This window comes from Meles meles, chromosome 7 (genome assembly GCF_922984935.1).
Source record: "Meles meles chromosome 7, mMelMel3.1 paternal haplotype, whole genome shotgun sequence".
Taxonomy (NCBI): Eukaryota; Metazoa; Chordata; class Mammalia; order Carnivora; family Mustelidae; genus Meles; species Meles meles.
Window position 1 is genome coordinate 145,265,562 of NC_060072.1, and position 53,910 is coordinate 145,319,471.

General features: G+C 44.6%; 1 protein-coding gene across 5 annotated transcripts; it reads right to left on the reverse strand.

The window, feature by feature from the left end:
• Nucleotides 1-280: 280 nt before the first annotated feature.
• On the reverse strand, nt 281-26,721 carry RBM17 (RNA binding motif protein 17). 5 transcript variants are annotated; one of them, XM_046012015.1, is made up of 12 exons: nt 26,566-26,721; nt 20,018-20,155; nt 16,342-16,458; nt 13,447-13,613; nt 11,431-11,528; nt 8,536-8,592; nt 7,014-7,155; nt 4,989-5,140; nt 3,850-3,923; nt 2,943-3,041; nt 1,811-1,883; nt 281-1,683 (listed from the first exon to the last, which is right to left on the reverse strand). In XM_046012015.1, the coding sequence occupies exons 2-12, from the start codon at nt 20,138-20,140 to the stop codon at nt 1,580-1,582; spliced, it is 1,206 nt and encodes a 401-aa protein (XP_045867971.1). In that variant the 5' UTR covers nt 20,141-20,155; nt 26,566-26,721; the 3' UTR covers nt 281-1,579. The 5 variants fall into 5 exon arrangements, with proteins under 5 accessions (XP_045867971.1, XP_045867974.1, XP_045867973.1 ...); XM_046012018.1 differs by lacking the exon at nt 26,566-26,721 and adding an exon at nt 25,742-25,944; XM_046012017.1 differs by lacking the exon at nt 26,566-26,721 and adding an exon at nt 25,694-25,944.
• Between the last annotated feature and the right edge of the window lie 27,189 nt (nt 26,722-53,910).

Sequence of the window (53,910 nt, forward strand, 5' to 3'; positions counted from 1 at the left end):
AGTAAGCCGAGGAAGGTCTGTACTTGGCATAAGCACGTTTAGGTACTTGTGAGCCCCCAGGCAGCCTCCACACTCAGGATTTGGTCCGGGTGGTCAGGTCCACAGGAAGACCTGCTCGAGTCTCAGGGATGCCATTGGTTTTATTCCTGCAAAATACTCAAGTGTGTAATTCTTGTACCTTTTATTCTTTATCCCAGACTTATTTAATAGAATATGTGCACTTTTATCAGAAAAACCAAGTCTTAATTCAGTTTCACTCAGTAAAATAATAGCACAAGAGAAGATGTTATTTTTTTATTTATGTTAAATAAAAACATGAGCAAATCCTTTTTTAAAAAGGGTCAGAATATTCCTTATGTCTCCAAACCATGGATGCAAAGAACTGTTGAGTGATTTTCCCTCCACAGGGTCACAACACACTTCCATGTGGTAATCACCTAGAGACAACACAGACGCGTACTCTCCAGCCGCTGCTCCGGGAAAGTCACGCGCAGTACGTGGGCAAGTAACAGAACACAGGCATAGCATATTCTGGATACACGTCCTGTGCTGGCAGTGAACCTCAGTACCAAGCACAGTCATCCGGTTTGGTCTGGTTTTGTTTTTTGTGGTTCTGCTGCATTTTTACCATACACACCACCATACGTCAAAGGTACAATTTTTCACAATTCCAGAATTCTATCAACTGGCAGTACAGGTTAAGTAGCCTGTGTGGCAACATTTTATAAATTCAAAAATTACAATAGAGAATTAACGCCATTGCGAATTTTGCCAGTAGAAATGTGACCCTCAAGGAGCCACCATTTCCAAAATACAACTGGACACGTTTACAATGTACCTGTGAATTCTAGAATCGACGTCATTTCGGACCTCCACTGAGACCACAGGACAGTCTCTGAGAACAAGGGCTAGATCCATGGTTCTTACACCCATCTACCCCTACACCCCACCACATACCCCACAGTCTAACCTCACCAAAGAGGATTTATCCAAACAGTCATGGCAGGTTCGCAATTCTTCAACCTTGCTCACGTCACAAAGAGTTTTCTATGACTGGAGTCAATGAGAACTTCTCTGTTAGAGAAAGCAAACATTTTCACCTTCGGCAAACTGCCAAGATGATGCTTTATTATAGAATTTATGAAGCTACAGTTTAATAACTTGCAGGTTTTATTAAAATGAATCAAAAAATGAAAGAAAAGCAAAGGATGACAATACAACCCCATATCCCAAAACTTTCTAGATTTTTTAGTGCAAGAAATGCTGTATCACTGAAGCATTTGAGAGTTCTCATGAAATCCTAGCAAAAAATGTAATCACCTCAGAAGTGGTAATAAAAAAAGAGAAAACAACCAGAGAGGCACACAGACTGTTTTGTTGGTTTTTTTTTAAGGATTTTTATACTATATTTAAAAAACCACAAAATAAAAAAGGGTTCAATCAACATGTATCTTAGAAGTCCTTCCAAGAGTCTCTGTATGCAGCAGCCACCCAGGCCGGCTGACGCCTTTTCCTTCTCTGCTCAGCCTGCAGCTCATTTAAGGATCATCGGAGATGACTCGTGCTCTAGTTCTTAAAATCAGACTTGCTCCGCCAAATCCAAGACCCTGAACTTATCCAAATTGTAGAAACATGCTTTTACCACCCGTCCACCAAAATACCTCCCATTCAGATCAACAACAGCTAAAAGACAAACAGAGAGAGTGTCAGTTAATACAGGCATCCCGTAAGGCATCGCCAAGAGCGTGTTCTACAGCTCAAGATCACAAATTGCATTTTTTTATTCTTGACACTTAGTGCTACCACTTACCTTTAATTGCTGATTCAACCCTCTCAAATTCTAAAAATATTCGTACTGCTTCATCATCAGGGGCACCAGGAATCTGGGAAAGAAACAACAATGTAATAATAAGTGAAGTTACCAACGGACATGTAGCTGAACGTGCTTCCTTCCTTAACCAGTCCTTGTCCGGGAAGTACTACAATTACCATCATACAAGACAATTCAGACACCAAGGATTGGGAAGTACGATTTGTTCTGCATCAAAAACGCTGTTACCGTCCGTTGTTTTTCTGAGTGTCTGTCTATGAGAGGCACTATCTTAGGTGCAAGCAACGCAGAGCTAAGTAAGTGGGGTGGCCTCCGACCCTTAGTCGTCCTACACCAGCGACACCTCAACAGATTATGTGGTCATCGGACAGAACGTGAAACAAGAGAGCAGCTGGAGCAGGATCTGAAATTTAATGAAAAGACCTGTGTCCAAACTGCCTCCCGCATTCACTCAAATTCCCCTGTTGGGGTCTCCAAGCATCCCCCCCACCCCCGACCCCCCGTTCATTCCCAGCACACCCAACCATGCCACTCGGGAGTGACCCCCTCCGGGATACCTCTTCCTCCTATCCAAATCCTACCCATGCGTTTCAAGCTCAGCCCACATCTGACTGCTCTATTTTTTGTGACCAAGTCCTTCCCTCGACTCCTGTATTTATAGCGACCACTACAGAGTCTAGCACCGCACATTCCCTATTTTTACATGTGCTTGTTTCCTTGTTTCTTCAACTGAACACACCACTGAGAGCACAGCCCACGTTTCCTGCCTCCCAAATGCACGTGGGAGGCACTAAATATACACTTGCCCAATGAAAGAAACCCAAGGCAGGTCCAACTAACGGAACTATTGGGCGCATGACAGGCCTGAATCACCAAACTAAACCTCCATCATAAAATGAAACATTTTATTTCTTCACCAAAAAAAATTTGAAGTCCTTCTTGCCTTTATGCTTAAAGTTGTTATAACCCCTAAGAGAAGGGTAACTAGGTAACATCTGTCGCCTTCAGGTCCTAACACACTCACAGCACACCTTGTTTCTATTTGCTGAAAATGTGTGGTAACCTGTCAGTTATAACTTGGGTTACAGACATGAAAAGAAAACCCTCTTACTTCAAATATCACACATTTTCCAACTTTGCCATATTTTTCACACTCTTCCTTGGTTTCCGCTTCCAAGTCTTCATCTACCTCTCCTGCACCAACCATGTTCTATGAACAAAAATGAGTTAGTTCAAGTATAATTTACAAATACATAACTGAGATGAATAACTTTCTTTCACGATGGCAAATGTTCTCAATCCCAAATGACACAATGAAAATTTTCATACTTGTAGTATGCAAAAATTGGTATTTCTTAGCAAAATAAAAATATGTATTTACATTTTTTAACATGCTGAATGAAAGCAAATTATGACCTCATGGCCCGTAACAGAGTACAGACGTACACTCTTACTCCATTTACTCATCTAACTGAAAAACAATTTTCTAAGCTTCTGTGCTACTTTCAGTATAAGTTGAAAAAGAGTGTCCTTCCTACACGGACAGATGCCCAAGTTAAACATGGCTCACCCGCTGCTCGAGGCAAAAAATAAGTGTGTTTCAGGCATGAATAATGAGCATAAGTGCATGAATGCATTTATGTTGTAAAGTAACAGGTGAAATAAGTAAATCTTTTGAGAAACACTAAACATAAAGACACACACATACATTAGGCTTCAAAGAGTCACAAGAGCATAACTAAGCTGAACTTGAAACAATTTCAAATATTTTAAAGCAATTACTCACTGTGGTCTTAAATACTGTATTTAGCAAAAAAACAACATTAGTGAAAAAGGAATCTAAAACATCAATCTTAATTAATAGAGTCTATCCAGAAGGATCATTTGCAAAAAAAATCATTTTCAGTTTTCTTTAACTGTCACCGTATCAGTAGGGTGGAAAGCATGCACACATAGCTCAGGGTGGAGTGACACGCAAAAATCAAGGTGGGAAAACTGGTTTCAATTCTGCTTCTTACCCTTAGGAGGACCACTTTGGTAGGACACTTAAGTATTTCAGTTAATGGATTTGAATCTGACTTCTTGGATGCATCTGTAGCAAAACATTTAAGATGTGGGCGTGTTAGAACATCGAGTCCAAGTTACGATGACTAATTTAATTTCAAGAGTACTTCCCACTATTTATGTCCTCAGAGTCATCGATAAGCTTTTATGCAATCAGCCTCTGAGCAAAAGTGTAGCCTTGTCTGTGATGAAAATATCTGCTCTGCTTTGGTATAGGTTTTTGCCACATTTCTACAAGTTTTTAGCGTCTCTAATTACCTGTGAGTTTTGCTTCGTTCACCTCCACAGTTCACGCAGCTGAGCGCACAGACCACAAACCTTACGGATCGGAGCAGTGGCACATGCAGTGTGGCCCAGGTCACTAGTCCAACCCAACAAGCCGCGGACTGGCCAGCCACTGGCTGACTCACCGCGCATACCCCCCCACATCAGGGCGACTGCCGACTTCTTCAGACAGACTGCGTGTCGAGAGGGCTGCCGGTACAGTTTCCTTCTTTCTTTAGGAAAGGGAGCTAAACTAAGATAGCCAAAATAAACTCAATTCTGCTCAAAATGTGAAGTTACGTTTGTCTCATTCCAATATGCCCTCAGCACAGAACAGAATAATCAAGTGAGAATAAGACACCAAGTGCTACTTGGTGGAGGCATCATCTAGCAACAGACTGTGAAATAACATCACATCTCACAGAGTGATGAATCTGAGAAATCACATTTAAAATGAAAGGGCAGGGAAAAAAAGTAAAGAACTCTAACAGGATGGACGAACTGTATGTGGCTCTTCCATGACCTAAAAACGTAACTAGGACTTCACCAGTTTAACAAGGTCTTTGCCGAGTACAAATCAGCATGAAGTCACTTCTCTGAGTGCTGTTTGTTTTCGGCCGGTCTCTCATCTTTTCTCCCCTGAACCTTCCTATCTCTAGATCTGTTCTAAACAAACAGATGAGCCTCTGGAGGGTCTGTGTCCACAACACAGAACTGGAATGCACCATAATCCCAAATTCTCGGTGACTCCAGAGAGGGCTGTCCTCTGGCGCTGGCCTGCCCCGCCCCCCTGCTCCCGCTGGGAAGGCGGCCTGGGGAGGAGACCCACCTTTCTCTGTGGCGTCACCCACAATGATCTTGCCTCCTCGCTTGCTTGTCTTCTCCACGGACAGTGCCGTGCTCAGCCCCTGCTCGTGCTTCCCAAGACCCTGGCCTTCCCGGAAGCCATACTTCTGCATGATTTTATGTGCTACTGTGCCACTGGAAGAGAACGAGAAGGAGCTCTTGGACTTGAAGTCACCAGCTACCGCATAAACCAGTTTTACATCACAGCAATCGCCTTCTGAAAAGAAAGCGTAAATCCCACATGGGCTTCAATGTGGTCCCATAGAATTACCAACAGGTCATTCGCTAGGAGTTGTAGGGATGTTCAGGATGGAAAAAACAATGCTGAAATCCTGGATATCCCAAGACCATCTCAGAGCTAAGGGAAATGTCCATTTCCTACAAGGTTCTCTCACACCCTATGAGAAAACACTGCATGTCCTGCGTGCCCCAGAGTCAGCCCTGCTCTACAGTTTCCGACCATGGTTCACTTACAAGTGTGCTTTCACATTACGTAGAGCACTGCATTTTTCTAAATAGTACAACAGAGTTTCCAATGAAAGCTCCAAAAGAACTCAGAGATCATCCATTTAACAGACGGAAAAACACATGGAGGCCCAGATTAGCTGACCAGCTTAAGGCTAGTCTGACTAGGAGCAAAGCCAGACACCCAACTTAAAAATTCTTCCAGAGGGGCTAACGGTCAAGCAAAACTGGAACCTACAACTCGATTCCCAGGCCACAGCTCTTTCTCCAGTACTCAGCATCCAAACTGCACTTGGAGGTGCTTCATGGGTTTCTAGGGGGGCCCCAGTGACCACTGCTATTTAAGGCTTGAATCTTAAAACCCTGCTTCAAATAACAGCATAACCTCGTTGTTTCCCTTACAAATTCCACTTGAACAAGCCAACCTAGAGCAGAGAAGCCTGAGGACAGCTGAGCTACGCCACCCTCTACCTTCCTGGGGTATATGATGAACACTTGATCCCTGTTCAAAAGGAATTCAGCAGAACAAAAACCAGCTTCATATCTGTCCCCCATTCAACACACATCCTAGGGCCAGAGTGGAAATGTTCTCTATCTACGCTGCTTGTAGAGGAGACTACTGTGACCGAGGAACTGCATTCACCTTCAGGTAATTTAATAACCACCAATTACGCCACAGAAAGCAGCACAGGTCAAGGAGATGGATCCCAACAAGACCAGATGCTGAAAACCCTCTTGCAGGGTGTGAGGCCCAGCCGCCTACTCCCACGGCCTGGCCCTCTCTCCAGGGGCTGTCCGAGTCAAAGCGCAGGCACTCAGGGTCGCTGCTGCAGTCACAGCAGCCCTGTCAGAGGCAGAGCGGAGGCCTTAGTGTCAAGGCGTCTCACTGACAGCTCACAGCATGAGACACACAGAGGCAACACTGCAAAATATTCTTTAAACCAAAACGCAGGCCAAATCCAGCGGGGGTCAAAAAACCCCCCAAAACAAAAAACAAATCCTCAAGCCCCACCAGAAAGTCAACCTTAAAACTGAATTTTATATGTCGGCAAACAAATTTTAATTATAGTCAGAATGACTAAGTGTTTTAAGCCCAAAGTGCAGAATCACCATCTTAAAGCAAATGGCTCATTTCATCAAGAAAAAAAAGTCACTCGCCCTTTGGATGTAGCATACGTCAGCTCTAATTTGTAAGGGCTACTTTGTTCGCAAATGTTATAAAAATCAACGTAAGTAATTATCACAGAAAGTGCTCCTATCCATAGACTCTAACGTTCAGTATTGAAGTCATTCTAACCTTCCATCAGAAGGCTTACTGCTGGATCCCAAACCCACCAGTGTCAGGCCAGAACACCCTCCACAGGACTCGAGCGCTGACTCTTAAGAAGGACACTCTGCGACCGAATCCACCAGAGTCTCCCCATAAGCTCGGGAGTGCCCTCATTCCCCAACAAAAGCTGCGTCTACTGACAAGGCTGGCAACACTCCACACCGAGTCTCGTCCTTCTCACGCCACTGAGATGAGCGCGCTCAGAACCATTACCCCATGTTGGCAAGGAAGGAGTTGCCAGGTCCAGTCGGAGATCTGGGTCTGTCTTGTTCCTCATATACGGGAGGAGGGATAGCAGCTTTGGAAGACTGGGAGCGAGGTCTTGAATCCTCTTCGTAAGGGAAATCTCGGGGTACTATTGAATAAAAATAAATCAGGTTTACCAAAATACTACAAAAGAATTCTGAACTAAATTTATGTAGATCAGTTACTTTCAAGGAGTTAAGAAAAAAAACAAATCAATCTTACAGTCACTACATGACATTTTTAAAAACCAGAGGCAGAACACTGTCTTCCTGATTCCTGCTTTGCTCCACCTGCTTCTATCTCCTCAAAAAAATTATTTTAACGTCCTGCTGAAATGTTATTCACCTTTTAAAGTGCTCTAAAATGACAACCTGTGTCTAAAACTTTAAGATGTTCTCTATGTTCCAGGTAGACCAGACCAACTCTCTTCGGCTGCTCACAGCATTTTGTGTACCGGTCTTAAGAGTCTACTCTTACTACCTCGTTAGCCCAGTAAACAAGGGTCTTTGCGATTAGGGACCATCATGCCAGAGCACTGAACAGGGAGGCTTTAAAGAGACCTAGATGCTTGGGCTCCACTCCCATAGACTAGGATTCTACTGGGGCTTATGGTTTGTCAGGTGTTTTCCATAAAAGGTATTTAACAATATCTTTTGAATTATTTTCTTTAAAAAGATAACATAAATTGGGCAACAAGTATTAAAAAGCACTAGAACAGGGCGCCTGGGTAGCTCAGTGGGTTAAAGCCTCTGCTTTAGCTCAGGCCATGATCTCAAGGTCCTGAGATCAAGCCCTGCATCAGGCTCTCTGCTCAGCGGGGAGCCTGCTTCCCCCCACCCCTTTCTCTGCTTGCTTCTCTGCCTACTCGTGATCTCTGTCAAATAAATAAATAAAATCTTAAAAAAAAAAAGCACTAGGATGACTGTATTTTCTTGGGATAGTTTAGGTGTGGTCCAATCCAGAGGATACAAAAATGATCTAGATGCTGTATCAAAGTTCAATTCCAACCCAAATATTCTAGAATAGATCACCGGGAGAAGAAACAGCAGGTGAACATGTTTTGGCAATCTAAGTAAATACAACACGTGTAAGGAAACGTTACTACAAAAAAATCTAATCGAGGAAGGCACTGCCACCTTGTGGAAGGTCATGAATTTAGCAGCCTCTAAACCCCAGGAGTATGAAAACTGTAAGTGAGCTACATTTGTTCTAAGCCGACTCCAACTATGAAATGGTAGAGAAAATAAAATAAATTACTGAAAAGCAAAGCATTTCACTGCATAAAACACAAGCCTCAGCCTGGCGTGAAAACTTCTAAAGCAAAGGAGTGAAGGGCGGTCGCCCCCTTGGCCTCCGTGGTGGGGCCAGAGGATGGGTTTCAGGTCATTACCCTTCGCGAGCAGAAGAGCTGGCTGCTTCCAGCTAAGACTTCCCCTGACCAGGCCCCAGCCGCCCGTCCAGTAACAAAGGACAAGAAGCGGATACGTACACTCTTTGTCCTTCTCTACTAGAGAAGTGGGTGGCGCAATGGCAGCTCCGCCCATACCTGCAAGACACGAAAGAAGCCCCCATTAGCGGAGGGGACCCTCGGGTGCGAACACCCCGTGCTGTACCACACCCCTTCTGGGGGGCGGGGAAGTGGACACCAGCCACCTCGTCCCTCCTGCTAACATTTACGAATCCATCTCTGAGTCTGGGATTAAAAACACAGAAAATGGGCGAAACAGAGGCAGACAAAATTATCTTCCTCACAGCAGGCATTCAAGAGCCCCAGAACGCAGTTAATGAGTGAACGCAAGGTGAAAGGACACAGCCCAGAGAATGAGCAGTTACTTAGGAACCAGTAACACAACCCTCCAGAGAGTCTGCCGGCTGTGAGGCGTTTTCGTAGGCGTTATCTCCTTTAGGTTTAATAAACCTTGCTCCTTCCGAGGAGTAACGGGCAAAGACAGAATAAAACCCAGTTGCCTGCGGCACCAATGCTCTCCGCACCACCCAGCCCACCAGCCCGCCCGCTTCCTTCCAGGGCGTCAACCACTGCAGCGGAACACCTGTTTGGAGGTGCGTGCTTCTGGCTCCTGGGCTGTCGCCATTCCTGCTCCTGTCTCCTGGACGACGACGACACAACCACCAAACAGGCCCCACTTGCCACCCAGCAACTGGAGAACACACACGGAGGACCTAAGAACTTTTCATTCAATACAAACCCTAACATGCATATTACAACTTAGTAGCCAGTGAAATGATCAAAATGATAAAATGTCCGTTAGAAAGAACTGCTTACAAACCATGCGGCAGCAGCACATGTGAGGTTTCACAGCAGCAACTCCTCTAAAGCCGGCGTCGTGCGTCACGGGAAACGCAGCCGGGCTAGACGACACACTTATGAAAAAACAGGAACCTGAATAAAACATGTTCTTTCTGAAATACCTCGTATCATTTTTTTTTTCACCTTGTCACTGAGACCCAGGTGATGGCTGACTGATACTGAAAAAAAATCAGCTCTGAGTTCAGTATAAAAAATGCAGGTGATTACTGGAAATGTGCCACGAATCTGGTTAAAATGTGAACACCGCTCTGCTAAGAGCAGCATGCAGAACAGCTACAACACCGTTATCTTCCTAATACCAGACTGTGTGGCTCCTGTCAACATTAAAAAAACAATGTCCTTAATTAAGAAAACACAGCTCCTTATCCGAAGGGCAGCCAATCTGTACGCTGGAAAGGTTAAGATAAACATTCAACCTATACACTGGCTTCTGAAGCAAGTCAATTAACAGTTGTTAGTTGGTGAGATAACGGATGTGGAACGTTTAACACAATGCCTGACATCCGGAGCGCACTCAAATGTGAACTCTCCTCTCCATTAGAAAGCCAGCATAGCACCTGGCCGGCCGTGCTCGGCACGTGTTTTGTTTAAACTGAGGTACAACTGGCACATGGCCTGTTTCAGGTGTACAACACAATGACTCACTGTGTACACTGCGACCACAGTAAGTGTAGACACTGATCATACACGGTCACAAATGTTTTTTCTTATAATGAGGGCTTTTAAGATCTACTCTCTTAACAACTCTGAAACACGCAATATAGTTTTATTAACTACAACCGTGCTGTACGTTACATCCTCATGATTTATTTTATAACTGGAGGTTTGTACCTGTTCATCGCCTTTCCCCACTTTGTCTACCTCCCACCTCCATCTCTAGCAACTGCCCATCTGTTCTCTCTGTATCTCTGAACTTGGTTTTTTGTTGTTGCATACAGTAAGCCTCCTATAAATATATTAAATTCGTATCTGCACTGAAAGATTAAGAATTCTAAATTATTACAGACTTGTCCCTTTCCAACTCAATCAGTATTTTAAATTGTACATTAAACCCTAAAGCAGCGCTGGCTGCACCCTGCAGAAGACCAGGCTTGCCAAACCGCTAGTCATACGAGTGCGTTCAAGTCCACAACTTTATGCCGCAACTTTACGGTAACATGACTCTTAGGTCCCATGCTGAAGATGACCACGTGGGTTTTCGGGCACATGAAGACCATGGAGAAGCTGACAGCGGACCGGGATTTGAACAGCAGTAATTCGCTCTGTGCCCTGGATTCCTCACCTTCAAAGCGGCGATAATCACAGCTCCTACCTGGAGCTGTGTGATGAAGCAGGTCATCTACGAAGATGCTTATTCGAACGGTACCTGGTATCCCGCAGACAAGCAGAAGACTTACATTCCTCACTTAAGTAAATCTCAACCTGCCCACCAAACTGGTCAACTAAACCAAGGAAATCCCAGCAATTAAAACACAACGAAGTTAATGTTAAAAGCGATCCATTCTCTCAAGAATGAACACTACTTAGCTATCTAGAGATCACGAAGAACTCAGCTCTAACACAAGGACAATTCTGCTTGTGAAGTTTCAGAGATGGAAGGGGCCTTATGAAGTACCTGGCTCAAATTCTTGTCACCCTGTTCTCCACAGACCCTGAGAGAAACCAACGTCCAGGGAAATTAAGGGATTTCCTCAGATTCATCCATGTTAGTGGCAAACACTGTGGAAACGAGTGCTTTGACTCTCTCTTCATGCTGAACAGATACACGGCTGGCGACACAGAAGAGGTCAGTGTGACGCTGCTGTGGGTAAGGAAACTGGTACGTACTTAAGGTATCCCCGAGATCTCCAAGCCACACACGTGAGAAAGTGATCGCGAAGCACAAAGTGAAAACAGGATGTAGGTTAAAACTGTTATGCAAACACGGACTGCTGGGATTCCAGGAGAAAATTACCCAAATCGATGTCAGCTGAACTATTTACCACGTTGAACATGAAAAGCAAACAGCAGAATGTCACCATGTTTGAAACGTGACATTTACGTTTCACGCCTTACTTCTTTTCCGCCTCTCTCGCTCATAATCTTCATCTTCATCAGAATCTGGATCTGGTCGCCTCGAAAACCCACTAGCTTCATGTCTGTCCTTACGCCTCCTGCGATAACAAAGGCATCAAAGATTCATTACAGAGGAACCAATTTAGAGATGTGAACCCAAGGATGTCGCCTTGACTTATTCTTGGCTAGAAAATATTCAAGCCCTCTCTTTCCCACTGAACTATTAATTTGGGGGGCTGGGAAGGAGGCACATGTGCAAATAACTGGCTGAAGACTAAATTCAGTAGCAGAAGTGAGCAAAGTGAGAAAAATCCAAAAGATTAAACTGAACAAATTTAACAGACACATGGATATAAGTAGCAAGAGAAATTTTCCTTAATGTTTTCCTCTTTGGGTTTTAAAGCACATCAACATAGGTAATATAATTAACATTCAATATTTATAAAATAAGAAATACAAATAAAGCCTTTTTACCCGTATCTTTAAAAAATATAAATAAAAGATGTATATATGCTTTTCAAAATTCCACCTGGCTCAAAATTAGTTAAAACTTAAGAAACATTTTAAGTATTTTATTTTATCTTTTAAAGTGAGCTCTGGGGCGCCTGGGTGGCTCAGTGGTTTAAGCCGCTGCCTTCGGCTCAGGTCATGATCTCGGGGTCCTGGGATCGAGTCCCGCATCGGGCTCTCTGCTCAGCGGGGAGCCTGCTTCCCTCTCTCTCTCTCTCTGCCTGCCTCTCTGCCTACTGTGATCTCTCTCTGTCAAATAAATAAATAAAATCTTTAAAAAAAAAAAAAAAAAGTGAGCTCTACTGCCCAACATGAGGCTTGAACTCATGACCCTGAGACCAAGAATCGCATGCTCTACTAACTGAGCCAGCCAGGTGCCCATAATGTTTCAAGTGTTTTAAATAGTTATGATTCTAGAAGAACAGGAAAAATGCCCAATTATTCAACTTCAGCTTTCTAAGTTACTTTTTTAACAATTCACCTAGAATGTTTATTTCCAAGTTTTCTGCATCTAGACGTGAAGTCTGCTCTAGCGTTTGTTTTCACACTGGAACGTAAGGGCAGGCACACTTTGGAGATACTGCTGGTTTGGCTCCAGACCACCACAGTAACAAAGGGAATCAAACAGAGTTCTTGGTTTCCCAGTGCATAGAAAAGTTATGTTTCCACTCTCCTGTAGTCTATTAAGTGTGTAATAGCCCTAAGCCTTAAAAAAAAACAAGCATATACCTTAATTAAAAATATTGCTAAAAAAGGCCAACCACCCTCTGAGCTTTCAGCAAGTCATAATCACTGATCGTATCACCAGAACCAATCTAATAGTGGAGAAGTCTGAAATACTGCGAGAATTACCAGGTACTAGAGACATGAGGAGGGCAACTGTTCTTAGAAAAATGGCACGGAGGGACACCTGGGTGGCTCAGTCAGGGGAGCATCCGGCTCCTGCTCTCAGCGTCAGGATACGGAGCCCGGAGTCAGGCTCCACGCTCGGCACAGACTGCTTGAGCATCCTCTCCCTCTGCCCCGCCTCCCACTTCCACAGGCACTCTCCCTCTCAAATAAGTCATCTTTAAAAATAAAGAGAGAGAAAATGGTGCTGATGGATTGGCTCCATACAGAGCGGCCATTTTAAAGATCGATTTATTGGCAGGGGAGCGGGAGAATCTCAGGCAGACTCCATGCTGAGCGTGCAGCAGGAGGCAGGGCGCCACCTCAGGACCCCGAGATCAAGACCTGAGCCAAGAGCAAGAGTCGGATGTTCAACCAAATGAACCACCCAGGCGCCCCACCACAAACTTTTAATTTGTAAAAAATACTGCATCTGCGAAGCACAATAAAATGAGGTATGCTTGTACAAAATCTTAAAAACAGACTGATTCCTTCTGATGACTGCTTAGAACAACCACGAAAACTAACTTCAGCCTTACAGGCAGCACAAAGGTTCATTCATTAATATCACAATGATATTTCAATGTAAAATATCCTCGAATCCAAACAGAGCCTTACTTTTCTCTCTCTTCTATTTCTTTTTGTCTTTCCAGCTCCCGCTGTCTCTGTCGTTCCTCTCTTTGGCGTTTCACTACTTTCTCATAATCATTAGGAAACATGGGATCATATTCATCAGCTAAAGGAATCAAAACTTCTCCTGCAGAAAATCCACTGGGAACAGGATCCTGAGGAAGGTAAAAATGCCAAACTATGTATCATCCTCATGTTTTAGAATTTTATTCACAGTCAAAGAATATGAGCATTAGGACGGGCTCTGCAGGGCTCTGCAGACCACCCATCTGTCTCCTTTGTTTTATAGACAAGGAAACAGAAGCCCCAGGAGGGTTAGTGACCTGACACGGCCACACACTAGGTCGCTATGTAGCAGCTGAACCAAGAGTTCCCTGCTCAGTTCAGTATTAATTCCATAAATTCCTAAACAAGCTGCCACCATCTAAAATTTCAAGCAATACATTGACTATTTATAATAAACAATGAATACTTTTGTTTTAATGTCTCTACGAAAACTTAAATAAATAATCCATGAATAATAATCATTCTTGTGGTCATTTAACAGCCTAATTTTAGATTCTGCTTACATGGAAACATGATATATTCAGACTTCACAATAAAAGGCAGAAAGGCTTTCTGAAACCCTTTGGAATACACATCCCTTTCCACGTGCGCTGCATTTCAGGAACTGAGTCTGGCACAGGTGGATATAATTCCCTTCATCATTCATGCTCTGGGGTCCACTAAGATCATTTTGCATTTTTCTGTACATTTAGAAACCGAGGCTACTCTTTGAGAGAAAAAAGGTAGCCTTGAAGAAATCAGAAAAACAAAAGGTAGACAGAGCACAGCTGACCTGAAAATGGGACCTAAACCTCCACACTTTCGTGTTAGTTTCTGAGCATAACTCCTCCTCAGTTATCTGAGGATGCGCTATCTGAGTGATCTGTGAGAATGAGATGCCTTGACTGGTCTCCACAGATAGCCCGCGCAAGCCCAGGCTGGGACTAAGGTCTCTGAGGGCTCACTCTGCACCGCCTTCAGGAAGGACGCTGCCCACACTCACAAAGGCAGGACAGTTGTTCGTAAAATGTATTTTGTGCTGGAACCTAAGACTGATGTGATACAAAGAGCTTACATTCACCATCAATGGGTCTAAATCCCACCACTCCTGCATTACATCATTCCATCTGATGTTTTGTATTGTAAAACACGCATTTCAATGCTTCCTTAGAACTAAACATCAGGAACCATGACGTCCAATGAGTATATGAGAAAAACAGCTATAATCAGCTTCAGGCCTGAACAGTGGAAAGTTTATACGAATCGATTTAAGGAAAGGTTCCCAAAGCATCGGTACAAATGTGCATCCGTATAAAAGACATTTTAAAAGACACAGAAGCACATGCACAAGACTCCCTTTCAGTTATTATTCAGACAGGATGGCAGCTGGCAATTAACTACTCAATGCATATACTACTACCAACACAAAGTTTCTGACAGAACCAACTGTCAGTACCAAGGTTAATTCTTTATCATTTCAAAATCTGAAAGTAAACAACTTTCACTGTATAAATCCGCTGAGTGGAACAATGAGCCATCGACTGGAAATGCTATCAAGAGTAAAGCGATCTGTCCGATTTTTAAAAATTTAAACATTAACACCCCAATGCTGGAGAAACTAAAACACTCGTATGCTGTGGGGATATCACAGAGTCAAGACACAGTAAGAGAAGACAGTGAACCAGATTTTGATGAGATGCAGTCAGGGAAAATTAGGTAGATAATCTGTGGGGAAAAATGTGACTGACGAAGAATCGCCAGAAACATCTCCACTGAGGGACCCCTTTCCTCCTTGACAGACGATCGGCCTGCAGGACCAACACCCGTTCTTCTGGCCCAGAAGGCTCACGATAAAGGCAAATGAGGGGAGCAGATTCCAAGCCAGAACAGTTTGGACTAAAACTAAATACAGAAGGAGGGGTCATGCAGTTGGGACTGTGTCTCAGATTCACTTGGGTTCTTTCTAATGGGTGTGGGGGTGCGGGGTGGGACGAGGATCTTGCTAGAAAGAGCAATAACAGCATATTCTATTTATTAACATTTTGGTCATTTTTCATCAAGCAATTATGTGCGCACGGTCACATTACACTCCTGTAGTCACACTGCCTGACTGCCACCGGCGGAAGGACAAAGTTCCCTGACGTGATTTTAACCACAGCCCACACTGAATTCATTTACCCCCATTCTGTGTCACCTGAACTATGTTCTCTGTTATCTTTGTCCAGATCCTCCCCATCCTCACTAACCCATTTACAGAGCTGACGATGTCTGTTTCTTCGTTTTTAAGATGATGTAAAATCGCCGAAGGTAATCAAGGTTCGGCTGGCAGAATTTCAACCTTTTCTCTATTTTCATCCATAAGACGAAAAGCACTAACATTCCTTTTTGATAGCAGAAATTAGAAACAACCCATATATCCAGCTTTAAGTGAACTAAATCAATTATAGTACACCCATCTGAGGAAGTACACTGAATCCATTAAAATGATCCTACAGTCCTGTGCTTTTTAACACAGACGGTCACCATAAATAGAGTGAGAAAAGCAAGTCAGAGAACAGTAGATAGAGGCAGAGAATGGAAAGCTATTCCAAAACTTAAAGTTTTTAACTTCTAGAAGGTAGGAGTGAAGTCCTACTGTTTTCCTTTCTGCGTCTCTCCAGTTTCTGATTTTTCTATGATGCACTATTTTATGTTCAATACTAATTTTTAAAATCCAGTTGAAAAGGACACTGGCTAGCCTACAAAGACCCACTGAGGGGGACCGTGCTCTGAGAACACGCTGGTGAAACAGGAGAACCCATCGCGGGGCTAGGGTGGGTAGGGAAGGCTAGGGCTCACCTTCAGGCCAGCTGCGACGTGCGGGGGGGTGTCCACGATCTGCCGGTCATCTGAAGAGCCGCCTCGCTTTAGGTCGATTACTGGGGCGAGTACTGTACTCTGTTTCGTTCTCTGGCTCTAAAATCATGGAAAAACAAAAGGACACTGAACCTTCAAACTAAAACTCATACTGTTTATAATAAAGCTTCGTGGTCTCTGTAACAAGCCTTCCAGAAAAAAGCAATCTTAAAACAACAGCCTTTTAATTTTAATTTAGTTATTACCATTACCACATACCAATTCCTGTAGCCTTTTTTTAACAACACAAATTTCCTCTATTTTTATAAAAGGCTTACAGTAAGCTTGGTTTCTTTTGTTTAAATTTGCATATATATAATATACGAGAAAAGCTCTAACAGTGATTTTCCCTCTGAGCACAGGAGGGCAAGTCTGTAACGGCACAACACACTCCAAGTGGTGGGAGTCTTTCACCAGGAAGAGGTGTGTCTGCACATCCTCAGCAAAAGATACTTGCGGAGGATTTTTCCCCTCCCAGCTGAATCTAAACTCCTACCTCTTTTATTATGAACCCACAGAAAAAACTTTAAAAAGAGAACAATCCTCCTTCATGTCCCAGCAGCCACTGTTCCCACGTTTCCACATTTTCTTCACCGTACACGGTATTTTGCACTTAACCATCTGAAAGGAAGTTGGAGACTCACAACACTTTCCCTTAACCTCCCCAAACTACAGACTTTCTGTTACGTAAGCACAGTACTACCACACCTAGTAGAATCAATAATCCCCTGTACCATTTCCCATTCAATTTACACTCAGGTTTTCTAAACTGTCCCCTAAAATGACACTTAAATAGCTGATTTTGTTTTGAACCAAAATCACACCAAAGTTCCACAACTCATTTGATTGTTAAATCTCTCAATTTAGAAAAGATTCCTTTCCCAGCGCAGAGCCTCTGTCTCCTTCTTTTTCCCGACACCTGTAAAATGCTGCATGTTCTAGACCAGTCTGATAACTTCCTGGTGGTCCAGTTTCACTTACTCCTCTACGCCCTGGAATTCCGGAAAACCGAGTGCCTCCCAGGTGCGGTGCTGGGCTCCGTTTGGCCCCAGCGCTGCAGCCCGTGGGGCCGGGCTGTCCGGCAGCAGCTTGAGCCTCAGATGGGCAGGGCAGTGACCATCTGGTCTTGTGCTTACAAAGCTATGACCCCCCTGCGCAATTTCAAGGGTTATAGGTTTTCACTGTTATTCCTACAAAGGCTCAAACTAAACCACCATCTCTCTTGAATTTACCAGTGCTTATAATGTTAAGGAGACAAGCTTAACCCAATCATTAGATACAGAATCCACCAAGTGAATACCACAGTTGAGAGGACAAGGAGGGAGATGATCAGAACCATGTATTTTTCTACCACCCACAGATGAGAGCACAGCTCCATCTTTCGGTTTTATGTAAAATTTTCTCCACCAAACACCTTTACAGGTTTGGTTAAGCCAACCTAGTCCTGAGTAATTTATTAGTCAATTAAAGCTATGAGAATCAAGGCAACGTACCTTAACTTCCCTTCAAGAAGAAAAAAATACTAACGTCACACAGCAATCTCAAAAAGATACAAGAAAGTTAGCAGAAATGATTTCACAGGCCGGTTTTTATTCTGACCTGTCTTTTAAAAACCCATCTGAAAGCTCAGGAGACGACCTCGTAGCTGACATCACTCTACCGGAGAAGGGAAAACCTGGCGGGTGCAAATTAAACTGAGGCAGATACTACAGAGGATGTCTGAGTCTAGACTCTTGGTTATCAGCACCTCACACTTTTTCATGCGAGTGAAGTAACAGCACAGAAAAATCGGTATGTGATGAATAAATTTCATTAAATTTTTTAGTACATTTTTTGAAAGGATCTATTTTCTCAACCATATTTTATATAAGCTAGTTTTTAACCTACAGGGTGTAAATACACTCTGACTGGAGAAAGAAGTGATCCTGAAGTTAGCCTGGGCAGGAAGAAAACAAATTGGTCAGGAGTTTTAAAATTTGGCTGCAAGTGATCTCTGAAGCTGACCGTATTTACACTGGTAGTTAAAGAACTAGCCCAGTTTCTCATCTGTGTGCATTCTGTGTAGTTTGACTTCTCTTCCGTTTTGTTATTCCCCATTGACCTAAGACTGTCCACTGGTCACAGCCACTCCGTCTGGCTGCATTTACGTCCTTAAGCGTGACACTGCTTACCGCCGGCGCCATCTTACAAAAGGGAGTATCAGGCCTCGAGGAAAATGATTCATGAAACGGTATAAAACCTTATTCCTCAGTCTCGTGCGCCGAGTAAAAATTACATGAAATTCAGAAAGATTTAAAAAACTTACCAATTTAAAAAAATTAGAAGGAAAAATAAGACTTACTTTGCTAATCTTTCCTTCAAGTAGGGTGAAAGCTTGTTTAAAACAAAAACATTCTGTCTCTTTAAAAATACTGGCATAAAAAAATGTAAAATCTCATCATGATGAAGATGAGAAAGACAAAAACCCTCATCAGCAGAGCTGACAAAACAAACTAAAATTTTCAGACACTGCTGCTTTACCTGTGGGTATCCTGATCCTCAAAACCTTTCACAGCGCTGAGCACTCATGTGAGCACTTCAATACGAGCACCGATTGAGGAGGTAGTAAAGGAAAAGAAAAATAATTCCAGAACTTTAAGAAAATGTTTATGATGCAAAATTCCAAACACAAAATGTAAAGAGAACAGGTTCGTGAATCCTTAAATCTCTCTGACCCAATGACACCAGCTGAGCCATCCAGAAGCCCCAAATTCAAACGTTTTATCAGTAAGTATTTCAATACATCTCTAAGGCAGGTTTTCTTAACTTGTTTCATTATTGCTTCCCCCTCAAGAAACTTAATACATTCTTCCCCGCCCATAAAACGTCACCACAGATGTTCCATGTATCTGCTCACGAACCTAATGTGTGTCTGTGCTCCTCACATAGAAAGAGCAGTTTCACCCCATTAGGACGATATTCATCCCCTTCAGGGGAATACAGCCTCCCCTGGGTCATACACTCTAAAACCTAAGGGCCTTAAAAAACCAGCAAATCAGATACCATTCTTGTTCCCGCAAGTGCAACACTCGGTGGATAGCGCGTTCCGGATGTCGCGTGTGTCATTCCGTTTCAAAGCTGGCACCAGTGCCCAACACGGACACAGCAGGAACAAACCAGTCCTCCCAGACTACATATGCCCGACACACTCAGACCATCGGAGCCCTCATTAATGCAAACAGATTATGAATTCGTGCACAGCCTCCCTCCTCCACGTGCCGCCTTCACACCACCTACAACCAACAGCAGACTCCTAGGCCTGGACCCAGGAACACAGCTAACGAAGCAACATCTCAACCAAATTTTCGGCCAGCCTCAGACATACTGAAGCCTGAAAACCACTGCTGGAAACAGTCCTGCTTTTTCCTTCATTCCGATTCCCTGATACAGTTCTATTCCCAGGACGAGAGAAGCACCATGACCTTAAACTCCGTAATTCTGCCCCCACAGGGCCTCTCCCCGTATACACGTTTAGCCCTCCGCATTTGATACACAAGCAGAGGAGAACCTGAAGTACCCGTGCTCCCGAGGAGGAACGTGCTTTGTAGAGCTCTGCTCCCACACCATGGGGGCATCTTACCTTGGCCTGCGTCAGAGCTGCCTTCTTGACCTGAAGCTGGGACTGCAGAAGTTTGAAGTTTTTGGACCAGCCTTCCGTTTTCGAGTCACTGGTCTCCACTCCCAGGTCATCGTACAGGGACATCTTTCCAGTTTAATGCTGAAAGGCAAGGGGGATGAGGTTTAAAGAATGCAAAATACAGGAAGGATTTCACATCTTTCCATGTTAAAAGAACTCAGTATCATGGAATTTCACAGGTGAAGGGTACTGGGAGAGAACACCTTGTCCAGGAAGCTTCAGCAACAGAAGCCAAGATGCCCGATGCTGCCAATCACTGCCCCTTCTAAGGCTAGATCTGCGTATCAGTTTACAAACAAACTTGCAGGATCAAGTAATTCAGGAGTGAAATCACGCTGCACTATTGCACATAACGATTATTAATAATTACATATTGTCAATTAGATGTATCCAGTTTTTAAAAGTTCTTTTTTGTCTCAACAAAAAGTAGAAAATTTACAACAGCACATTCCCAGGTTGACTTAGCACGAGTAGCTATGTTTTATAAAGAAGAAATCTAAACGTATGCCTAGAAATTTCAAGAAAAGCAGAAGTGACATGATGTGCTATCAGATGCTGTATTCTCATAAACTCTGAATGGTTACTGAGGAGAGCAGAGAGTAGATCATAAACACCCTGACTTCCTCGTATTCCACCAAGTTGGGGTTTATAATCTCTGAGAACACTGATTACCAAGATAATCAATAATGTACAGTAAGTGATCAATACATAATATCCTTGCTGATCAGAGGAATGCAAGACAACAACAGAAAAGGTCAGAGTTCCCACTCAGGAAGCCTTATCAAGCCGGGCCGGAGTGAACACAGCATTGCTGGAGAAGCCTACGACATGCCACCATTAAAGCCGAGCCTCCTAGAGAACTGGGACTCTGCGAGATGAATCTGCCCAAGGTCACGGTGGGAAGACCCATTTCAAACCTAGTCATGGGAACAGCACAACCTAAATCCCTACTGTCACTTTTTTAAAAAACTCAATGTTCTGGGTGAAACCACAACAGAGACCACTTCCCAAAATTAAAAAAAAAAAAAAAAAAAAAAAAAAATCTCTTTCTCACAGATGGAAAGAGAAAAAAAAATTTCACGGAAATCCCGAAATTGCAAAATTCTCAGCATAGGTACTTTCTGATTTATGGACACATTCCAAAAACTCTTGTCAGTTCCCAGGTCCAGACAGCACTTTGCCATAGAAACTGTGCTAAACAGATCCTGTTTCGCCTGTGTCTGTCTCTCAGAAAGAGAGGGTACTATAGACGAGAAGGAAAATATTCCTTCATCTTCCCCGGTTGTGTCTGACTCAGGGCAAAAACTTCTCTCTGGCATATGCTTACGTCTCCGTCCTCTAAGGCTGGTACTCTAAGACCCTGCCACCGCGACATCCTGGCCGACCTTGGTCCCACTCTGTGTGGGCTGGCTACCAACACCGCCCGCCGCCCCCCAGAAGAGCTGGTCTGGGTCTGAGCAGAGCAGCTCTTGACCTGGAAGTCAGGGCCCAGGCAACTGTTGCTGCTTTTCGGTCTCTTCTATTCCTTAATATTCCAACCCTCAGATTACCTACAAGCTCTCAGGTTTGATTTCTAAATGAAAGGCTCCCAAGGCAGTACAGAAACAGGGGGAATAAAGGCGAGCCCAGGGTACTGGTGGCCGACTGCTCTAATGAATCACCTACGCATGGAGGCGAGCTTGCATGTTCTCCTCAGTAGGCTTCCGTGACAACTCACCCGCTCGGCTGATGGCACGAACACAGAATTTCCTAGACAGCGTCTCTAACGGAAATAAATGCCATTGCCTGCAGTGCCGGACAAAGTGAACGTTTTACTCAGGAACTTGGCAGCCCATTGTCACGTTAAGCTGGAGTCACTGAGGCAATAAAGACACAGCAAGGAAAGCCCCTGGCGGCCACTTCAGAACCCGTTTTAATCCACACTCTGGTAAACCTCATGAACACCGGATCCAGTCTGTTGAGTCCGTTGCTCTGTCCCCAGACTACAACCACCTCTGACCCAGAGAGCTGAAAAGGAAGGCAGGCCAACTGCACAGGTAATGCTCTATTTGCAAATCCCTCCCAAGCCATCTTTCCAGAAACTTCTGGCCAACACGAGTGCCCAGAAGGAAGAGCAACGCACCAGAGAACTTCAGAGGCTTTCAAGCACCTTCTGCAGAGCCCACACGGTATTCAAAACGAATCGTTCTTATCTAAATACATACCCTTACACTTTATAAATTTCATCTGAAGAACTCTGAGCAACAGCAAAGAAAAACAATGCTGAATGTCCAGCTTGCTACTGTGGTTCTCGAACTACTTCAAGAACGACATGCACCTTTCATCTAACCTAGTCTTACCTGTCTGGACTCTCTTCATTCAACTAGTCCCTAAACCAAACCCTAACTGTGGGTTCATTTGTTTTCTCTTTCCTTATTCTCATAAAGGCAAGGGAAGACGAGCACATTCTGGGAAACAAATATAAACCATGAAGCTTTGAGGGAAATTGTAAACAAAGATAAATTACCAAACTTTGTTTGCAACCCAAACTCTACTTCTCCCCATACTTCTTCATAAAAAGCTTCAGAACCTCATCAAAAATGGTATTTACAAATATGTTTGTGCCAATGGACACAGGTTAACCAAATACCCACTGAACTGCGAAGGGAACAGATTAGCTTATCCTTTTGTGCAGCTCCAATTTCTGCACAGGGAGGAATTCAGTAAATAAACATTTGCTGAGATATCAGCCATTAAGTAAAGTCTGTGCAGCCACGTGAATCAGTAGTGAAACGACACGAGGCCCGAGGTCCCACTAGAAAGGCAGAGACAGGCAAAAGGTCTGGAGACAGACGGTGCTAACGGCTGTACAGTGTGTACGCACCTACTGCCACGGTCCCACGCACTTAAAATGGTTCAGATCCCAAGCGGTGTGTAACAGACACTTAGCACACACGGAAGACAGCTAAACAGGAGGCAGAAGCCGCAGCGGGGAGAGGGCACGAGGTGACAGGCTGCTGACTGACTGACGCCAGCCCATCTCCCTACCAGGAAGCGTAAACTTTCACGGAATTACTTTCCCAAATTTGGGAGCGAAAAGAAAAGTCAAACAGTATAGAGGATCTGTTCCTCCACCAGAGTTCTTCCATCCAAGAATCCAGTATTTAGCCAAGATTTCACGGCTGAATTAATGAGGTCCCAGGGGCCACACTTCCGGTGACTCCACTTCCAAATCGCAGCCGGTCTGCTGACAATTCCATCTGATTTTCCTCCCTCCCCGAGCTTCGAAAATCACGAGGCAGCAGAATCTTATGTTCATCTAAACCTCCATTTCTGTTCTCAAAACTTTCGAAAACACACTTCAAATATTAGAAACTGATGTCATCTCCCAGCATCTGCCGCTCTTCGGTTAACACAGAGCTCACAGATCAGATCTGTGAATCAACAGTAAATGAGGAAGCGCTTTCTGCGCTTTTCTCGCTGGAATCGAACTTCAAATCCACAAAACTGGATTAATCACAGCAATGACATACTCACTATCCATCCACACACGTACGGCCGGCTTTTCATTCCTGTAATGCTACAGCACCGGTGAATTAGCCAAGAGTCAAAATCTACTTCCCGATGCCCACCCCCTCCCCATCCCATTCAAGTGATTTCTCCAGCCCAGGGGTGGGCAGCACCCTGCATCCCATTCCCATTAATTCCGGACTATTCTTTGACATAATGTGATTTCCTTAAAAGGTGTGCACATTTTCATCTTAGCTGTCTGGAGCGCTTCTAATACAGCAGAGTTGATCCATGCGCTCTTCCCACTGCAGCCAGGGAAATGTAACGAGCACTGTCGAGACTGCCCGCACAGTACCTTAACCTCATGGCCGCCGAGAGGTCAGAGGGCGGGGCACAGTTACTTCATGAACTCCAGTCCCAGGGAATAAAAACCCACGCTAACATCTGGGTACACTTCAAGCCAGGGTCAAATACAAACACGGACCCGAGACGTTTAGAACTTTAAAATCCCTGTTTCTTTTGTATGGTAACACCAGGCTTTGATCAACGCATCTTTCTTGATGTGCCATTTTTTTTTCCTTAAGAAGAAACACAGTAAACACGGTTCTGCCAGAAGAACGATGACTTGATAAAATTCTACCTAAGCTCTCAATGTGTTTTTTAAACGTGCAACTACTAGAAAAAGAACACGGAACGAATCCTCTCCGAAACAGCCCATCTATCTCTTCTCTCACATGATCTCTGAAGCCTTCGGTGACTGCCACCCCACATAAACCCTTCGTCCTCAGCGTGTTTCCCCTGAACACACTCGGAGCAACTCCCATAGGTTACGGTGCCTGCTGATTGACACCCCTGTCTCTTCCCCTATTTCAAGCCCCTTAAAAGGGCTGTTTTTGTCTTCATCTTTGTATCTCCAGCTGAACACCATGCTTTGAACACTGTAAGCACATTGTAAATACTTTCTAAATGTTATCAAGTGCACCTACTTAATTTACATTATCAAACAGTAAGATGTTCAGATCGGCCTTTTAAGGACACAACTTATTTTAAGTGGTATTTGACCTAAGTGTGCTAAATTTTAAGTTGCACACCATCATAATGGGAGAAAAACCACCACTACCATACAACGGAGTCGAAGTCCGAGTTCTGAGCACCTAAAGCAGCAGCATGGTAAGAGACCTTCTGAAAAAATCATTAAATAGATACTCATGTAACATACAGAAAAAATGAAGCCTAACGAACATGGGAAAGTACGTACAGACAGAAGAAAAAGGAAGGGGACTATAGGGGCGGTGCATGTTGATGTTCACAAAAAATATAGGTAATAAGCAATAAAAGAAACCTGCCCAGTTGTAAAATTTACAACGGCTCTTTAAAGAATAAAAACATTTTCTCCCTGTATGTCCACCTCTGACACCCTGGTTACACCCCTTCTTAGGCTGGAGAGTCTGACAACAAAGTCCAAGAGAGTCACCTGGAATGTGGGTGTGTAACAATCCGTCCTCGACCACCCACTGTTACGACGGCCTTGGGGGATTACTAGCCCTGGATGTTCCCTGAAAATAATTTAAAACACACCCGGTAAAAAGGAAATCCATTCTGCACATTCACAGTTGGGAATACACCAACAACCGCCCCCCCACACCCCGTTCTTGTTTTCTGAAGGCTACCTTTAGTTATCACAGAACGCCACCATCACACAGCTTTCCGCTGGTAACAGGCCCATCACACCCTGTCATATTCCTGTCTCACAACCTACTCGCTCTAAGCTGTACCGCAGGCCGCACGTCTCTTAAGAAAATTCTAAAACACACCTTCTGCTTAAGTTATTCCAGCTTAAGGTATTCCTCAAATACCTCTGTTACGGTGAAAATGGTGGTGACCCCTATCTCCTAAATGTGCGGAAACTGAGGTGCATCCTTTAAAAACCCCACCTGTTGCCAGGTGACACAGTGCTCACCGGCCCTTCTCCAGGACACGCGACTTTCCACCCGGAGGCCTGGCTCCAGCAATAAGGGCCTTCAGCGTCTGCCCTTGACTGCCTTCTCTCGACCCCCCCCCCCCACCTGATCCTCGAAACCACCCTTCCTGCAGTTTCCAGAATGCGCTGTGGTGCTCCTCCCCGGCTACCTTTACACTTCTGTCCTCCACAGCGAGACTTTCCCCGCTCGTGCACACCTAACCAAACACCTCCCAGACTCCGCGGCAAGCACCACCCCCTCCGGGAAGCCTCGGATCAAGCCGGGCACGGGTTCTTATTCAACGCCTGTTTCCCTAGAGCCCAAAGCCCCGGAGAGTAGGAACCCAGTCTTCCTCATCCTGCGTCTGCTGCTCAGCGCGCAAGATCCGGGCCAGGGAAATGCCCCCAGACCATGCCTGCCGCCGGAGCGTCGGGGCTACGACACCGCCTTCACAAGGTCAGGGGCCGAGGCGGCCGGAGCTCCGCCTCCCATCGCCCGTCCAGGGGAACCCGCGTCTCAGAGAGACGTCAGCATCCGGAGTCCCCCGTCCCGCCGCTTCCCCGCTCTCCGCTCCCCGGGCGCTGGGGGCGGGCACAAGCGTGCTGGGCCACAGGTGACACAAGCCCGGCGCCCAGGGTCGAGGCCCCGGGCAACTTTCTCAAAACAGGACCGACGGAGAGGGGAAAGGAAGAAAACAGCAAGGCAGCGTGCTCGGGTCGGAGCGAGGAAACACACGGACGGAAAGGGAAGAACAGGAGGACCGGCAGAGCTCCAGGGCCCGGTGACCCGAGACACATAAAGGGAAGCGGCGGCGGCGAGCGCCGAGGGGAAACACGGCGGGTCGCCCGCCGCCGGGGCCACGGGCCCGCCTTCCGGAGGCCAAGGGCTCGGCGACTCCGGGGGGTCCGGCCCGGGACCTCTCGGCTCCCTCGCTGCGCGGCCTAAAGCCGCGGCCTCGCGTCCAGCGCCGCCCGGGGAGGCGCTCCCGCCCCGGCTCCCCGCCAGGCCGCCCGTCCGGACGCCGCCGGGGGAGCCACTTACCCGGCCTGCCCGGCCGACTCTCCCCATGGGCCGCGGCGGCGCACCGGGGCCGAGGCGCCGCGGACAGGGCGGGCTGGGCGCACTCGGCGTAAGCCCGCGACCGCAAGACCCGAACCGGCGCCAACCCCTACGCCGAGTCCGCAGGGCGCGCGGCTGCGCGGGGTCAGGGAGCGTGTGCGGCCGGGAGAGAGGCACGCCTGCGCCTGCGCCGCGGGCCGCTTCGCCTCACGCCCCCCGCCGGCGGGAGGACCGCAGTGCACCTCCCCTCCGCCGGCTTCCTTCTCTCCCGCCGTAAGGGGTCGCAGTGGTCCGAGTTTATGAAATTTCAGCCTGGGGAGAGCCCGGCAGTGACCCCGATGGTGAGGAGGAGAAACGGTCCGAAGGCTGCACACACCCTCCTGGGGAGTCCTCTGCTTTCTGATAGGAGAGGGCCCCCTCCAAGCCTCCGTTCGCGTTCATCAGAGCCGTGCATGTCTAAGCGCAGAGCTGAGAGTAAGTCCCCGAGGGCGGGAGGCGCGGGGCACCTGCTGCCAGTCGCCCGCGGATGGGGTCCCGGGGGCGCAGGAGAACGTCCGTGGGATGAAGCCCCACAACTTAAAAACGATGCAACAAAAAGCGGGAGCAAACGGGAAATGGGATTTCGTGTAAATATGATTTTTCACCTCCATAAGGAGGCGTAAAAATATTTCGAGCTAACAAATCAAATATTAGGGCTCAAAATACACATCTTCCCACAAAGGAGCATAGAAGAAATATAATCAGCTAAAGTCTGGGGATTAGGAAAAGGGAGAAAAGAAAGAAATACGAGAGGGAATTAGTTAACTGACACTCTAAAGAAAGGGACGATTGAGGACATCAGGTAACCTCGTCCTTATGATCACAGACCCCAGGACTAGAACCGAACCTTTCCAGGGATCAGAACCAGACACACGACTGCAGAGTCAAGCAAGGGCACGAGCGAGCAGTCTGGAAGAGTCACAAAACCAAAGTGTAGCAAAGCAGCACCAAGAACCGAGGTGGAACATGCTCCGTGAGTGAAGGATGACCAGGCCGCGCTCTTCGGGAAACTGCGCCTCGGGGTCGGGGCACCGGCCCTGACCCCGCTCTGTCCGCACAGGAAGGCGCGAAGATACTCGCTCCGGGAGCTTGCAACACGAGAGCGGGAAAGACCCGCTAGGAACACACAAACATCAAGAAGTCAGGGATCACAGACTTACTGATTTCAGGGCAAAAAGCACTGCTCAAAAGATTTTTTTTTATAATCATAAGAGTTGCGATTCACAAAGAGGAAAAAATAGAGGAGTATCTATGCACCAAATATCATAACTTCATTATTCATAGCAAACACTACAGGAGATATAAAAAGAATAAAAAGCTGGAAATAATTGATGGTCTTTGCCAGACTAAGACCACAGGAGGTAAAAGAGCATAGAAAAGACCTAAAAATACATTCTATCCTATTATAGATATAAAATTAATATTAGATAGGTTATTAGTATAGTATATAGTTAATATTCAGTATATTGGATAATATATTAGCATATTAGTGATATATTACTAATAAAATAGTAATAGTAACATAATTAGTAATATATCACTAATATGTTATGAATTTATTGTGGTAGATCTAATATATTAAACTCTGTATCCTGAAACAGAGATTACAACTTTTCAAGTGACCTTGGAAGGAACATTCATGGTTGGCTATATTTTAGGCCACAGGCAAATCTTAATATATCCCAATACATAGAGCCATATGGATAATATTATATAATCACAATTCAATAAAACTAGGATTTAATGATAAAACAGAAAATAAAATATTCGTACTCCCTGGAAATCTTTAAAGGCTTACAGAACATTTGTATCAAAGAGAAAAACAAGAACAAAATAGAAAATACCTGTGAGAGTCTGAAAGTGAAAATGACAAATCCGAACCCATGGGATTTAGCTACACATTCCTAAGATCATGAATTTAAATGATCATATTAATTAAAGAGTTAGAATAAACAAAATGAACTAAGCACCTGCACAAGAAGGTAGAAATACAACAAAATATAGCGTAGAAAAGCAGAGGGATGTAATGAATAAAGATAAAAGCCTAAAATGATGGTGTGTAAAACAGAAAAATATAGAATTAAAAATAAACCGAGGAAAGAAATTAAAAATAGAGCTTCCCTATGACCCTGCAATTGCACTGCTGGGTATTTACCCCAAAGATACAGATGGAGTGAAAAGAAGGGCCATCTGTACCCCAATGTTTATAGCAGCAATGGCCACGGTCGCCAAACTGTGGAAAGAACGAAGATGCCCTTCAACGCATGAATGGATAAGGAAGATGTGGTACATATACACGATGGAGTATTATGCCTCCATCAGAAAGGATGAATACCCAACTTTTGTAGCAACATGGACGGGACTGGAAGAGATTATGCTGAGCGAAGTAAGTCAAGCAGAGAGAGTCAAGTATCACGTGGTCTCACTTATTTGTGGAGCATAACAAAGAACATGGAGGACATGGGGAGATGGAGAGGAGAAGGGAGTTGAGGGAAATTGGAAGGGGAGATGAACCATGAGAGACTATGGACTCTGAAAAACAACCTGAGGGTTTTGAAGGGGCAGGGGGTGGGAGATTGGGGAACCAGGTGGAGGGTAATAGAGAGGGCACGTATCGCATGGAGCACTGGGTGTGGTGCAAAAACAATGAGTACTGTTATGCTGAAAATTAATTAATTAAAAAAAATAAACTGAGGAGCTGATTGTTTGAAAGCAAATAGGTAAGCTCTTGGTTAAACAAGAAAACAAGAAGAAAGTACAAATACACCAAGTATGGAACCAAGGCAAATAGCTCCAGACACAGAGGAAAGGAAAGTTGTATTGAAAGAAGACTTTGTTGAGTTTTATCAAATATGTCAGAAAATCTGGACCAAGGAGCTAATTTGGAGGACAGTATAATTTCTTAAAATGGGCTTTAGACAAGTTATGGAATTTAAATAGACCAACTATCACAGGAGAAATCAGAAAGAAGATCCAAGTCCTACTGTCCAAAACAGTAGGTCCACAGGGGAATTTTACCAAACCCTTGGGGCCAGCAAATCCTGATGTGCTGTTCCAGGGCATAGAAAATGAAGGGAAGCTTGCTTCAAATTTCTTGTATGAGCCAGTACAGTAGTGATACCTATTAAATATATCCCAAAGAAAACTATGTCATTCCCACTTAAGACTGTCCAGTCAAAAATCCTAAATAAAATATAATATGGCATTAGTATTCTCATTACTATGAGGAGAGATCCTCAGTCCTAGGGTAAGTCCATTCCCAGAGATGTGGTGCTCAGCCCCAGCAAGAAGGGAAACATTCTGGCAGTAAGACAAACATGCTCAGGGCTGGAGTGCTCACTCCGTTGTTTTGAAGGAACCAGTCCTGGTTGGGGAGGGTTCATTTCCAGGGTTGGCTTGGAGACCCACGTTTGTGGGGGTCAGCTTCATCTTACGATTTTTTTTTTAATTTGACAGAGAGTGCATGAGCACAAGCAGGGGGAGCAGCAGAGGGAGAGGGAGAAGCAGGCTCCCCACTGAGCAGAGAGCCTGATGTGGGGCTTGATCCCAGGACTCTGGGATCGTGACCTGAGCTGAAGGCAGATGCCCAACCAACTGGACCATCCAGGCACCCCAATCAGCACCATTTTAGAGTTGAGTCATTCCTAACTCCAGATTGCTGGTTCAAACGTAATCAGGTTCAGGTTCAAGGTCACACATAGACCTGATTCTCAGATTCACAGTCAACTGTGGAATCCAAAGTCTTGTCCAAAGACATCGCTGCTTCTAGGAGCCTATGGTCAACCAGGTAGCATTTCAGCCTAGCAGGAGGAAGCATGGACCAGACATATTGCAGACTGCTAGAGGTAGGTAACATAACTAGAAAGAGATGCTCGGCACGAACAAGGATGTGTACAACTCTAGGGAACACACCCTTCCCAGAGGCAGGAGGATATGCAGGGACTGGGAGGCAGTCACACTGAATTCTCAGTGGAAGGAACGTTGGTCTAGACACGCAGGCAATGACTCAGCCCTGCAGGAGATTAGGATCTCCTTGGAGAGAGACAAGGTAGATGTGGGGCTCTCTGCACCCCCAGTCTGTGGCAGGAGGTGGGTAGACCAGATTGTAGAGACAGCCCTCCTCCCTGGGGGGTGGGGCTTCAGAGACCTGGTGAACAGATGAAATAGGTGTGAACAGATTTATTTGTCCCGGGCCTGGGTGAATTTTGAGAAGAAAACCCAAGCTGGGCCCATGATGGTCTGGGTACCTGTCAGGGCAGCCCATCAGCCGGCCAGCCAGCTGTTCTCTCCAGGTTCCTTCTTACTCTCTCCTTTTCTTATTTGTCAGTCTGCTATTTATTTGAATGCAACTATAGGACCACGAAGCTGCCATACGAATAAGCAAGCCTGTGTGATGTCTTAGTCTGTCTTCATGTCAGAAGAGGAAGGGAGTGCTCCAGGATCTCTTTTATAAGGGGATCAAGCCTGTTCATGGGGGCTCACACTCTCATGACCTCCTCACATCCCAGGGGGCCCACCTCCTAATAATGTCACTGGGGGATAGGATTCAACGTGTGAATCTCAGGAGGACACAAGCATTCTGTCTATAGCACCTGGTATTTTCCAGGCTATGTTAGAAGGAGCAAACCCTGTAGAAATCATTTGGATATCACTGAAATCCCACTGAGTGCCCAGAGTGAAAACTGAGCCGGACCGTGAGCACAGAATGAGCGTGACCTGTCGCTGGCAATGAGGGCCTGGAAATGAGGAAGCACATCTTCCCGTCCCACATCCTACAAAACCGGCACCAACAAGGAACCCAAGAGAGGCAGATTTCAACAAGGAAATAGATTGTTAACCGACTATGGTTAACCAACTCTTCCGGTTTTTTGACGAGTACTAAATCCGTGATCCGGAATCCGGCTTACTATTTGCTTCTACAACTGGCATTCTACTTACTTCCCTTCCCCTTAATCCTCAGGCAACATGGTGGAGAATTACATTTATCAGGTAATCCCCATAAAGATGGTTTGAGAAAGAAGCAGTGAGGGTGTCTTAGCCCAAGCTGCTATAACAAAATAGCACAGACGTTGATTTTTTGGTCCCCATGCCAGAGCTGTAAGTCCGAGTTCAAAGTGCTAGCAGATGTGGTTGCTGGCGACAGGGCTCACTTGGTGGTGGGTAGGCCCTGCCATCTTGCCGTGTGACGGAGAGAGAGCTCGGATCCCTTTCTCTTCATACAAGCATACGACTCCCATCTTGGGCGCCCCAGCCTCCCGACCTCATCTAAACCTAATTGTCTCCCAAAGACCCGACCTCCTAATAGCAACATCCGGGCAGAGGAGGCTTCAGCACCTGCATCCGGGGACACACCAACACGTCGTCTCCCACAGAGAGTGAGCAAAGAACCACACTTCTCAGGGGCATGGAAAACTTCTGGAAGCTGCCTTTTCGGGAGAGTGAGTGAGGCAGGAGGAGGAAGCCTGGGCTGGCTCGCCTGCTGTCTGTGTCCTCGAGTGTGGTGTGGGGCAGGCGTGGGGGCTGAAGTCCCATGGAGGTTTCCAGGAGGGAGACAGAGGCAAGAGTAACCCGGTAGTGAGAGAGGACAAGACGGTAGCCTGTTCTCTCACAGGAACCACAGAGCGGGTGGGGAGTGGCCTCCACACTAGAGTCTGAGAAACTGAGAATCGCCGTGTAGAATACGGCAGCCGTATGCCCTTCAAAGGAAGATCTGCTAATGGTCTTTTATTTTTCTGGGTTGATGTTTCTAGAGGCAGGTTCACTAGCCTTCTGTTACCTCACACGTAAACCAGGCAGGGGAAGGGAGGGACTGGCTTTATTTGGGTAACACTTGGACAGTTCTGTGGGGTTGTATACAGTAGGCCCTGAACAGCATGGGGGGAGGGGCGCCAACCCCACCCGCGCCTCCCACAAGTCGGAAATCCGCATGTAACTTCGGACTCCCAGAAAACTTAACTTCAAATAGCCTCCTAGTGACCGGAAGCCTTACTGATCACATAACCAGTCGATTAACGCACACCTTATATGTCGTATGTATTCGAGGCTATGTTCTTCCAGTAAAGCAAGCTAGAGAAAGCAAAACGTTATTAAGAAAACCATAAAAGGGACACCTGGCTGGCTCAGTCAGTAGAGCAAGCGACTCTTAATCTCGGGGTCATGAGTTCAAGCCCCATGTTGGGTGTAGAGACCACTTTTAATGAATAAATAAATAAAATCACAAGGACTAGAAAATACATTTACAGTACTGTACTGTATTTATCAAAAAAAAAAAAATCCACGTGTAAGTGGGCTCATGCAGTTCAAACCTGTGTTGTTCAAGGTCAGGGGCATTATCCCTTTTCCAGATGACCCTTCATGAGGTGAAATGACTTTGTCATGGGCACAGTTAGCAGGCAGCACAGCCAGCCACCCCTTGTTGGAGACTGTCCTCTCTCAGCGGCACCAAGAGAAAAGGGAGTCTTGGGCTAAGCTCTCAGGCCGACTTAAAATGTAGTTCCTGGACAAGGAGAGTGGAAGTCATTGATGACATAGGATGTTCATTGAACATTTCAAAAGAAAATGACCCTACAGAGGGCCTCTGATAGTCTCTGGCTCTCTACCAAGCTCTGAGCAGGGGAAGGGCCCTGAAAACAAACGCAGAGTCTGGGCTGGATCTCTCCACCCCGATCGAGGCATGGAAGGGTGCACAGAAACCCTGAGTCCGAGGTACGGAGTTCTCAGGACCCTCCGAGTGGACCTGCTGTCTCCCAAGCCTCCCTAATTGGCCAGACGTGCCTGGTTTCCTTCTGGAGTTCTGTGCATTTCCCAATCATGACAACACACATTTACAGACACCTTTTTGGCTTATAGACCACAGACGTGATCACCTCCATTGTTGAGGAGGTCAAAGAAATCTTCTTTCCCTCATTGCCGAGTGTATTAGAAACTTCATTCTTTCTTCCACTCCTGTCAAAAGTAACTGATATGACCTTTATTTTACAAACGGAGAATCGGCATCTTCATGGGATCGAGGAGGATAGCCTGGGCCATGCAACGAGCAGGCAAGATAAATAAATTGTGGAGACTCAGAAGAGGGGCAAGACAAGAGGCTTGTCTTGGGGTGGAAGATAGGGGCAGGGAGGATAGTCCAGGATGGAGAGCAGTGTTCAGCAGGCCGGAGGGCAGGAGGACAGAAAGCGAGTGGTAGAGTTCATCGAAAACTGGAGATCAGCACGACAGATGTTCTAGAAACACGGGAGATGAGGGAGATGCTTGGGCTGGCTGGCAACTCGGGACAACAGAGATGGGGGAGGGCCAGGAGGTGAGGAAACAAGGGCCTGAGTGCACTGGAAGGAAATAGTTGGTAAATTGACAGTTTGATCAAAATTATAATTTGACCAAAAATAATAACTCCCAGGGGCACCTGGATGGTACGGTCAGTTAAGCACCCCACTCTTGGTTTCTGCTCAGATCATGATCTGAGGGTTGTGAGGCCAACCCACCCCTGCACAGGGCTCCACAATCAGCACGGAATCGGCTGTCTGCCCCTCCCCCGATGCGGGCGCTCTCTTTCCCTCTCTAAAAAAAAAAATTAAAATAATAATAATCCCCAGGGACTTCATGTGTAGCTACCAAAGATACCTTTGGTCTACCACAGAGGATGACTTCTGTTGACGTTTATATATCTCTAAGCAGTTTTGTCCATTTTGTAGAAACTTTTTTTTTCCCCTGCCTTTTTCCTCAAGTCATTCTCTACAGCTGTTTCTGCCCCGCAAAGTTTGTAACAGTGACAATCTAGAAACAAAGTACGTGGGGCGCCTGGGTGGCTCAGTGGTTTAAGCCGCTGCCTTCGGCTCAGGTCATGATCTCAGGGTCCTGGGATCGAGTCCCACATTGGGCTCTCTGCTCAGCGGGGAGCCTGCTTCCCTCTCTCTCTCTCTCTGCCTGCCTCTCTGCCTACTTGTGATCTCTCTCTGTCAAATAAATAAATAAAATCTTAAAAAAAAGAAACAAAGTATGTAGTCAATAATAAAGACTCAGTAAAATTCAGATATGTTGGGTGACAATTTATAAGGAAGGATCCCATTTTTGTTTTAAAAATAAGTAAATATAATACAGCGAAAGCATCTAAGGGTTATTTGCCAATCTGAGTTTCTCCAGATAGGTGGGATCACAGTAACTCTTTATTTATATTTTTTGCTTGTTTGGATGTTTTCCTAGTAAAAGATTTTACAGGTTTGTAGAATTTTCTGAATTAAAAAAATTTTTATTTTATTTTTTTAATTTGTCAGAGAGAGAGAGAGAGAAAGAGCACATGCTAGCGAGCACAGGCAGACAGAGTGGCAGGCAGAGGCAGAGGGAGAAGCAGGCTCCCTGTCGAGCAAGGAGCCTGATGTGGGACTCGATCCCAGGATGCTCGGATCATGACCTGAGCCGAAGGTAGCCGCTTAACCAACTGAGCCACCCAGGCGTCCCTAAAAAACAAATTTTAAAAAAGATTTAATTTATTTGAGAGAGGGAGAGAGCGAGTGCCAGGGGAGGAGCAGAGGCAGAGGGAGAAGCAGACTCCGTGCTGAGCGTGGAGCCCAATGCAGAGCGAGATCTCAGGACCCTGACATCATGATCTGAGCTGAAACCAAGAGTCAGGCGCTTACCCGACTGAGCCACTCAGACACTGCTTAAAAAGCAATTTTAAATTTGTTTTCTATCAACTGATGTTTGTTCTGTTTGTTCGACTAGATTTTTCATAAGTTTTTAATTGTGTTGATTAGTTAAAAACTAACTCTTTTAATAAGAAATTTACTTTTTAAAAAAAACATAACAATTTTGTGCACATTTTATGACTTTCATGTAGATATTTTTTAGATGCTGAGTTTCCATATGCATTCACCTAAAACAGCCAATAAAACTATGAATTGTCAGGGGGCCTACGTGGCTCAGTCTGTTAATTTTTCCACTCTCGATTGTGACTCAGGTCATGATCTCAGGGTGGTGGGATCAAGCCCCACTTCGAGCTCTGTGCTCAGCATGGAGTCTGCTTGTCCCTCTCCTCCTCACTTTCCCCAACCCTTTCTCTATCTCCAAAATAAATAAATAAAATTTTCAAAACAAAAACAACAACAAGGATGAACTGTCTTTGTCACTTTCCAACACTGAGTTTCCCATTCTTCAAGCAGCCAGATCAAGAGCTTGATCTGTGAGCCAGTGACTCGGTGGGGGTCTGTTATCTTCTCCATCGTGTCGTTTGGTGCCATCCCCACAGTGCGTGGGCAGAAGCAAGCCTTGCTCCAGAACTTTGATCATGAGTACAGCTTTGAGTGGCAACCTTAATGTGGTCCTCAGTGTGTGATCGGGTCATCAAAACCAGATCAATGGCTTACGTGGCAGGATCGGGAAATGAGTTTATCTATGATCAGAGGGTTTCGAGGGATTAGTAACCCTTTTAAGTTATGCTCTTCCTTTGTGGAGAAAAGCACTGCAGAGAGGAGTGATGACTGCCCAGCATGGAGGTAAGACATCCTTAGAACTGTAGAGAGCCAGTGCTCACCTAGGCTGGGAATTTTAATGTAAACCGTCTTTTTTTGATCTTGAAATACCCCTGGAGACAGGTGTTGTTATGAACCTCTCCAAGAGGCCAAGTCATGTGCTGAAGTTACAGTTAGTAACCGGCTGGACTGCGGTGAGAGCCCAGGTCTGTAGGACTCTGTTGAAGGTTAGCACACTTTTTATTAGATTAAGCTGCTCCTGACCAGAAGGCAGTTTAACGAAGAGCAGGACAAATATGGCTCCTGTGCTCTACAGTTTATGTTACTCTACAGTTTCGTCTCCACATTCCATTGGAACGCTCCCGTTCTTCCCGCCGGCAGGGATAAGGGATGCCTCTTATCCAGCACTTCCTATGTAGCTGGCCCTGAGCAGAGTGGTTTGCATATGTTATCTTTATTTATTCATCATAAGAGCCCTGGAAGAAATGGTGGCCAAGAGAAATTATTTGCCCCAGGTTCTAAATATAGGAACCCAGACTATATTGGACTATATTTGGGAGACTGACTCCCAAACCTGTTCTCTTCAACTCTATGCCTTACACCACTCATCAAAGACACACAGAGACCAAGCTCACTACAACATACTGTGTCTCTATAGCAAAAAAGGTTTTTAAGTCTGAGGTCATGTTTTATTTCTAACAATGAATGAGGACTTACAATTCTTGGATGCCTCCTTAGATTTTATTGAGTTCCATCTTGGAATTTCTGAGCCCAGTTTCTTAGAAATTCATCCAAGATCAGTATTGTGGTTCAGAAAGTAGGAACTTTATCTAACACTGAATATCAAAGCCAAGGCTGAACAACCCTCCCGTTTTAAAAGGGAAAGGCACAGTTAGTGCTGCTCTTTAATGTTCTCAGATGTCTACCTAAAGCCTCAGATGGGTCAGAAATAGAAGCACAAATTCCATCTTTACGAAGAATGCATTTCTGACTCTGGACTCTGGGGAAGGATTGCTAAATGCAGGCAAGGAAAAACAGCTCCTGGCAGCCCACCACCCCAGATCCCAAAGGAACACAGCTCTCCGGAGTAAACGGCTTACACCTACGAGCAACACCAACATTCCTTTATCGAACTGGTAGAAATGAAACACAGGAGCAGCAGAGGAAGCGGGGTGGCCGAGGAAAAGCACTTTTGCAGGAAGCTGTCTGTAACTGAGGCAGGATGGAGGAAGAAAGCGCAACTGTGAGTCCCCTTACGCCACTGACGGAGAGAAATACAGGTTAACAGAAAAGAACAGACGCCAACACACACTCCCCGTGCCTACGAAGTTTAGCTACTCCGGACGACGACCCCAGGATATTTCCTACCCAAGCCTCCTGCAAAGGTCTTGTTTAAAAAGGACTTGACTCACTGAAATTTTGAGAAAAAATGGAAAATGTTTCCAACACAGATCCATACCAAGTCATACCAAGAAAAAAGGGAAGAAAATAAAATTATCTGAGAAAAATATTGCACCATCACGGATAAGTCCTGGGACCAAACATACAGCCATGAATCTTTAAAAAGTAATGAAGCTTTGGCCTCTGTAAATAGAAACTCAAAGCAGAGATACCAGGGAAGATAGGATGTGGGAATAAGAGGTAAAACCTAGGCTGCTTGTGCTCAGGAAATTAGTGCAAGGGTTTCAGTGGAAATGGGACATCTGATAACAGAGCCAGCTGAAAACACGGCAAGGCTGAGAAAAGTCAGCAAACCTAAACGGACTTGAGCAGAGCTGTAGCTTCAGAGTGCTGTCTGGGTGAATGGCCTCATTGGCCGTGAGGCGGCCAGTGTTTGAGAAGTTCAAGGAAGTAAGAGCTGTAAGGACGATGAGATGGTGTCTAAGTCCGTTCGAGCTACTAGCACAAAATGCCATTGGCTGCGTGCCTTATAAAGAATAGGAATTGATTTGACACCGTTCTAGAGGTTGGTAAGTCCGAGATCAAGGTGCTGGCAGGATCAGGGTCTGATGAGAACCCATTTCCTGGTTCATTGACGGCCATCTTCTCGCTGGGTCCTCATATGACAGAAAGGGCAGGGGAGCTCTCTGGGGTCTTCTTTATATAGACACTAACCCCATTCATGAGTGCTCTCTCATGACCCAGTCACCTCCCAAAGGCTCCACCTCCTAAAATCATCCCCTTAGGGGTGAGGATTCCGACATATGAATTTGGGGGGTATGGCGATACAAACATCTAGACCATAACAAATGGCTATTCTTAGGTTACACTGTTTTGTTTTGTTTTGTTTTGTTTTGTTTTTACAAAGAACAAATAAAAGCCTGTGGGCATTTAATAGGGAACTGAAAGCCAAGTCTGAAAGCCAGAGAAATTCCCTAGTAACTTACAAAGGGGCTCTCCTGAGTCAGTAAAAAGGAGAACATTGAAACCTCTGCCCAGCTAGCATTTCCCCTTGTTTTAAGACAATACAAACACCTTTTCTCCACAGCACAGAATCATTTCCCTATGCCCCTCCCCCCACCCCCCAGCCATTGCTCTCTACGTAGGGTTAAGAAGCAGCGTAATCCTGCCACGGCTTTTCCCCCTAGGGATGTCATATTCCAGGAACCATCTCCATAAGTCTTCAGGTCAGCGTTGCATGGCTGCCTGTCCATCCACCCTGCTTATTGTGACCATTGTGCCTCCTCATCCCAAACTCCCTTTCCCCTTGCCTTCTGATGAGTAAGAACTGGCACCTAGCTTCTATTACAGACCCCCCCACCATTGCTATGAAAAAGCCCAGCTGGGTAGCCAGCAAGGGTACTACTCAGTTTGTAAACATCGTTAGAAATGAAGGATGATTGAGCAGGTGGCTGAGGGCGGTCATCCTCATGAAAATTCATCATTCCTTGCCCAATTTCCAGACCTGAGCCAGTTATCACACCCAGGACCCATCAACAGATGAGGAGGCTCATTTGCCAGGAAAAAGGCAACACCTTTGCAAGTACACATCATAATAATTCCCCAGTCCTTTACCCAAGGGACCTGTGGCCCTTTACTTAGGCAACTGCTCTAGGGAAAGAGCAATACCAAAAAAATTTGAGGATTATTGTTCACATGGACACCTGGAGTCCTGAAGAGTTACCATGCCCCCTCGTGCAAGTTGGGGTATAAGAGAATCGATAATAAATGGAATCCTGACCGAAGTCCACCTTCATGGACCCACCCAGCGACCCATTTTCCCAGTTGAATGTGCAGTTGAAATTGATGTACTTGGGAACTGGCATAGTCCCACCTTGGTTCCTTGGCCTATGCATGAGGGTTATTATTGTGGGAAAGGTGGAAAAAAGTTTGTGAAGCTCTCTCCTCCCGGATCAAGGTAGAAAACAATACCACAGCCCAGGGAACGGGAAGGACAGCAAAGATAAATGCCCTGTTTAAGGATCTAAAGCAGGAGTTGGTAAATATTTTAGGTTTTTCAGACCATTCGGTCTCTATCTAGCACAACACTTGTCTTTGCTGTGACAGCAAAAAGCAGCTATGGAAAATATGTCAATGAAATAACATTTCTGAGTTCGAATAAAACTACTTATAGACACTGAAATGTGAGTTTCATATAATTTCCATGTGTCATAAAATATTCTTTTGATTTTGTCCATCCATTTAAAAATGTAAAAACCATCTTTAGCCTGCTGGCTTTATGAAACGGGCGGTAGGTCAGATCTGGCCCTTGGGCCAAAACTTGTGGACCCCTGATGTAAATGATGCAGGGTGGGTGTGCACATCGTATTTCTTTTAAATTCACCAGTCTGACCCTGGAAAACATCATGCAGATCCTGAAAAATGATAGTAGATTTCCCTTAAGTCAACCACATAGAAACCCCAGTTGCAGCTGCCACAATAAATACGGTATTTTTGCCGGAGCAGATTAAGGTAGCCTCAGAGGCATAGCAAGTGGCCAATGAGTTGTTTCCAATTCAATCAGGGCTAGTTATGAGAAACAACGATCCACATTTACTGTTTTGCCCCACGGCCGTGTTAACTCTCCTGCTACCTGTTATAATTCAGGAAGAGATCTGAGTGGCTGAGACATTCTGCAGAACCTCCCATGCCTCTGACGACATAGTGGTGATGATGGTGATGATGACGGCGATGGCGGTCAGTTAGCCAACGTATTTTGCCGATCAGGCCAGATAAGCAAGAAATGGCAGGCCTGCAGGAAGACTTTGTAAGACGCATGAGCCACAGAGAGTGGGAGATAAACCCTAAAAATATTCTGGAGCATTCTATAGATTCAGACAAACGCATAAGGAAGATGGAATAAAGAATATGGTAGTATAGCTACCACTATAGTACCGTACAGAGTAGTTTCACTGTCCTGGGGTCTCCTGTGCTCCGCCCACTTCATCCTGTTCCCCACCCCAGCCCCGGGAAACCACTGATGTTTCTACTGTCTCCATAGTTTTGCCTTTCCCAGAATGTCACAAAGCTGGAGTCATACAGTAGGAGCTTTCTCAGACTGGCCTCTTTCACTTAGTCATATGCTTTTAAAGGTTCCTCCACGTCTTTTCACGGCTTCTTAGCTCATTTCTTTTTAGTGCTGAATAATATTCCGTTGTCTGGATGGACCACCTACTGGTGGACATTTTGGTTGCTTCTAAGTTTTGGCGATTATAAATCAAGCTGCTATAAAATATTTTTTTGTGCGGGTTTTTGTGTACACATAGCTCTTCAACACTTTTGTGTAAATACCAACAAGTGTGATTGCTGGTTTGTATGTAAAGTAAATATGCTTTTGTAAGTGTGAGTCTTGGCAGGTTATGTCTTTCAAGAAAGTGGGCATAAAATCTGTGGGCATAGAGCTATTGTTAATACTCCTCTTCATGTTGGTAGTGATGTCCCCTTTCATTTCTGATATTGAATTTTTTGTCTGCTCTCTTTTTTTCTTAGCCTGACTAGAAGCTTGTTGATTTTATTGATCTTTTCAAAGAACCAGCTTTTGCGTTCGCTGATTTCCTGTTTCAAACTTCGTTGGCATCTGCCCTAATTCTTACCATTTTTTCCCCCTTCTGCTTATGTTAGCCTCGGGTTGCTCTTCTTTCTTGACATTCCTAAGGCAGAAACTTACACGGCCGATTTTAGATCTTTCTTCTTTTCTAATATATTCACTCAGTATTGTAAACGTCTCTCAAAGCACTGTTTTCTTGGCATCCCACAAATTTTGATAGGTTGTGTTTCCATTTTTACTTGGTTCAGAATATTTTTGAAATTTCTCCTTTCACCTCTGTGCTATATAGAAGTGCGTGGCTCAGACTCCATATATTTTGGGGGGGATTTCCAGTTATCCTTCCGTTACTGATTTCTAGCTTGATTCCATTACGGTGTAAGAGCAGCGCTGTATGATTTCTATTTTTTTTAATTTGTAAAGATGTGTTTCATGGCCTATAACAGGATCTATCTTGGTGAATACTTCATGTGAGCTTGAGAAAAATGTGTATTCTGCTCTCGTTGACTGAAGTGGTCTATACATCCAGTACACCCAACTGACCGAAGGTATCATTAAGTTCAGCTAGGTCCTTGCTGGTTTTCTGCCTGCCGAGTCTGACCACTTCTGAGAGAGAGGAGTTGAAGTCTGTAACTGTGAGAGCGGTTTCATCTATAAACCTCACAGTTCTATTAGTTTTTGGCTCACATAGTTCTGATGCTACTATTGGGGCATGCACGTTAAGAATCGTTACATCTTCTTGGGGAACTGGCCTCTTCATCATTCCTTCTTTGTCCTGATAACTTTCCTTGCTTTGCAGTCCGCTCCGTCTGAAATTAAGACAGCTACTCCTGGTTTCTTCCAGTTACCGTTAGCGTGGCGTACTCTTCTCCATCCGTGTACTGCTCGTCTGTAGGGGTCCTCGCATTTAAAGTGGGCTTCTTACAGACAATACAGAGTTGGAAGCCTTTTGATCTAACGTTTACAACTTCAAAGACAGAGGTGGCGGAAATATTTAGGAAGTAAGAGAAGAGAGCTGAGTACTCTACGCTTCAGTGCTCCTGGTGGGCAGGCTGTGAGTCCTTAAATTGCTTCTGATGCTATTAAAATGGTCCCTACTGCTATTACCACTTTAAGACAACGTGCACACATTCCAGCTCTCCGGGATTTCGTCATCATGAGCAGTAACTTACTTGCACTGTGTATAGGACTCAGCTCTGGGCTGAATACAGAAAGGGGACTTGCAGGTGGGTCTGAGGTACACGAAGGGGACTATGGGATGGAGGAAGCCCAGGTGCCTCTCCTGGTTACAGGTGCATCTACCATGACACACACGCAATACACCGAAATACACCCCCGACAGACTTCCAGAAATCGGAACCAGCTGAACGTTCACTTACTTTTCTGTCAGAAGAATAGCCACATACAGGTCCGTCCAAGGGACATTCTAAGGATAGCTTTAGTCTAATTTAGGGAACTGGTGAGTGCTGGGATCTCTGTACTCATTATTTGGTACTTTCCTTAACATGGGTAAAGACTTACCAGTGTGTCAGGACACCACCATTTCAGATCATGACCTCGATGCCCTCATGACCTCTTCTACTTCTGAGGACCTACTTCTCATTTCCTTTAAAGGGACAGATAATGAGAGAAGCATCTAAAAGAGAGACATTTGGAACCAAGGAGGAGAAAGTCAAGGCCAACCAGTGGCCAAGTTACCTCGAGATGATTCCTACAGTATCACCTGTAACCATCCTCACCCACAAAGGAAGCTGCAGGTTGGGCAGATGAAGGACCCTCTCCTTGGATAAGAAAGTCTTGTTCTGTAGGCTCCTTTAGGAAATCCCGGAGACAATCTTCCTCCTCTTAGCACGTTCTTTCAACAGGCAACCAAAAATGTATCAGACTTAATTTTTTTAAATTACATTCAAGGGAGCTCTGCTCACTTCTTACACACATTATCCTTGCTAGACTTGTGTTGCCAGGTTCTCCCAAAGATTCATGGCAATCATTGTCGGTTTGACCTCTATGCGGGCTTGAAGTCCCTTGTTAATTTCCATTTCCAAAGGTCATTTATTTCCAAGCTCTAGGGATTTGTGTACTAGCCATACACATACTGCTTAGTATCTTATATAAACATGTCTTCTGCAATAAAGATTTCAGGAAATTCTCTCTTATCATTTCTTATATGTTTAATTACAAACCCAGTGACAGATTATTGATTATTTTCAGTGGTTTATTTATGATCCTACTTGAATGCCGGATGCATATCAAGTTCTTTTTCTAGCCTAATAACTCCAATAATGATTTCCCCACAGTATACTCTCATATGTTAAAACACACATTTTTAAACCAGAGGCTTGTTTCCTAACAGCGAGCATGAAGATCAAGATGCAGAGTATGGAGGACACATACAGGTGTGGTTAGAAAAGTGATAAAAAAAGGAAAAAAACAACTGGTGACATTGCCTTGGGGAAAATGGAAACCCTTTCTTCTGTTTCCCCAACATCCTACCCTCTGCTACATTTCAAGGTAAGGCGCAGCTCTGACTCAACATGCCAGCGGCTCTTCCCCATAATGTGAAAAGACCACAAGCATTAAAGAGGATGTTCTTTGTCCAAATATCTGTAGTTGTGACCTTCAGAGAAACAGAACAAGAAGTACTAGTGAATTATTTGTGTGTGTGTTTTTTTTTTTTCATGGGTATCCTTCCTCCCTTCCTTTCATTTCTTTTCTATCTAAGACTTCTTCCTGGAGTAAAAACATAGATTCTATTACAAAGAAAACTTGAAAAACAGAATTTAATTCAGTCCATCCACAGTTTTCTCTCTTCTGCGATGGTTGGTCTTTCGTGCTCTAAGAAGAGGCATTTTGTTTGCTGGACCTGAATATCATCTTAGAGGGGAAAAACATGTTTTTTAAAGCTGATTTGGGTCATCCTCCTGCGAAAGGCCATACAGTGACTCCACACCCCTGGGCTTTCTTGTGTGAGAGAAAGGAATGAGACTGAACAGTCGTTACCGAGTCATACAACCGTAGGGCTGAAATTAACTGTAGGTTCCATCACCATATTCAAGGTTTAAATATTTTCTATTGTACTCACAGCATTGGGATTTCACAGTGCTAATTAATTTACTCTCTCTTCTAAGTTCTGAACCTGTTGAGACTTTGTGACTTGGGATAAGAAATATATATTTGGCCTTCATCCCTGTTCCTGGCATAGAGCTCCTAAAACCCTTGGGATCTCCTGAGTGATGAGAGCGATCTGTATATTGTGTTATGGTAATGAGGTGATTTTTGGAAAAACCCTACTGATGGAGACTGGTAACTGGGGAACCAACCATCGATTTGAGGGTTGGAACTTTTAGTCTCCCCCCCCACCCCCGCCGTGACCTCTGGAGACTGGAGAGGGGCTGCAGGTTGAATTCAATCACCAATGACCAATGATTTAGTAACTATGCTTATGTAATGAAACTTTCATTAAAACCCGGAAGGACCAGGTTGAGAGAGCTCCCAGGCTGAACAGGTGGAGATTCAGGGACAGTGGCACGCTCCGAGAGCATTCCCCGTACCTGGCTCTGTGCCTCTCTTCCATCTGCCTGTTTCTAAATGTGTATCCTTTAAGAACAAATCAGTGATCCATAGTAAAATATTTCTCCGGGTTCTGTGAGCCACTCTAGCAAATTAAACAAACCCAAGAAAGGGGTCTTTGGAACGTGTGATCGATATTCGGTAAGGGTAGGTAACAGCCTAGACTTGCAATTGGCATCCTGAGTTGGAGGTGGTCACTAGAACCTCTAATCCATAGCCGGGTGGTCAGAAGAACAGGACAAGCCTGGGCCTGCAGCTGGTGTCTAAGGGGGAAGGGGGCATTCTTGTAGGACTGAGCACTTAGCCTGTAGGATCTGACACTCTCTCTGGGTAGGCAGTATCAGAACTGAGTTGTAGGACACCCATCAGGTGTCTGAGACTTGCATGTTGATGGGGAGAACCACCTGTCCCCACCCCCTCTACATTGGAATTAATGATCAGAACACATATAAGAAGGAACACAGGGATCAAAATATTAGCTTTACAGAGGCAAAGCTAGGTGGCAGTGGGGGGTAGACCCAGGCGTAGGCCTTGCGATATACATGGGGAGGATCGGGTGTGTAAAACGGACACTTGCCCAGCCCTCTGAGGGACAGGCCTGCCTTGTACCATTGAAGGCAACCCTGGACATGTTACCTGTTGCACACAGAAATATAGAACATCAACGCCTACTAGACTCTTGACTTTTCGCCAATCGGGAAACTATGCCCCTCTCTTGGGGGAAAAGACAGTGATGCGGGGAGGAAAGATAGCAATTTCTACCCAATACTTCTGAGAGCCAGAAAGTCAGTCTCCAGAAACTGTCCATCCTGGACAGTAGTGACTTCTAGAAAAATTCTTATGTGCAACTAAAATCCATATTGTTGAAGTTTCTGCTCTGCAGCTCCCATTCCATTCGGGGGCTTTTTAGAGTAAGACTAATTCCTCTTCCACGTAACAGCCCTTAAAAAGCTTTGAGACATATGTTTAGATGGTATCATAGCTCATCTTCTCTCAGTTAAGCATCTGGAGGTGTTCAAATGAAAAACCTTTGGTCTGCTCACTCACCATCTAAGCCTGCATATTAGATAACTTTACGGTAGCAAGGTTTACAAAATCACATTCATTAACAATGGACAAAAATAGACCAAATGGGGAAAATAGCTAAATACGTAAAGAAAACGTATTAAAAATAATAAAATATTACAATGAATGATGAGATAATAAAAGTCTCTCATCAAAATCTAGGAATTGGCCAGGTATGCCCACGCTTATCACTGTGGTTAAGTGCTGTTTTGGAGAGCACTGACTCAGCAGTAAGATGGGAAAATGAAATTAAGGGTATGAATCGTGGAAATAAGACACAATAGTTTTAATCTACTCACGACATCATTATATTGCTAGCGAAACGGCCATGACTTCTTAAAGATCTGTGATACTGTTTTGAAATTTTCTTTATTAGCTCTTGCTGGAAGCCAGGAAGTGTTACTGCATTAAGAGATGTTAGGTGCTATCTAATAATCGCTTCCTCTCAAAAATACAAAAAGCTATGTTCAAGGCAAAGACGAAAACAAGAATAATTTGGCTCACTGCATTTTCTGTACTATTAACTGTTCACTGCAAAGCTGTTTGGGCTGTACTTTCTCTTTTCTGTCAAACTTCAGCTCAGTTTGGATTTTAGCTCTATTACACTATTAAAAGGACCTGTGACTCATCTACAATTACCATGGTTTTACCTTTCTATCATGTACTTTTGAAATCCTAGTTTTTGAGAATCCCATTTAAGTTATTTAATTGCCTCTCTCACTGGCATCATTATTTGCAACGATACTATCAGAAACTAGATGTTCCTGCTTTCCAACTTTCTCAGGCCGTCTTTCCTCTCCAAGTCTTGTGCTGCCTAAACCTGCCTGTCCTTTTATGAACTTCTGCAACATTCCTTTCTAAAGGTAAATGGGGGGCGCCTGGGTGGCTCAGTGGTTTAAGCCGCTGCCTTTGGCTCAGGTCATGATCTCAGGGTCCTGCGATCGAGTCCCACATCGGGCTCTCTGCTCAGCAGGGAGCCTGCTTCCCTCTCACTCTCTCTGACTGCCTCTCTGCCTACTTATGATCTCTCTCGGTCAAATAAATAAATAAAATCTTTTTAAAAAATAAAGGTAAATGGGTTTCCTTTTATGGTTATCACAAATTCTAAGAAAATAAATAGAAATATGGCTATCCTCCCCACCCTAAATTCCTGCTACTTTTACCATTACCCACTTTTTTCCTTCTCTATTAGAATACTGTAGAGCAAGTGTAGTTCCGAGGCCAATGCAAATTCTCCAGTCTGAGTCGTCAGGTTCTTCTAGTCCACACCTAGGGAACTAGAAGTTCTAGAGATGGGGTCCATCAGTCTGTGTTGTGACAAGCCCTCCACGTGATTCTGATGCATTCTAAAGTGCAAATGGCAGACATAAAGGACAAAAATTATGTCATTTATCTCACTGAACATTTTTTAAAGATTTTATTTATTTATTTGATAGAGAGAGAGATCAGAAGTAGGCAGAGAGGAGAGAGGCAGGCAGAGAGAGACGGGGAAGCAGGCTCCCTGCTGAGCAGAGTGCCCGATGCGGGGCTCAATTCCAGGACCCTGGGACCATGACCCGAGCTGAAGGCAGAGGCTTAACCCACTGAGCCACCCAGGTGCCCTGAACATATTTTTGAATTGTGAAAACTCTTAAAGATATTCCTTTATCAGGATGTGTCTAACCTCTGTGTTCTGCAATTTATGTTAGGGAATGTGGTTTTCTTAAATCTTCTTTTGAATATTTCCTGGCTGCTTCGGTTTTCAGAGTGATAAATGTTCATGCAGATCTCTATCCTCTTGACATGCTACAGCAGTCCTTCTCATCTCCCCAGAAGCCTGCTCCTTTGAATCACGCATGCTCTTTCAATGTTATTTTCTAATCTAAGTACCTATCAGTTGATCTTCAACAGCGGCTTCTCCATTCTCCACCGAGCAAACCAGCCATGCTAGATTTCCAAATGGTCCCGCAGTACGCAGTGTTCTGTGACGGCATCTTGGGCCCCTGGCCCACCAGGGTGGGGAAGGGGTACTAGGGAAAGAATTAGGGGGAGCTTTGGGGTCCCCCACCCCCTCTTCAACCGGACTGCCTCTGCTTTGGTCAGTTTTAACATGGGGTTTACACATTCAATAAATTTGTTTTAAAAAGAAAGAAAAGTTTTCATGTTTTCAAAAAATATTTGATAGCGACTGGGTTAAGTAAGTAGAATACACGTCTACCTAGAAATGTGGAGGCAGAGTCCAGAGATGGGGCAGATCCCAAATGTGTGAAGCAACACCTGTCTAGTCATCGCCATCATTACCAATCAGAAGGCAATCTCATCACCATTCTTGACCTCTAGCCACACATGGAGAACTGCAGAGCAAAACGGCTGTTGTTAGACTCATTCTTGGTCCTCTAATTCCCCCTCCATCAACCCAAGGAGTTAATTATTCTGATAAACATTTATTCCAAAATTTATTTACATCAATAAGCATTCGCTGAGCAGTGACCACCGCCCTCGAGTTCATGCCATTCCCTGCGACTTGAGAAAGGGGCTCCACACTTTGCTCTGCTCTCCGTGCACATGATGAACCCCGTGTCCATCTCTTCCTCGAACTTCCCCGTGCAACAGTGTCAGCCTGGAAGCCGGCTGCAAGTCTGAGTGCCTCTTTTACTCGACAAAAGTAGAAGGTCTTACATTTCATTCTGTTGGGCTGGAGTGGGGAAGAAGTGTGCATAGACGAACAGGGGAACAAGTAATACAAAACAGGAAACAAATCATCACAGTGGGTTTTTGATGTCTGTATAAATATATTATTTTGCAGCAGTTTGAATTCTCCTCTATGTTTTTGCATGCTTATTCAGTTAGTTTTAAGTTTTCTTTGCTCAAAATAATTGACTGCAAGAAATATGGTCTTAGAAAAGTATGCCTTAAGACAGAAAGAAGCCAAATTGAGATTGTAAAATTGTGATAAAAATTCACCAGAGACTCAAGAGTTGTTGATGACAACCACATATTCTAATTATTTCATTCTTTTCATCCATATTCTTCCTTTTATATTTCTGGGTTATCCTTGTTCTCTTTTGCATGCCTACTCAGCCCAGACTCACTGTCTTTAACCCACTGAGCCACCCAGGTGCCCCTTTCAGACTCACTGTCTTTAAGAACTGTGCCCCCCAACACATGCGCACACACACACACACACACACACACACACACACATGAATGGGTTCCTACAGCCATAACCATATTGTGTGGCCATGGCCATTTGGGCACCATTGTTTGGACCAGGAATGGACCTCTGCCTTAAGGAAATTCAATTCATTGGTTGTGTATGGCCAGTCAGATGTTCACTTGAGGACGTGAATTGATGGACAAGAAGACTGAGGGCTCAGGGCGCCTATGTGGCTCAGATGGCTAAGCATCTGCCTTCAGGGCAGGTCATGATCTCCAGGTCCAGGGATCAAGCCCCATGTCAGGTTCCCAACTCAGCGGGGAGTCTGCTTCTTCCTCTCCCTCTGCCTCTCCTCCTGCTTGTGTTCTTTCTGTATCTGTCTACAGAGATTAGAAGAAGAAGAAGAAGAAGAAGAAGAAGAAGAAGAAGAAGAAGAAGAAGAAGACGACGACGACTGAGTGCTCATGGGTAGTCATCTAATGCTGGCCCATTAGACTGACAGTCCCTACTTTCCTACGAAGCCACCAATGAATTCTTGAGTCCTAGTTCAGCTTTCCTTGGATTCTGTGATATATCCCAGATCCTTCCCTAAATACCCACTGTCTGTTCTCTCTCTCTCCTCTTTCTGCTTACTTCAAGTGGCTTTCTGTTAAATGCAACTAATTATTCCTTAAGACACTCTATCTTTGAGAAGGTTTACTTATTAGCTCCTACTGTTACTCTGAAACATGAAACCATATGCCTTCCCTACTCCTAAACTCTCTTATTTTAGATTTATTTATTTATTTTAGAGAGAGAGGGAGAAAGAGAGAGCAGGCATGAGCAGGGGAGGGGCAGTGGGAGAAGAAGAGGGAAAGAGAATTCACAAGCAGTCTCCCCACTGGACATGGAGCCCCACACGGGGCTTGATCCCAGGACCCCGAGCTCATGACCTGAGCAGAAACCAAGAGTCAGCCACTTAACCCACTGAACCACCCAGGTGTGCAACACCGCTCCTCCCACCCCCAACTACCCCAACCCCCGCCAACTCACAAACTTGTAATCTCAAATCTTAGTAACCATGAAAACCATACTTCTCAATACAGGCTACAGTTGAAAATGACTTGGAAATTCCATAAAACCTATTAGTGCCCCAGCCCACATCCCACACTGATTGAGTCTGAAAGTCCAGGTGCAGGCCCTTAATGTTAAAAATAATATTAAGGCTCCCGCAGAAAATTCTAAGAACCAGCCAAGACTGCAAACCACTGGAATCCGCCAATAACCACCACATTCTGCTAATGTAGCTAGTGAAGTTCACGCTCACCATGAACTTGGTCTGCCAGTGATGTCTACTCTAAGAAAATCAGACATAGAAACATTACTTTAAAAAAGAAACAGGTAAATTAACGAGTAATTCTTCTCTTTAAAAGGAGATTTATTTCTCTTTCCAATATGGTATTTTTTACTGTTTTCTTAATGTTTCTTGTTGATTAAAACATGTTTCAATTTATTCAGCAACCATTAAGAAAGTGAAAGCCACAGACTGGGAAAAATATTTGAGATATCTATATCTATATATATCTGATGAAGAATTATATAAAGGATGCAGAACATGCAAAGAATCCCCAATAATAATTTTCTTTTTTTTTAAAAGATTTATTTATTTATTTGACAGACAGAGAACACAAGCAGGCAGAGAGGCAGGCAGAGAGAGAGGAGGAAGCGGGCCTCCTGCTGAGCAGAGAGCCCGACGTGGGGCTCGATCCCAGGACCCTGGGATCATGACCTGAGCCGAAGGCAGAGGCTTTAACCCACTGAGCCACCCAGGCGCCCCAATAATCATTTTCTTAAAAAAAAAAAAACACCCAACTTTAAAAAATGGGCAAGAGACTTCAATTAGACACCAGACAAAAGAGAATATCCAAAAAGCCAATAAATATACAAAAATATCCTCAACATTCTTATCTCATTAGGAAAATGCAAGTGAAAGCCATAGTGATAGGTGAAGGATTAAAATGGTATATGAAAGAATGAAGTAATTAGAATGTGTGTTATTGTCAACAATTACCACATGCAAATTAAATCCAGCAGAATATCTAAAATTAAAAAAGACAGGGGCGCCTGGGACACTCAATCAGCTGAACAGTCGACTCTTGGTTTCGGCTCAGGTTGTGACCTCAGGGTGGTGAGATCAACCTGAGTCGGGCTCTGCGCTCAGCGGGGAATCTGCTTGAAGATCCTCTCCCTCTGTCCCTCCCCATACCCTGACTCATGGGCTCCCTCCCTCTCTAAAAGAAATGCATAAAACCTTGAACACAGATAAATAAATAAAATGGAAAAAGACAGGCAGTAATGCATGTTGGTGAGCCCGTGAGCAACAACAATGAGAATCTGTTCGTCTGTTGCAAGAACGAGTATAAAACAGTCGCTTTGGAAAAGTGGCAGTTTTATACAAAAGTAACATACACCTACCCCATGACGTAATGATTCCACTTGCACGCATATACCCAAGATAACTGTGTGTGCGTCCTTAAAAAGCTGCTCTGAGGGGCTTTGTTCAATGGTTTGGCAGTTTCATACAGTCAGCGTGCATCAACCAACCACTCAGGCTTTCACTCCTGCATCTACCTGCGAGAACCAAGCGTATGTGTTTATATTTAAAAAAAATGTACAATGTTCACAGGAGATTTACTCATAATAACCAAAAGCTGGAAATAACCCAGATGTTCATCAATAGAAGAATGAATAAACATTTAGTTCTTATATGAGGGACTGCTACACAGAAATACAAAGAGAGAAAAACCTCGTGACATATGGGATGACATGATGAATCTCAAAGACATGATGCTGAGTGAAAGAAGCCAGTCCCCTCCCTGCCGTACACACACACACACACACACACACACACACACACACACACACCTTACCAGTTACATGAAGGGAAAGAACAAGCAAAACTTGTATATCATTAAAGAACTAAGAGAAGTGGTTATCTCCAACAGAAAGGAGATACTGATTGGGAAGAAACAGAAGGACACTTTCTAGGGGAATGGAAATGTTCTGTAACTTGATTGGGATGGTGGTTACAAGGCTGTGTTTGTGGGCTGACATTCATCAGGCTGCACATTTAAGACTTATGTATTTTAGTGTTACATACACTAAAATTATACTGCAGTAAAAATGTATTTAGCAAATAGTACCAAGCTTCTGTTTTGTGCCTGGACCTGTATGAGGCATTTAGAATTCAAAGATGAATGAGACAGAAAGGAAAATTCTGCCTAGAAGGGATGTTGGAGTTTTAGGTAATGTATTGATAATAACCTTCTTTCTCTCTGTTCTGGGTTCACAGTTAAAAGAAGGAAGGAAGGAAGGAAGGAAGGAAGGAAGGAAGGAAGGAAGGAGAAAAAAAAAGCATGGGGACTTTTAGGTATCAGAAAGTCAGCATTATTACCGCATAAGGATTGGAGAAAATGGCTCTACATTTGTCCAAATCTAGACATAATTTGGCAGTCCTTGGACTCCCAAGAGTCCATCCAAGGAGAAGTTTGGGTCTACAGATCAGACTTCCCAAGGTGGCTGGCTTCACAGCCCGACATGTATAACAACATGGATGGACCTTGAGGGCATTATGCTAAGGAAAGTAAGTCAGAAAGAGAAAGACAAATATGGAATGATCTCACTCGTATGTGGAATCTCAGAAAACTGACTCATAGAAGAGAGCAGAGCAGTGGTAACCAGGGGCTTGGGGGTAGGGGATGTGGGGAGTTTTTGGTCAAAGGGCACAAATTTCTAGTCCTGAGATGAATAAGTTTTGGGTATCCAATGAACACTATGGTGATTATAGTTAATAATTCTGTTTTACATACTTGAAAGTTGCTATGTGAGTAGATCTTAAGTGTTCTCACCACAAAAAAAAAAAAAGGAGGTAATTACGTGACATGATGAAGGTATTCTAACCCTGTGGTGGGAACCGTTTTGCAGTACATAAGCGTATCAAATTAACACAGTGTATGCCTTTAACTTACACAGTGAGTATGTCAATTATATCTCAATAAAGCTGGGGGTGAAAAAAAATTCTTGCCTTCTCAAGATTGTTGTAAAGTAGACCCACTTTCCAAGATTGCTGGCTCAGGGAATGGTAATAGAACAAGAGTAAATCTTTAGTGCTTTTGAGCTTCCAGGAGATTAGCTCCACCCAGTTGAGAAACAGAGGCCAGTGGATGTCAACCAGGAAGGTCCGTCCTCCTCCACAGGAGTAAGTCAGGAGTGGGAAGAGAGGCTGACTGCGTGTTCCAGCAGAAGACCCTCCAAGTGAAAACACGAGGCCAGAGAAAGGCAGGGTCTCCCCAAGACCCCCAAACAGGGAGCCAGACATAGAAACAAGCAATTGCAAAATGTTTTGTAGATGACAACAAGTTTACAACAGGTACACAAGAGAATGGTCTACTCTACTGGGAGTGAAAGCCATAAAAATCTCAAAAAGGAGAAAGATGAGCTGACCTTGAAAGACAAGGAGTGGAGGGACTTTTCAGGCAGAGTTTTCCCAGAACACAAGAAAAACCGTGAAGATATGAAGTGGTCTGACACACTTAGAGATCTTTGGGGACTAGGTAGTTGGTGTAGCTACTTGGTGAGAAGAATGTGGTGAGAAAAGAGGCTCCATTACAGATGCCCTTGGACGCTATGCTAAGGATCTGGGGATTTATTTCCATGTAACAGAGCTGATCATATAATGAGATTCCTATTTTGGGTGGTTGCCTACATGATGAAAGGTAATTCTGAAGCTCAGGGTGAGAGTCAAGGAGAAGGACCTTGAGGATCTGACATCTTTGAAGGAGATGGAGAAACCAGGAGAATGACCGAGGGGAAAAAGAGAGTTCCATTCGGGAAGTGTTGCATTTGAGAGATTTACAGGACTGGGACAAATCTCTCAAGGCAGCCCGATGTACCACTCTGTAGCTAAAGGGGAACACTGAGGCTGAATGTATAGATTTGTAAGTGATCCAAATGATTAAAGTTGTGGCTAGACAGAATAAAAATAGAAGAAGGTACTCCCCTTCTTGGCAGAGGATTCTATATTTCTATGT

Excerpts from the sequence above, each read along its gene's own strand:
- RBM17 (XM_046012015.1), bottom strand. The coding sequence starts at position 20,140 with ATGTCCCTGTACGATGACCTGGGAGTGGAGACCAGTGACTCGAAAACG. Across the intron at positions 16,459-20,017 it reads CAGCTCTGACGCAGGCCAAG|AGCCAGAGAACGAAACAGAG; the intron begins GTAAGATGCCCC and ends CCATGATTTTAG. Across the intron at positions 13,614-16,341 it reads ACGTCGCAGCTGGCCTGAAG|GATCCTGTTCCCAGTGGATT; the intron begins GTGAGCCCTAGC and ends TACCTTCCTCAG.